Raw genomic sequence first — 70,815 nt, 5'->3', positions numbered from 1 at the left:
ATAGGCGAGATGGTGCGTACCTCAGCGTAACATGGCGCCCTCCACCTCATACGCACCTCCCTGTAGTCACGGGTAGCTGGCTTACGGCTCTTCCTTGGCCTGGCCAAACTACCCGTGTGCCCCCCCAAAAAAATGTCTTGGGGGTGCCTTTCGGGTTTCCTACCCAACCGTGTTCCAGCATAACGTTCCCTTTGGTTCCTCTGTCCAGCTGCCTCCACTCTCCTGAGTGCCTCCACCTGTTCCCATGGGAGGCGATCCCTTCCGGCCAGGATCTCCTCCCAGGTGTAGGCTCCCTTGCCGTCCAGGACGTCCTCCCATGTCCATTCCTCCATTTTGTTCCCCTGTGGCTTCCTCCTCTTCTGCTGCTTGGTCCTTTGGTGGTGGGTAGTTCTGTAACGTCCGTCGTCAAGAATGGACCAAGGCGCAGCAGGTATGTGGATACTCATGTTTTTTAATTTAAAAAAAAGGAGTAAAGTATCCACTGGACAAAAAACAATAAAGACAACAGCAACAGTCTTGCAGGCACATACAACGCAGTGCAAGGACAACTACCCACAACCCCAAAGGAAAACACACACCACTATATAAGACTCCCAATCAAAGGCAACTCAACACACCTGCCTTCAATTGGGAGTCTAATCACCAACACAAACCCCTTACATACAAAAACCTGCCACATCCTGACCCAAAACTGATACCATACCTCCCTCTGCTGGTCAGGACGTGACAGTAGGTAGTGGACCAAACTGCAGCGGGTATAGTGAACATTTTCTTTTATTGAAGGAAAACCAAAACACTTACATAAAATAAATGACGAAACAGTCCCGTAAGGTGCATAGACTAAACAGGAATCAACCGCCCACAAACACAAGAGAAAATTAACCCACTTAAATATGGCCTCCAATTAGAGGCAAAGACAACCAGCTGTCTCTAATTGGAGGTCGTTCCAAAACCCCAACATAGAAATAGAAAGAACAGATAAACACATAGAAATAGAAAATATAGAACGTACACCAAAAACCCCAAAAACACAAAACAAACACCACCTGCCACGCCCTGACCAAACTACAATAACAAACAACAGAGGGTACAGAGATGAGGTAGTCATTCAAAAATCATGTTAAACACTATTATTGCTCACAGAGTGAGTTCATGTAAACGTATTATGTGACTTGTATACTTCTGAACTTATTTAGGCTTGTCATAAGAGGTTGAATACTTAAGACTCATTTTTTATTAAAATTGATCTAAAAACATCATTCCACTTCGTCATTATGGGGTATTGTGTGTAGGTCAGTAACAAAAACAAAAACTCAATTTAATTCATTGTAAATTCAAGCTGTAACACAACAAAATGTGGAAAAAGTCAAGGGGAGTGAATACTTTCTGAAGGCACTGTATTTATGAACATGATAAAACAACTTATTGTAAAGTCTTTTGGGCTATTCTTTCAATAGTTTCGTGCTGACTGGCTTACTCCATCTTCCCATTAACATAACAGTGCAGCAGAGGGTTAAATTCTCAAACCAAAGCAGCAGCATTGAACTGACCATCCATGTCCTACACTCAACGAGATGATCCAGTCTACTGATAAACAGCTCCGCCAAGTGGTGGAATCCTGCATAGCAGGTAGCAGGTATCCCAGCTTCTCACTTCAACTGACAGGTGTCGCTGTCCACTGAAACATGGGCCTTGGAAGAGGCGAAGAGAGGATTTACTCCTTAATATGTCCGTGTGAGATATGACCTTTTTTTGTATGGAGGTGTATGAGAGAGTGTTGAATTACATAGGGCTAACTTGATTTGAATAGAAGTTTTGTAATTTTTAGACTGTTTCAAATGTACTGATATAAGTGGATGCAGGTGGCATTCCGGCAGCTTTGCGAAAAATGACTTGGTTGAGCCTGTTGTTCACACGCATATCTGCCCTCTCATTGGCTAGTATGGTCCCACCTGACTTCACTTGCCTTCAAGCCTTGAGGACATGCATTTCCATTGTTAGAGCGGTCACTCGGCTACCTTGTCAATATAATAGATCATCTTTGGCCTATGTCCAGTCTTCTTGCCCATCAAATAGTTATTATTGATTCTTGCTAAGGTCGCATCTTCCATGATAGGAGATCTACAGGGAAGAAATCACAAAGTAAATAAATGTGTTGGTTTCCTTCCTCTCATAGTGGACACCCTAGCTATGGCCCAATCATCTCCTTCCTCTCATAGTGGGCATCCTAGCAATGACCCAATCATCTCCTTCCTCTCATAGTGGGCACCCTAGCTATGGCCCAATCATCTCCTTCCTCACAGAGTGGACACCCTAGCTATGGCCCAATCATCTCCTTCCTCACATAGTGGACGCCATAGCTATGGCCCAATCATCTCCTTCCTCACAGAGTGGACACCCTAGCTATGGCCCAATCATCTCCTTCCTCACAGAGTGGACACCCTAGCTATGGCCCAATCATCTCCTTCCTCCCAGAGTGGATCTATTCCCTTTCCTTCACTGATTTGAAAGGAAATTACTGGTGTAAGAAATTTGGCGGAGCAATGGGCTGGTGGGAATCTCCACCATATTTCAATGCTTTTAGATTTGTGGGAAGTAGTGAATGAGTTCACACTTCAGGAGGACAGGGATATTATAGTGACCCACCCTTTGATGGCCACAAGTAAGATTCAGAGAAACACAGACTATTCAGCAGTAAACTGTCCGCAGTAGAGAATATACATCAATAAGCTAAGAGGAAAGTTCCAGATACATTAATAAATAAATAGGCCTTATTCAATCACTGTATTTGACCTTAAAATGGCGTTTGCTGAAGCCGAGCCAGTGTGGGAAGTCGAAGAGGGCATCAGAGTAATATTTCAGGGTGAAGCAGGTATCCTTCCACACGGGCGTGACCTTCTCTCTGTTGCCTAGGAGACAGAAACTCTCCCCTGCCCAGCCACGCAATGCATCACACAGGTCAATCTGAAAACAAAAAAGCAGAGGGAAAAATGTATTTTTTTTGAGAGGTGGCTGCGTAAAGAAAACAAGCTTGTTTTCTAAGAATCACTCTTATTAAATGTTATCTTTCTAACAGAAAAATGACAAACTCACGTCGACCCTGTAGCTCTCCCCAGCCACAGAGGAGATAGTCCTGTCCAGGCCTCTCTCAATCTCCCACTTGATCAGAGGGTTACGGCCATCAATGGACACCACATACTGCTGGAGCACTGGGGAGGGAGGGAGAAAAGGAGAGAGAGTCAGAGAGAGAGAGAGAGCGTCAGAAAGAGTCAGTCAGTCCTGTGAAGGCCACTGTGTTAGTTAGTAATAAGCCATGAGTCTCTGTAGTTAAGCTGTGAGTCATACTTAAAGGTCACTCTGCACCGCCTGCAACCGGTCAAAAACCACAGTTACATCCCAAATAGCACCATATTCCCTATATAGTGCAATATATTGACCAAAGCCCTGGCCAACAGTAGTGTACTATATAGGGAATAAGGTACAATTTGGGAAGCAGGAAGTGATTCATTATAACCTCCATATGGAAGGGCCAGCCCAGGTTAAAAAATACATAAATAACATGTTGTTTCACTGCATGGTTAAGAATGATGTGCTGCTGATATCCACCAATACATACATACTGTATCAGGCTAACATTTACTCCTGTACATATGAAATCTGCTATTTGATGCAGTAAAGAGTAACGTTATGAAAAGTCATTTAGGGAAACCATGGACTACAGTGCAGAACACGCCTTGTCTGCTGCAGCAGGTCCATTATAGATAGAACAGCGAAAAGTTTTACCTTTTATGTTTTTGGGAGCTTTCCCATCTGTCGATGAAGGTTTACTTTCACATGCAGACACCAGTATATATATCTTTTTTGAGGTTAGGCTCTTCCTGAAGCGAGTGTAATCTCCCAAATTGCGCACTGTGATTTTCCTGAAAGAAAATACATTTTCGATTGCTATTTAATTAAGAAGTTGATGCTGAATTAATTCTATTTTCAAGGCTGACTAATGTATCAAACTTTTTAAATGAACATATTCCTTACTTTCCCTGCGAGTGCTGGAAGACTACTTTTCCTCCTCTGGATAACTCGAAGTCATCGATGAACACGCAGCAGTTTTCAGGATCGCTTTTCACGAATCGGTAGCCAGCCTCTACCGTGAAACCGGGCGGAGGGTTCCGCAAGAATTCCTCAACTTCTATAACTTCCATCGTACAGCGAGAGACGTCTGTGATCTTCATGTCTTTGGAGATATGTGGAGTTTTCTGTCTTGAGCAATGTGTTTTTCTGCTGCTCCAGATGACGTGATGAGGAAATAAACTTATTGTAACCCCAGATAAACAAGTGACGGGAATTCCGGCTCTTTACAGTAAACAGGTTCGTTCGGCTCAGTTCACCAAAAAGAACCGGCTCTTTTGGCTCCCAAACAGCTCTTTTAAAAAAAATTATGTTTTGTATTTTTTCAAGTCAAACAGTTTGCGATAGTTTTGACTATGATTGGTGTTAAAATAATTCTAATCAAATTATTAAATGAAATCATACTCTACCTTAACTACAATGTATTTAAAAATGCATTGGTTTGTTATGAAAAAGAATGCTGTTAAACATTTGCATTTAAAGTATAACTTTTTAATGTATATAAACAAAGTGCATATAAATCTGACCATTCAAAACGAATACAATGTGAACAACATAATAATAGAATATTGCACCATATCAAAGAAAAATAAATAACAATGTGCAAAACTGCAGCATCCCACTTAAAACATTAAACTGGTCCCTCTTTTCTCTCTCTTCTTTATTGCCATGTTATAACCAGCAGCACACAGAAATGCTGACCATATTTTGCTTTTATGAGAGATTTGAATTCAGAAATGCAAGCTGCCTCACTTTTGAGAGGCTGATGCGGTTTCTTCTCTCAGTAATTTTATGTCCCGTTTTCGAGAAGACCTGTTGGCATGTGGACTAATATGTTGTTGAGTTGTGTTCTTACACTGGTACAGTCATGCCCTATGAGAGATGTATGACTGCGCATATGCGAAAATAAATAAAGTGCATTTTCCCACGTTCTGGTTAAAACACCAATGATGAACATGTGTGTTTATTCCTCCGTTAACCTGTTATGGATAGGGGGCAGTATTTTCACGGCTGGATAAAAAACGTACCCGATTTAATCTGATTATTACTCCTGCCCAGAAACTAGAATATGCATACAATTATTAGCTTTGGATAGAAAACACTCCAAAGTTTCTAAAAGTGTTTGAATGGTGTCTGTGAGTATAACAGAACTCATTTGGCAGGCCAAAACATGAGAAGATTCTGTTCAGGAAGTACCCTGTCTGACCATTTCTTCCCCTTCTTGATTCTCTCTATCCATTACAAAGGATCTCTGCTGTTACGTGACACTTCCTACGGCTTCCATGGGCCCTCAGATCCCGGGAAAAAGCTGAATGACGTAATTCAAAGCCCTGGCTGAAACACACGAGCGCTTTTGCTAAGTGGTCTATCAGCGGACAAAGGGCTTAGGCGCGTGCCCGAGTCGACCCCGTGATTTATTTTCTTTCGGCTGTTTACCTAATTGCAGATTCCCGGTCGGAATATTATCGCTTTTTTACGAGAAAAATGGCATAAAAATTGATTTTAAACAGCGGTTGACATGCTTCGAAGTACGGTAATGAAATATTTAGCAATCTTTTGTCACGAAATGCGCCATTCGGATAGTGTCTAGAACGCACGAACAAAACGTCGCTGATGGAACATAACTATGGATTATTTTGGACCAAACCTACATTTGTTATTGAAGTTGAAGTCCTGGGAGTGCATTCTGACGAAGAACATCAAAGGTAATCAAACTTTTCTAATAGTAAATCTGATTTTGGTGAGTGCTAAACTTGGTGGGTGTCTAAATAGCTAGCCCTGTGATGCCGGGCTATCTACTGAGAATATTGTAAAATGTGCTTTCACCGAAAAGCTATTTTAAAATCGGACATATCGAGTGCATAGAGGAGTTCTGTATCTATAATTCTTAAAGTAATTGTTATGTTTTTTGTGAACGTTTATCGTGAGTAATTTAGTAAATTCACCGGAGGTTTGCGGGGGGTATGCTAGTTCTGAACGTCACATGCTAATGTAAAAAAGCTGGTTTTTGATATAAATATGAACTTGATTGAACAAAACATGCAGGCATTGTATAACATAATGTCCTAGGGTTGTCATCTGATGAAGATCATCAAAGGTTAGTGCTGCATTTAGCTGTGGTTTGGATTTATGTGACATTATATGCTAGCTTGAAAAATGGGTGTCTGATTATTTCTGGCTGGGTACTCTGCTGACATAATCTAATGTTTTGCTTTCGCTGTAAAGCCTTTTTGAAATCGGACAGTGTGGTTAGATTAACGAGAGTCTTGTCTTTAAAATGCTGTAAAATAGTCATATGTTTGAAAAATGGAAGTTTTCGGATTTTAGAGGAATTTGTATTTCGCGCCACGCCCATCATTGGATATTGGAGCAGGTGTTCCGCTAGCGGAACATCTAGATGTAAGAGGTTTTAAGTAAACCGGTATTCCTGTCCTGAAGATGTCAGCACCAACAGGTTATGGGCCCAGGAGGGAACATGGAAGCCGATGGAATAGATTATATTTCGACGGAGATGAAAAAAACTACGAGTTATGGGAGACAAAGTTTTTGGGGCACTTTTGCGTTTGCTTGGGCTAAAGGCCGCCATATTGAGCGTGGATGAAGATGAAGAAGACAGAGAGAAAAATGAAGAAGCCTACGCCGAATTGATCCAGGTTTTGGATGATAAAAGTCTTTCCCTGATAATGAGAGAAGCAGCAGATGATGGGAGAAAAGCGTTGAAGATATTGAGGGAACATTATGCAGGTAAAGGGAAGCCACGTGTGATTAGCCTCTACACTGAACTAACTTCTCTTCAGAAAGCCGCTGACGAAAGTGTTACGGACTATATCATTCGTGCTGAGACGGCTATTACAGCACTGAGAAATGCTGAAGAGACTTTAAGTGACGGGCTGTTGATTGCAATGATTCTGAAAGGTTTGCCCTTAATCATTTAAGCCGTTTGCCATCCACATAACGCAGAGTGACGAGCCGACAACTTTTGGCAAGTTCAAAACCAAGTTGAGGAGCTATGAAAGCACCGAGAAGTTTAGCGGCATTTCCACTGACGACAACGTGATGAGGCAAGTAACATTAAAGTTAGCTGGCCAAGAGGGAGAGATAAAGGGACCGAGATAACCTGCTTCAACTGTGGCCAGAAAGGGCACAAGGCCCGGGAATGTACCGTTACTGGAGAGCGCAAAGAACGGAGACAGTGGTGTAGTTTTTGCAAGAGCTCCACTCATACTGACGCAAATTGCAGATGAAAAAGAAGAGACAATGTGAAAAAAGCAACAGATGCTGAATGCCACACATTTGCATTCAGAATAAGTGACTGTCAGGTTAGTGGCCTGAAACAGAAAGGGCTGATGGTTGATACGGGAGCAACGTCACATATAGTCACGGACATCGGGAAGTTTAAGGAGTTTGATGAGACTTTCGAACCGGAAAAACATTCCGTGGAGCTGGCTGACGGAACAAGAACGAATGGTGTCGCGGAGAGGAGAGGTGCAGCGGAGGTTAACCTGAGAGACAACACGGGTCGTCGGGTAAAAACAACGCTGACGAAGGCGCTGTACGTGCCGTCGTTTCCACAGGACATTTTCTCTGTTAAAGCAGCGACAGCCAACGGAGCTTCAGTCAACTTTCGACAGGGGTGTAACAAGCTCATCCACAAGAACGGTACCACTTTTGACATCGAGGAGTACGATAGACTTTACTATCTTAACACTGTAAGTGATGAATATGATGATGGATGTCATGGGTGCTATGATATTCACACATGGCACAAAATTCTTGGCCACTGTAATTTTGAGGATGTGTCAAAGTTAGAAAATGTGACAGAGGGAATGAAAATGACAGGTAAGATTGACAAATCTACCCTCAACTGTGAAATCTGCACTCAGGGAAAATTTGTTCAGAGCAGAAACAGAGAGCCTGATGAAAAGGCAAAAGCGGCTCTTGAGCTTGTGCACACTGATTTGGCTGGCCCTATTGAGCCAGAGGCGAAAGATGGGTTCAGATATACTCTAGCATTTACAGATGATTATTCAGGGGCAGTTTTTGTGTATTTCCTAAAAGGAAAGAGTGATACTGTAAAAGCTACTGAGAAGTTTATTGCTGATGTGACCCCTTATGGGAAAATAAAGTGTGTCAGGTCAGATAATGGCACAGAATTCACAGCCAAAGAGTTCCAGTCACTGCTCAGTAAGAACGCCATAAGACATGAACCTTCAGCCCCTTACTCACCCCATCAAAATGGGACCGCTGAGAGAAATTGGAGAACACTGTTCGAAATGGCAAGATGCATGCTACTTGAAAGCAACCTACCAAAGAACTTGTGGACATATGCTGTAATGACTGCTGCAGTAATTCGCAATAGGTGTTACAATAAGCGTGTGGGACAGACTCCACACTACATGTTTACTGGGAGAAAGCCTGATCTTTCAAAGATGAAATAATTTGGATCTGTTTGCTATGCATATAGATAGAACAAGAAAAAGTTAGACTCAAGATGTGAAAAGGGTATTTTTGTCGGGTATGATAAAAATAGTCCAGCATACCTAGTCTACTACCCAGACACTGGGAAAGTTCTTAAAAACAGATTAGTCAAGTGTATTACAAAAGGTGTAGTCGAACACCAAACTCAGACAGATTTGGAAATCAGTGATGATCTTCATGGGGAGAGATTTGAAAACCCCATGCCGAAAGCCAAGATGGCAGATCAAAACTCAGAAGAGACACAAGATGTGCAAATTGAGACTTCAGATGGTCAGAGTCCACGCTATCCAGACAGAGCGAGGAAGAAACCCCAGTACTTAAAAGACTATGAGTGTAAAGTGAAATGTGATGACCAGATACCACCTAGTGTTGACTACTGCTACAGAGTAATGTGCAATGCACCACAAACCTTCAAAGAAGCAATGATTTCACCAAAATCAGAGATTTGGGCTACTGCTATGAAGGAGGAGATGGATTCCCTTAGGGAAAATGATACATTCACATTAACCACACTGCCAGAGGGTAAAAATGCAGTGGGGGGCAGGTGGGTCTATGCGGTCAAAAACAATTCAGATGAGACTGAGACATACAAGGCAAGATATGTTGCAAAGGGGTATAGTCAAGTGGCAGGAATAGACTATAAGGAGACTTTTTCTCCAACTGCAAATATGACATCAGTACGCTGTTTGATGCAGCTAGCAGCTCAGTATGACTTAGAGTTACATCAGATGGATGTCAAAACAGCATATCTACATGCTCCTATTGACTGTGAAGTGTACATGGAGCAACCAGAGGGTTTTGAAGTCAGGTCAGATACAGGTGAGCAACTAGTCTGCAAACTGAACAAGTCACTGTACGGCCTGAAACAGTCAGGAAGGAACTGGAACAAAATGTTGCATGATCACCTTAGTGAAAATGGTTTTAATCAGAACCCAGCTGATCACTGTGTTTATAACAAACAAACTGCAACAGAAAGGATCATTTTGATAATTTGGGTGGATGATCTAATTATCGCTGCTAGTGATAGTGACTCACTCTCAAGTTTAAAAGAAATGTTAAGTGAACAATTTAAGATGAAAGATCTTGGGAGGCTTGGACATTTCCTAGGCATTGATTTTACACAAAGTGAAGGGAAAATAACGATGAACCAAACAAGGTACATAACCAAGATACTGGAAAGGTTTGGTATGTCAGACTGTAAAACAAGGTCAACACCATGTGAACAAAAACCAAACTTTGATGGTGATGGTGAACTTATTGATTCAAAAAGGTATCGTGAAGTGATAGGCAGCTTGATATATGTGATGACATGTACAAGACCGGATATCAGTTGGATTGTCAGCAAGCTGTCACAATACCTATCAGAACCAAAAGAGCAACACTGGATAACAGCTAAACATGTGTTGAGGTACTTGAAGGGAACAATGAATCAGGAGTTGTGTTACAAAAAGGGGGTGGAAAAACTCAACCTCATAGCATATAGTGATGCTGATTAGGCAGCAGATCAAAGTGACAGACGAAGCATAACAGGGTATTGTTTTAGTTTAACTAAATGTGGACCTGTCATTTCATGGAGGTCTAAGAAGCAGCCAACAGTAGCTTTATCTACATGTGAAGCAGAGTACATGGCACTGGCTGCTACTACACAAGAAAGTTTGTACCTTGTACAGTTATTGGGTGAGATGGATAGTGAGTGCCAATATACACCAGTATCAATCTTTGAAGATAACCAAGGTGCAATTGCTCTGTCAAAGAACCCAGTATGTCGTCAGAGATGTAAACATGTCGACATCAGATATCATTTCATTCGATCTGCACTCAGTGATGGTAAAATAAGTATTGAATATTGTCCAACGGCAGACATGGCTGCAGATGTTTTGACTAAACCTGTAACGAAGTTCAAAAATGAAAAATTATTGGGTTACATGTTTGGAATATAAACTGACATTTGTGAGATGAATAACTGTAAGCTAAATGTGTTGATAAAGTTAGGTTGAATACGACTTGTACAGTATAAGAGCAAGTGGGGGTGTTGGCATGTGGACTAATATGTTGTTGAGTTGTGTTCTTACACTGGTACAGTCATGCCCTATGAGAGATGTATGACTGCGCATGTGCGAAAATAAATAAAGTGCATTTTCCCCCGTTCTGGTTAAAACACCAATGATGAACATGTGTGTTTATTCCTCCGTTAAGTAAACCGGTATTCCTGTCCTGTAGATGTCAGCACCAACAAGACCCTCTCAGAGGGAACGGATGTGGCCACTATGCAGTCTCCCTGTCATGACTTTAGTAAGCCGGGGGTAGACAGAGGCCTTGTGCTTCCACCAGCTCAGAGGATCTGCAGATCTTTGAAGGAGGGGCTCCTCCAAATAGGATCGGACCTCCATTATGGCATCTGCTGAGGGATTCCTTCGTGCTGCATTCCCAGTTCCTCTCTCGTCAAACAGCAGACGTTTGTGGCACTACTGCTGGTGCTTCTGCTCCATCTGCTCCCTCTTCTTCCTGTTGCCCTGGTGAATGAGCCAGCTGACTGCTGGGGCTGTCCCTCCCTGCTGCTGAGGTTATTCTTTGAAGAGCCTCATCAATCGCTCTGGCATCACTGAAGGCTAAATCCTTAAACCTGGGGTCAAGTGCAGCGGTTTCTGATAGCACGTGATTATATTCCATTCTGTGGAACTTTCTGTCCATTGATGAACATAGGGTGTCCATCAACTCTGTCACATGTCCTGTGGTTACATTTGCTTCTCTCTGGCGGCTGGCTGTGATTCGCTGCAGACCCTTACACGGGAGTATCATTTTTGAGGCTGTCACATAGCTGAAAAGAGAGAACAGTAACTTATTAGTTCAGGTTCATGTTTTGTCTTCTGATACTTCATTCTCATCAACTGCTCATATACATATATACTGCTCAAACGTGGCGTTGGTGGATGGAGCGAGACATGATGTCCCAGATGTGCTCAATTGGATTCAGGTCTGGGGAATGGGTGGGCCAGTCCATAGCATCAATGCCTTCCTCTTGCAGGAACTGCTGACACACTCCAGCCACATGAGGTCTAGCATTGTCTTGCATTAGGAGGAACCCAGGGCCAACCGCACCAGCATATGGTCCCACAAGGGGTCTGAGGATCTCATCTCGGTACCTAATGGCAGTCAGGCTTCCTCTGGCGAGCACATGGAGGGCTGTGCGGCCCCCCAAAGAAATGCCACCCCACACCATGACTGACCCACCGCCAAACCGGTCATGCTGGAAGATGTTGCAGGCAGCAGAACTTTCTCCACGGCGTCTCCAGACTCTGTCACGTCTGTCACGTGCTCAGTGTGAACCTGCTTTAATCTGTGAAGAGCACAGGGCGCCAGTGGCGAATTTGCCAATCTTGGTGTTCTCTGGCAAATGCCAAACTTCCTGCACGGTGTTGGGCTGTCAGCACAACCCCCACCTGTGGACGTCGGGCCCTCATACCACCCTCATGGAGTCTGTTTCTGACCGTTTGAGCAGACACATGCACATTTGTGGCCTGCTGGAGGTCATTTTGCAGGGCTCTGGCAGTGCTTCTACTGCTCCTCCTTGCACAAAGGCGGAGGTAGCGGTCCTGCTGCTGGGTTGTTGCCCTCTTACGGCCTCCTCCACATCTCCTGATGTACTGGCCTGTCTCCTGGTAGCGCCTCCATGCTCTGGACACTACGCTGATCTAACCGATGTGAAATGGCTAGTTAGTTAGCAGTGGTGCGCGCTAATAGCGTTTCAATCAGTGACGTCACTCGCTCTGAGATTTGAAGTAGGGTTTCCCCTTGCGTTGCAAGGGCCGTGGCTTTTGTAGCGCAATGGGTAACGATGCTTCGTGGGGTGTCAGTTGTTGATGTGTGCAAGGGTCCCTGGTTCGAGCCCAGGTTGGGGCGAAGAGAGGGACGGAACCTACACTGTTACACTGACAGACACAGCAAACCTTCTTGCCACAGCTCGCATTGATGTGCCATCCTGGATGAGCTGCACTACCTGAGCCACTTGTGTGGGTTGTAGACTCCGTCTCATGCTACCACTAGAGTGAATGCACCGCCAGCATTCAAAAGTGACCAAAACATCAGCCAGGAAGCATAGGAACTTAGAAGTGGTCTGTGGTCCCCACCTGCAGAACAGCTCCTTTATTGGGGGTGTCTTGCTAATTGCCTATAATTTCCACCTGTTGTCTATTCCATTTGCACAACAGCATGTGAATTTTATTCTCAATCAGTGTTGCTTCCTAAGTGGACAGTTTGATTTCACAGAAGTGTGATTGACTTGGAGTTACATTGTGTTGTTTAAGTGTTCCCTTTATTTTTTTGAGCAGTGTATAAAACTGTGTTAAATAATGATGAAGTAAAAACTGCTTACTGTACCTCTCTCCACTGATCTCCACAGTGACCTGCTCAAAGGGTTCCAGGACTCTGCACACCTCCTCCCATTTCTCTTGGGTCAGAGCATCAACAGGTGCATTGACAATGGCCAGGGTAGAGATGATGGCATCCCCATCTGGCGTTGTGTAGACTTTAGTTTTTCAGCACCTACTGTGCTCCTATGGAAGTATTCCACAGCTGCTTTCACTTTGTCCACAGTGGGCTTCATCACCTTCAGAGCATATCTTACAATCAGGTTGATTGTGTGGGCAAGACATGGATGATGAGTCCATTTTAAAATCTTCATGGCTTTGGTTATGTTAGCTGCATTGTCGCCAACACAACAGAACACTTTTCCATCTACTTGCCATTCTCTGGCCACTCTCAACAGTTCCTCTGCCAAGTTCTCTGAGGTGTGTCTGTCGCTGAACTCAAAGCAGTCCAGAAGACAGCTAGACATCGAAAAATCTTCAATGAAGTGACATGTAACCGACATGTAAGAAGTGGTTACCCTTCATGTCCAGCAGTCAGTGGTAAGGCAAACTGCAATATCTTTTTGGACTCGTTCCCGCACTGAAGCCTGTGTGCTCTCGTACAGTTGTGGAATAAGTGATTTTGAAAGGGTTTTCCTACTTGGAATCGAGTTCATTGGATTTAGACTATTGCTATAATTTCTAAAACCTCTGTCCTCCACGATCGAAAATGGCTGGAAAACGGTGGCAATCATTTTAGCCAATGCGATATCAATTTGGCCTTGTTTTGCTACAGACATAGACTTTGGGATAAACTGGTCCATAGAAGACTGTGTTGCTGTGGGTTGCGGAGTAGGTCTACTTGACTGAGTGGATACCGGCTCCACCACCATCACTAGCAGGCCCGCTAGTTTCTGGAAGCTCTGCTACAGCTAGCTTCACAGTTGGGTGCACAGTTCGCATATGTCGGTGTAGGTTGTGTGTAGAACAGGCTTTATATGAGATTTTGTTTTGGCAAATTCTACACTGTGCTCTAACATTGTCTACATTATTAAAATGCATCCAAATGTTACTGTGCTTCCGACTCATTTTCCAGCTGTTGTTTTCACAGCTGTCCTTCCTCTCTCTCCTCGGCTGGAGAGAGAGGAAGTGTGAACGACCCATCACTAAGATGAACTGTCTTTGGAATAGAATGTCTCAATCAGAAAGTATTTTCTTCACAATATCACATATGAATGACACGGATTGACGCATTCAATAGTGGGGACTTGAAGATCATTTGGATGGGACATTTTTGCTGTTTCCCTTTAAAAAACATTTTCTGGGGGTCATAAAAAAACATTAAAAAAACATAAAAAAACTAACAGATGTAGTCTATCTTATTTAAACGTTTTTAAATAACGTAGGCCTACTTTGTCCATTTAGATTTCTTCAACTTGTTACAATCTTCTATGTGTTGCTTTACTTTCTACACTAGGCCCACACTAGGTTTTACATTCTAATGCTGGACTCACTGTAGTGTCCTGAAATATGACACAGAAAATATGTACTCACTTTATAACAGCAGGCCTAGTAGATGATTTTCCACCCTGTTTGGAATCTTCCAATGAGTAAAAGTCAGACTTGCCCTCGATGGTGAGTAATGTTTGTGAGAAAAAATAGACTATTGACACTCACTCTGACCGCTTGTTCATTTGTAGGCAACAGGTGAGCCTCTGAAAAAGTGTGTGTGCTGAGTTGACTGGGTGTCTGCTTATCTATGTAGCCTATAATGTGTGTGATCAGAAGGGGCAAACACAGTTCTTTCCCCTCCTAAAGTCCCAGAGGGATGAGGTTAAGGGTCAGTCCTCAAAGTGTGTTCCAAATGGCAGCCTATTCCCTATCAGTGGAGGCTCCTCAAATGAAGAAGGGGAGGACCATCATCCTCAGTGAATTTCATAAAAATAGTGAAACGTAAAAAAAGGTTCTCATTTTTAGATAAAACTATACTAAATATATTCACGTCACCAAATCATTTATTAAAACACTCTGTTTTGCAACGACGGTCTCCAGTAGACTCAACAGCACTCTGAAGGGTAGCACCATGTGTAGCCGGAGGACAGCTAGTTTCCGTCCTGCTCTGGTACATTTACTTCAATACAAAACCCAGGAGGCTCATGGATTTCAACCCCTTCCATTGACTTACACAGTAATTATGACACCTTCTGGAGGACGTCCTCCAACCTATCAGAACTCTTGCAGTATGACCTGACATGTTGTCCACCCAATCAAAGGATCAGAGAATTAATCTAGTACTGAAAGCATAAGCTACAGCTAGCTAGCACTGCAGTGCATAAAATGTGGTGGGTAGTTGACTCAAAGAGAGAGAAAGACAATAGTTTAACAGTTTTGAACAAATTCATTTCTTCAAAAATGAAGGAGAAGCTGGAGAGAGAGCTATATTTTGTATTTTTTTCACTTTCACTTTCACATACTTAGTTAGTGAATTCAGCCATCTTGTTTAGCCTACTCAAACACCCGCCTCAAACAGAGAGGGATGCTATGTTAGCTAGCTGGCTATGGTTATCCAACACAGGATCTCTTCCAAGTCAAGGTAAGCTTTTGGTTTTATTAATTTATTGCCACAGGGGCCGCTGGTGTAACTGCTAAACTGCTTGCTGACTACACTGTACTGCATGATTGTAGTGGGTTTACCAACCAGTTAGTTCTAGTAGCTATGTTGACTATGATGTTAGCTAGTTAATAATGGCGATAACGATCTAGGCTGTGTGTAGAGGTTAGCGGTTATGATTTGAAGGTTTAGCTTGGAAAGATTTTTTCGCCTGGTCACAGACAGCTGTGAGGACACAACAGTTCACCTGACCCGGGACTGAATCCAAACATTACACTGTTGATTTTATGTGCATTTTACATTTACTGTACTTTTTGCCGCATTTGTTGTTAACGAAATCCTCTGGATACATTCATTTAGCAACATGATAATAATATTCCTTGAAAATGTGGGGTAGGTGCAACATAAGACATAAAAATGACAAGGATTTGAGTGAGAGGACAAACTGGTTTCTCCAAGTGGACACACCTCTCCAAAGTATTCACAGTTCCTAAGTCATTTCAATGCACTTATAACTCAAAGAAGATTCTTCAACTACAATGTGCTTTTTTGAGCTCTCCTATTTTTGCTGTTGAGGAACTAGAGCAAAAACACTTATACTTGTTTTGTTTGGAACAGCCCTGTATCCCCGCTTTTACACAATTACTGTTTACGCAATCGTAAAAGGTCCATTATAAATCCCTGGGTCAGGTGTGTCATTATCTAAATGCTTGTTCTATTACCAACACGACTAGCTAAATGTTACAAGACGATTCAATGAAGCATATTGTCATTTTTGATGCTCATAAAATGAAGTCATGAGTGCTCTCACATTTTTCATAGCAATACAAACAAACAGGCTCATTCAGTTCAGGACAGCCCAAGGTATAACACCATGTCATCTTGTAATTGTACATCAAACATAGTGATGATGAACCTTGACACTGTTTATGACATGAGTTTATGATATGGAAATGTGAAGTCCACATTTGGACTCACGGTGTTTGGCCTACTGGTATAACATCAAAGCGGTGTGTATTATAATACTCAACGTCTAATTTTCAAAAATACATTGTGTCCTCTTAATTTACAGAATTCTCCTCACTCAGACAACAAAACATTTGCAAATGTTGCCCGATTAGCGGGTAGTCAAGTTCAGAACGGCTGTCAGTGGAAACCCATACAGAGCTGTAAAACAGAGAACCTGAGCTCCGACATCATGTTTAGCATGTTAGTGTACAGCCACTGCGTTCCAATTTAGGCTCTTATTAGTGTCCAAATCTGCCATTTTCAACCAGCATACAAGGTACGAGTGTAAAGGGCTACTGAGAGTTGAACCAAGCCAACCAGTTTATTTACGACAGGCTGAGCTGCTAAAGCACTCATCACCTTGTTAAGTCCTTTGTCTGAAAGGATCTGGGTGTGTGTGTAAAAGTCTGTGTGTGCACATGTGTAGTGTTTTTGTGTCTCGGTGAGTGTGATGTGTGCATCTGTGTGTCTGTGTGTGTATGTGTGTCTTTTTCTTTCTGTGAGAGAGCAGAGTGTGTATTGTGTTGACAGAATCTGAGTGGGGTCACTTGTCCAGGCCTGAATATTTATATGGTACAATAGAGTGCTCAAGTGGGTTGAATTGATTTAGATCCCTTCTTTCTCTCTCCACCCCTCCCAATTCTCTATTAGCTTCTCTCTCTTATTCTCTATATTGAGCCCCCCCAGAGGATAAGTCAGAAAAACTGTAATATTGTGAAGCAATATTTTTCTGCCAAGTCCTTTTTTAACTCGTCCTCAAACTGTTATAGTACACTGAAAACCCCAGAAGAGGTCCCAATTGACCTGTCTCTGACTCCTCAACTGTTCTTTTGGAGTGGCGGCCTGCCTGTTTGACTGCAAAGAACGAGACAATCAGACAGAAAGACACATAAGAGGTAGAGACAGGAAAGATAGGGGTTGACTATAGTCTACACTAGACAGAGAATAGGGAGGGTCAGGGGTTGACTATAGTCTACACTAGACAGAGAATAGGGAGGGTCAGGGGTTGACTATAGTCTACACTAGACAGAGAATAGGGAGGGTCAGGGGTTGACTATAGTCTACACTAGACAGAGAATAGGGAGGGTCAGGGGTTGACTATAGTCTACATTAGACAGAGAATAGGGAGGGTCAGGGGTTGACTATAGTCTACACTAGACAGAGAATAGGGAGGGTCAGGGGTTGACTATAGTCTACACTAGACACAGAACAGTGAAAAGTGAACAGAGAAGAACAGTGAACAGAACAGGGAACAGTGAACAGAACAGGGAGCAGACAACAGGCAACAGACAACAGTGAACAGAACAGTGAACAGAACAGGGAACAGAACAGTGAACAGAACACTGAGCAGGGAACAGAACAGGGAACAGAACAGTGAACAGGAAACAGAACAGTGAACAGGGTACAGAACAGTGAACAGGGTACAGAACAGTGAACAGGGAACAGAACAGTGAACAGGGTACAGAACAGTGAACAGGGAACAGAACAGTGAACAGGGTACAGAACAGTGAACAGGGAACAGAACAGTGAACAGGGTACAGACTGGGAATGAGTGAATGGTAGAAGAAGAAAATAAGCACAGATTGATGGGAAAGAGAGGTTGAGGGTGACAGGTTTAACATAAGAATGATAGCAGGAGAGAAATACAAAAGAATGAAGAGAGGGAGAGTGATGTGTGGGTAAAGAGAGAGCGAGAGAGAGGTGTGGGTAAAGAGAGAGCGGGAGAGAGGTGTGTGGGTGAAGAGAGATAGAGAGTGGTACAGTGCATTTGGAAACTATTCAGACCCCTTCACTTTTTCCACCTTTTAATACGTTACAGCCTCATTCTAAAATTGGGGGGGGGGGGGGAGCGACACAGTGCATAGTCCGAGTAGCCATTTGATTAGTTGTTCAGGAGTCTTATGGCTTGGGGGTAAAAGCTGTTGGGAGGAGGACAACCATCTCAGCAGCACTGCACCAATCAGCCCTTTATGGTATTTTCTTCACAATATCACATATGAATGACACGGACTGACACATTCAATAGTGGCGACTTGAAGATCATTTGGATGGGACATTTTTGCTGTTTCCCTTAAAAAAAAATCCTTTATCTTTTTTTGGGGTCATAAAAAAACTAACAGATGTAGTCTATCTTATTTAAACGTTTTTAAATAACGTAGGCCTACTTTGTCAAATCAAATCAAAATCAAAATCAAATTTATTTATATAGCCCTTCGTACATCAGCTGAAATCTCAAAGTGCTGTACAGAAACCCAGCCTAAAACCCCAAACAGCAAGCAATGCATGTGAAAGAAGCACGGTGGCTGGGAAAAACTCCCTAGGAAAAACTCCTGAGAAAGGCCAAAAACCTAGGAAGAAACCTAGAGAGGAACCAGGCTATGAGGGGTGGCCAGTCCTCTTCTGGCTGTGCCGGGTGGATATTATAACAGAACATGGTCAAGATGTTAAAATGTTCGTAAATGACCAGCATGGTCAAATAATAATAATCATAGTAATTGTCGAGGGTGCAACAAGCACGTCCGGTGAACAGGTCAGGGTTCCGTATCCGCAGGCAGAACAGTTGAAACTGGAGCAGCAGCATGGCCAGGTGGACTGGGGACAGCAAGGAGTCATCATGCCAGGTAGTCCTGAGGCATGGTCCTAGGGCTCAGGTCCTCCGAGAGAAAGAAAGAAAGAAAGAAAGAGAGAATTAGAGAGAGCATATTTACATTCACACAGGACACCGGATAAGACAAGAGAATACTCCAGATGTAACAGACTGACCCTAGCCCCCCGACACATAAACTACTGCAGCATAAATACTGGAGGCTGAGACAGGAGGGATCAGAAGACACTGTGGCCCCATCCGATGATACCCCCGGACAGGGCCAAACAGGCAGGATATAACCCCACCCACTTTGCCAAAGCACAGCCCCCACACCACTAGAGGGATATCTACAACCACCAACTTACCGTCCGAAGACAAGGCCGAGTATAGCCCACAAAGATGTCCGCCACGGCACAACCCAAGGGGGGGGGCGCCAACCCAGACAGGAAGACCACGTCAGTGGCTCAACCTACTCAAGTGACGCACCCCTCCCATGGACGGCATGGAAGAACACCAGTAAGTCAGTGACTCAGCCCCTGTAAAAGGGTTAGAGGCAGAGAATCCCAGTGGGAAGAGGGGAACCGACAAGGCAGAGACAGCAAGGGCGGTTCGTTGCTCCAGCCTTTCCGTTCACCTTCACACTCCTGGGCCAGACTATACTTAATCATAGGACCTACTGAAGAGATAAGTCTTCAGTAAAGACTTAAAGGTTGAGACTGAGTCTGCGTCTCTCACATGGGTAGGCAGACGATTCCATAAAAATGGAGCTCTATAGGAGAAAGCCCTACCTCCAGCCGTTTGCTTAGAAATTCTAGGGACAATTAGGAGGCCTGCGTCTTGTGACCGTAGCGTACGTGTAGGTATGTACGGCAGGACCAAATCGGAAAGATAGGTAGGAGCAAGCCCATGCAATGCTTTGTAGGTTAGCAGTAAAACCTTGAAATCAGCCCTTGCCTTAACAGGAAGCCAGTGTAGGGAGGCTAGCACTGGAGTAATATGATAAAATTTTTTGGTTCTAGTCAGGATTCTAGCAGCCGTATTTAGCACTAACTGAAGTTTGTTTAGTGCTTTATCCGGGTAGCCGGAAAGTAGAGCATTGCAGTAGTCGAGCCTAGAAGTAACAAAAGCATGGATTAATTTTTCTGCGTCATTTTTGGACAGAAAGTTTCTGATTTTTGCAATGTTACGTAGATGGAAAAAAGCTGTCCTTGAAGCAGTCTTGATATGTTCTTCAAAAGAGAGATCAGGGTCCAGAGTAACGCCGAGGTCCTTCACAGTTTTATTTGAGACGACTGTACAACCATCCAGATTAATTGTCAGATTCAACAGAAGATCTCTTTGTTTCTTGGGACCTAGGACAAGCATCTCTGTTTTGTCCGAGTTTAAAAGTAGAAAATTTGCAGCCATCCACTTCCTTATGTCTGAAACACAGGCTTCTAGCGAGGGCAATTTTGGGGCTTCACGATGTTTCATTGAAATGTACAGCTGTGTGTCGTCCGCATAGCAGTGAAATTTAACATTATGTTTTCGAATGACATCCCCAAGAGGTAAAATATATAGTGAAAACAATAGTGGTCCTAGAACGGAACCTTGAGGAACACCAAAATTTACAATTGATTTGTCAGAGGACGAACCATTCACAGAGACAAACTGATATCTTTCCGACAGATAAGATCTAAACCAGGCCAGAACTTGTCCATGTAGACCAATTTGGGTTTCCAATCTCTCCAAAAGAATGTGGTGATCGATGGTATCAAAAGCGGCACTAAGATCTAGGAGCATGAGGACAGATGCAGAGCCTCGGTCTGACGTCATTAAAAGGTCATTTACCACCTTCACAAGTGCAGTCTCAGTGCTATGATGGGGTCTAAAGCCAGACTGAAGCGTTTCGTATACATTGTTTGTCTTCAGGAAGGCAGTGAGTTGCTGCGCAACAACTTTTTCTAAAATTTTTGAGAGGAATGGAAGATTCGATATAGGCCGATAGTTTTTTATAATTTCTGGGTCAAGATTCGGCTTTTTCAAGAGAGGCTTTATTACTGCCACTTTTAGTGAGCTTGGTACACATCCGGTGGATAGAGAGCCGTTTATTATGTTCAACATAGGAGGGCCAAGCACAGGAAGCAGCTCTTTCAGTAGTTTAGTTGGAATAGGGTCCAGTATGCAGCTTGAGGGTTTGGAGGCCATGATTATTTTCATCATTATGTCAAGAGATATAGTACTAAAACACTTTAGTATCTCCCTTGATCCTAGGTCCTGGCAGAGTTGTGCAGACTCAGGACAATGGAGCCCTGGAGGAATACCCAGATTTAAAGAGGAGTCCGTAATTTGCTTTCTAATGATCATGATCTTTTCCTCAAAGAAGTTCATAAATTTATTACTGCTGAAGTGAAAGCCATCCTCCATTTGCGAATGCTGCTTTTTAGTTAGCTTTGCGACAGTGTCAAAAAGAAATTTCGGATTGTTCTTATTTTCCTCAATTAAGTTGGAAAAAAAGGATGATCGTGCAGCAGTGAGGGCTCTTCGATACTGCGCGGTACTGTCTTTCCAAGCTAGTCGGAAGACTTCCAGTTTAGTGTGGCGCCATTTCCGTTCCAATTTTCTGGAAGCTTGCTTCAGAGCTCGTGTATTTTCTGTATACCAGGGAGCTAGTTTCTTATGACAGATGTTTTTAATTTTTAGGGGTGCAACTGCATCTAGGGTATTGCGCAAGGTTGAATTGAGTTCCTCGGTTAGGTGGTTAACTGATTCTTGTCCTCTGACGTCCTTGGGTAGGCAGAGGGAGTCTGGAAGGGCATCAAGGAATCTTTGGGTTGTCTGAGAATTTATAGCACGACTTTTAATCTTCCTTGGTTGGGGTCTGAGCAGATTATTTGTTGCAATTGTAAACGCAATAAAATGGTGGTCCGATAATCCAGGATTATGAGGAAAAACATTAAGATCCACAACATTTATTCCATGGGACAAAACTAGGTCCAGAGTATGACTGTGGCAGTGAGTAGGTCCAGAGACATGTTGGACAAAACCCACTGAGTCGATGATGGCTCCGAAAGCCTTTTGGAGTGGGTCTGTGGACTTTTCCATGTGAATGTTAAAGTCACCAAAAATTAGAATATTATCTGCTATGACTACAAGATCCGATAGGAATTCAGGGAACTCAGTAAGGAACACTGCATATGGCCCAGGAGGCCTGTAAACAGTAGCTATAAAAAGTGATTGAGTAGGCTGCATAGATTTCATGACTAGAAGCTCAAAAGACGAAAACGTCATTGTTTTTTTTTTTGTAAATTGAAATTTGCTATCGTAAATGTTAGCAACACCTCCGCCTTTGCCGGATGCACGGGGGGTTTGGTCACTAGTGTAACCAGGGGGTGAGGCCTCATTTAACACAGTAAATTCATCAGGCTTAAGCCATGTTTCAGTCAGGCCAATCACATCAAGATTATGATCAGTGATTAGTTCATTGACTATAACTGCCTTGGAAGTGAGGGATCTAATATTAAGTAACCCAATTTTGAGATGTGAAGTATCACAATCTCTTTCAATAATGGCAGGAATGGAGGAGGTCTTTATACTAGTAAGATTACTGAAGCGAACACCGCCATTTTTAATTTTGCCCAACCTAACCTCAATGGGGAAAGCTGAGCTGACTACGCTAACTGTGCTAGTGGCAGACTCCACTAAGTTGGCAGGCTGGCTAACAGCCTGTTGCCTGGCCTGCACCCTATTTCATTGTGGAGCTAGAGGAGTTAGAGCCCTGTCTATGTTCGTAGATAAGATGAGAGCACCCCTCCAGCTAGGATGGAGTCCGTCACTCCTCAGCAGGCCAGGCTTGGTCCTGTTTGTGGGTGAATCCCAGAAAGAGGGCCAGTTATCTACAAATTCTATCTTTTGGGAGGGGCAGAAAACAGTTTTCATCCAGCGATTGAGTTGTGAGACTCTGCTGTAGAGCTCATCACTCCCCCTAACTGGGAGGGGGCCAGAGACAATTAATATAGAGAATAAGAGAGAGAAGCTAATAGAGAATTGGGAGGGGTGGAGAGAGAAAGAAGGGATCTAAATCAATTCAACCCACTTGAGCACTCTATTGTACCATATAAATATTCAGGCCTGGACAAGTGACCCCAATCAGATTCTGTCAACACAATACACACTCTGCTCTCTCACAGAAAGAAAAAGACACACATATACACACACAGACACACAGATGCACACATCACACTCACCGAGACACAAAAACACTACACATATGCACACACAGACTTTTACGCACACACCCAGATCCTTTCAGACAAAGGACTTAACAAGGTGATGAGTGCTTTAGCAGCTCAGCCTGTCGTAAATAAACTGGTTGGCTTGGTTCAACTCTCAGTAGCCCTTTACACTCGTACCTTGTATGCTGGTTGAAAATGGAAGATTTGGACACTGATAAGAGCCTAAATTGGAACGCAGTGGCTGTACAGTAACATGCTAAACATGATGTCGGAGCTCAGGTTCTCTGTTTTACAGCTCTGTATGGGTTTCGACTGACAGCCGTTCTGAACTTGACTACCCGCTAATCGGGCAACATTTGCAAATGTTTTGTTGTCTGAGTGAGGAGAATTCTGTAAATTAAGAGGACACAATGTATTTTTGAAAATTAGACGTTGAGTATTATAATACACACCGCTTTGATGTTATACCAGTAGGCCAAACACCGTGAGTCCAAATGTGGACTTCACATTTCCATATCATAAACTCATGTCATATACAGTGTCAAGGTTCATCATCACTATGTTTGATGTACAATTACAAGATGACCTGGTGTTATACCTTGGGCTGTCCTGAACAGAATGAGCCTGTTTGTTTGTATTGCTATGAAAAATGTGAGAGCACTCATGACTTCATTTTATGAGCATCAAAAATGACAATATGCTTCATTGAATCGTCTTGTAAAATGTAGCAAGTCGTGTTGGTAATAGAACAAGGATTTAGATAATGACACACCTGACCCAGGGATTTATAATGGACCTTATACGATTGCGTAAACAGTAATTGTGTAAAATCGGTGATACAGGGCTGTTCCAAACAAAAACAACTATAAGTGTTTTTGCTCTAGTTCCTCAACAGCAAAAATAGGAGAGCTCAAAAAAGCACATTATTGTTGAAGAATCTTCTTTGAGTTATAAGTGCATTGAAATGACTTAGGAACTGTGAATACTTTGGAGAGGTGTGTGTCCACTTGGAGAAACCAGTTAGTCCTCTCACTCAAATCCTTGTCATTTTTATGTCTTATGTTGCACCTACCCCACATTTTCAAGGAATATTATTATCATGTTGCTGAATGAATGTATCCAGAGGATTTCGTTAACAACAAATGCGGCAAAAAGTACAGTAAATGTAAAATGCACATAAAATCAACAGTGTAATGTTTGGATTCAGTCCCGGGTCAGGTGAACTGTTGTGTCCTCACAGCTGTCTGTGACCAGGCGAAAAAATCTTTCCAAGCTAAACCTTCAAATCATAACCGCTAACCTCTACACACAGCCTAGATCGTTATCGCCATTATTAACTAGCTAACATCATAGTCAACATAGCTACTAGAACTAACTGGTTGGTAAACCCACTACAATCATGCAGTACAGTGTAGTCAGCAAGTAGTTTAGCAGTTACACCAGCGGCCCCTGTGTCAATAAATTAATAAAACCAAAAGCTTACCTTGACTTGGAAGAGATCCTGTGTTGGATAACCATAGCCAGCTAGCTAACATAGCATCCCTCTCTGTTTGAGGCGGGTGTTTGAGTAGGCTAAACAAGATTTCTGAATTCACTAACTAAGTATGTGAAAGTGAAGGTGAAAAAAATACAAAATATAGCTCTCGCTCTCTTGCTTCTCCTTCATTTTTGAAGAAATTAATTTGTTCAAAACTGTTAAACTATTGTCTTTCTCTCTCTTTGAGTCAACTACCCACCACATTTTATGCACTGCAGTGCTAGCTAGCTGTAGCTTATGCTTTCAGTACTAGATTAATTCTCTGATCCTTTGATTGGGTGGACAACATGTCAGGTCATACTGCAAGAGTTCTGATAGGTTGGAGGACGTCCTCCAGAAGGTGTCATAATTACTGTGTAAGTCAATGGAAGGGGTTGAAATCCATGAGCCTCCTGGGTTTTGTATTGAAGTAAATGTACCAGAGCAGGACGGAAACTAGCTGTCCTCCGGCTACACATGGTGCTACCCTTCAGAGTGCTGTTGAGTCTACTGGAGACCGTCGTTGCAAAACAGAGTGTTTTAATAAATGATTTGGTGACGTGAATATATTTAGTATAGTTTTATCTAAAAATGAGAACCTTTTTTTACGTTTCACTATTTTTATGAAATTCACTGAGGATGATGGTCCTCCCCTTCTTCATTTGAGGAGCCTCCACTGATAGGGAATAGGCTGCCATTTGGAACACACTTTGAGGACTGACCCTTAACCTTATCCCTCTGGGACTTTAGGAGGGGAAAGAACTGTGTTTGCCCCTTCTGATCACACACATTATAGGCTACATAGATAAGCAGACACCCAGTCAAGTCAGCACACACACCCACACTTTTTCAGAGGCTCACCCGTTGCCTACAAATGAACAAGCGGTCAGAGTGAGTGTCAATAGTCTATTTTTTCTCACAAACATTACTCACCATCGAGGGCAAGTCTGACTTTTACTCATTGGAAGATTCCAAACAGGGTGGAGAAACATCTACTAGGCCTGCTGTTATAAAGTGAGTACATATTTTCTGTGTCATATTTCAGGACACTACAGTGAGTCCAGCATTAGAATGTAAAACCTAGTGTGGGCCTAGTGTAGAAAGTAAAGCAACACATAGAAGATTGTAACAAGTTGAAGGAATCTAAATGGACAAAGTAGGCCTACGTTATTTAAAAACATTTAAATAAGATAGACTACATCTGTTAGTTTTTTTATGACCCCAAAAAAAGATAAAGGATTTTTTTTTAAGGGAAACAGCAAAAATGTCCCATCCAAATGATCTTCAAGTCACCACTATTGAATGTGTCAGTCCGTGTCATTCATATGTGATATTGTGAAGAAAATACCATAAAGGGCTGATTGGTGCAGTGCTGCTGAGATGGTTGTCCTCCTCCCAACAGCTTTTACCCCCAAGCCATAAGACTCCTGAACAACTAATCAAATGGCTACTCGGACTATGCACTGTGTCGCTCCCCCCCCCCCAATTTTAGAATGAGGCTGTAACGTATTAAAAGGTGGAAAAAGTGAAGGGGTCTGAATACTTTCCAAATGCACTGTACCTCCATCTCTCTTCACCCACACACCTCTCTTTCGCTCTTTACCCACACCTCTCTCTCCCTCTCTCTCTTTACCCACACCTCTCTCTCCCTCTCTCTCTTTACCCACACATCACTCTCCCTCTCTTCATTCTTTTGTATTTCTCTCCTGCTATCATTCTTATGTTAAACCTGTCACCCTCAACCTCTCTCTTTCCCATCAATCTGTGCTTATTTTCTTCTTCTTCTACCATTCACTCATTCCCAGTCTGTACCCTGTTCACTGTTCTGTTCCCTGTTCACTGTTCTGTACCCTGTTCACTGTTCTGTACCCTGTTCACTGTTCTGTTCCCTGTTCACTGTTCTGTACCCTGTTCACTGTTCTGTACTCTGTTCACTGTTCTGTACCCTGTTCACTGTTCTGTTCCCTGTTCACTGTTCTGTTCCCTGTTCACTGTTCTGTTCCCTGTTCACTGTTCTGTACCCTGTTCACTGTTCTGTACCCTGTTCACTGTTCTGTAACCTGTTCACTGTTCTGTACCCTGTTCACTGTTCTGTACTCTGTTCACTGTTCTGTACCCTGTTCACTGTTCTGTTCCCTGTTCACTGTTCTGTTCCCTGTTCACTGTTCTGTACCCTGTTCACTGTTCTGTACCCTGTTCACTGTTCTGTACCCTGTTCCCAGTCTGTACCCTGTTCACTGTTCTGTTCCCTGTTCACTGTTCTGTACCCTGTTCACTGTTCTGTACCCTGTTCACTGTTCTGTACCCTGTTCACTGTTCTGTTCCCTGTTCACTGTTCTGTACTCTGTTCACTGTTCTGTTTCCTGTTCACTGTTCTGTTCCCTGTTCACTGTTCTGTACCCTGTTCACTGTTCTGTACCCTGTTCACTGTTCTGTACCCTGTTCACTGTTCTGTACCCTGTTCACTGTTCTGTACTCTGTTCCCTGTTCTGTTCACTGTTCTGTTCACTGTTCTGTTTCCTGTTCACTGTTCTGTTCCCTGTTCACTGTTCTGTACCCTGTTCACTGTTCTGTTCACTGTTCTGTTCCCTGTTCACTGTTCTGTACTCTGTTCACTGTTCTGTACCCTGTTCACTGTTCTGTACTCGGTTCACTGTTCTGTTTCCTGTTCACTGTTCTGTTCCCTGTTCTGTTCCCTGCTCAGTGTTCTGTTCACTGTTCTGTTCCCTGTTCTGTTCACTGTTCTGTTCACTGTCCTGTTCCATGTTCACTGTTCTGTTCCCTGTTCTGTTCACTGTTGTCTGTTCCCTGTTGTCTGCTCCCTGTTCTGGTCACTGTTCCCTGTTCTGTTCACTGTTCTGTTTCCTGTTCACTGTTCTGTTCCCTGCTCAGTGTTCTGTTCACTGTTCTGTTCCCTGTTCTGTTCACTGTTCTGTTCACTGTTCTGTTCACTGTTGTCTGTTGCCTGTTGTCTGCTCCCTGTTCTGTTCACTGTTCTGTTCTCTGTTCCCTGTTCACTGTTCTTCTCTGTTCACTATTCACTGTTCTCTGTTTAGTGTAGACTATAGTCAACCCCCGACCCTCCCTATTCTCTGTCTAGTGTAGACTATAGTCAACCCCTGACCCTCCCTATTCTCTGTCTAGTGTAGACTATAGTCAACCCCTGACCCTCCCTATTCTCTGTCTAGTGTAGACTATAGTCAACCCCTGACCCTCCCTATTCTCTGTCTAGTGTAGACTATAGTCAACCCCCGACCCTCCCTATTCTCTGTCTAGTGTAGACTATAGTCAACCCCTGACCCTCCCTATTCTCTGTCTAGTGTAGACTATAGTCAACCCCTGACCCTCCCTATTCTCTGTCTAGTGTAGACTATAGTCAACCCCTGACCCTCCCTATTCTCTGTCTAGTGTAGACTATAGTCAACCCCTGACCCTCCCTATTCTCTGTCTAGTGTAGACTATAGTCAACCCCCGACCCTCCCTATTCTCTGTCTAGTGTAGACTATAGTCAACCCCCGACCCTCCCTATTCTCTGTCTAGTGTAGACTATAGTCAACCCCTGACCCTCCCTATTCTCTGTCTAGTGTAGACTATAGTCAACCCCCGACCCTCCCTATTCTCTGTCTAGTGTAGACTATAGTCAACCCCCGACCCTCCCTATTCTCTGTCTAGTGTAGACTATAGTCAACCCCCGACCCTCCCTATTCTCTGTCTAGTGTAGACTATAGTCAACCCCCGACCCTCCCGCTTCTCTGTCTAGTGTAGACTATAGTCAACCCCTGACCCTCCCTATTCTCTGTCTAGTGTAGACTATAGTCAACCCCTGACCCTCCCTATTCTCTGTCTAGTGTAGACTATAGTCAACCCCTGACCCTCCCTATTCTCTGTCTAGTGTAGACTATAGTCAACCCCTGACCCTCCCTATTCTCTGTCTAGTGTAGACTATAGTCAACCCCTGACCCTCCCTATTCTCTGTCTAGTGTAGACTATAGTCAACCCCTGACCCTCCCTATTCTCTGTCTAGTGTAGACTATAGTCAACCCCTGACCCTCCCTATTCTCTGTCTAGTGTAGACTATAGTCAACCCCTGACCCTCCCTATTCTCTGTCTAGTGTAGACTATAGTCAACCCCTGACCCTCCCTATTCTCTGTCTAGTGTAGACTATAGTCAACCCCTGACCCTCCCTATTCTCTGTCTAGTGTAGACTATAGTCAACCCCTGACCCTCCCTATTCTCTGTCTAGTGTAGACTATAGTCAACCCCTGACCCTCCCTATTCTCTGTCTAGTGTAGACTATAGTCAACCCCCGACCCTCCCTATTCTCTGTCTAGTGTAGACTATAGTCAACCCCCGACCCTCCCTATTCTCTGTCTAGTGTAGACTATAGTCAACCCCTGACCCTCCCTATTCTCTGTCTAGTGTAGACTATAGTCAACCCCTGACCCTCCCTATTCTCTGTCTAGTGTAGACTATAGTCAACCCCCGACCCTCCCTATTCTCTGTCTAGTGTAGACTATAGTCAACCCCTGACCCTCCCTATTCTCTGTCTAGTGTAGACTATAGTCAACCCCTGACCCTCCCTATTCTCTGTCTACTGTAGACTATAGTCAACCCCTGACCCTCCCTATTCTCTGTCTAGTGTAGACTATAGTCAACCCCTATCTTTCCTGTCTCTACCTCTTATGTGTCTTTCTGTCTGATTGTCTCATTCTTTGCAGTCAAACAGGCAGGCCGCCACTCCAAAAGAACAGTTGAGGAGTCAGAGACAGGTCAATGGGGACCTCTTCTGGGGATTTCAGTGTACTATAACAGTTTGAGGACGAGTTAAAAAAGGACTTGGCAGAAAAATATTGCTTCACAATATTACAGTTTTTCTGACTTATCCTCTGGGGGGGGCTCAATATAGAGAATAAGAGAGAGAAGCTAATAGAGAATTGGGAGGGGTGGAGAGAGAAAGAAGGGATCTAAATCAATTCAACCCACTTGAGCACTCTATTGTACCATATAAATATTCAGGCCTGGACAAGTGACCCCAATCAGATTCTGTCAACACAATACACACTCTGCTCTCTCACAGAAAGAAAAAGACACACATATACACACACAGACACACAGATGCACACATCACACTCACCGAGACACAAAAACACTACACATATGCACACACAGACTTTTACACACACACCCAGATCCTTTCAGACAAAGGACTTAACAAGGTGATGAGTGCTTTAGCAGCTCAGCCTGTCGTAAATAAACTGGTTGGCTTGGTTCAACTCTCAGTAGCCCTTTACACTCGTACCTTGTATGCTGGTTGAAAATGGCAGATTTGGACACTGATAAGAGCCTAAATTGGAACGCAGTGGCTGTACAGTAACATGCTAAACATGATGTCGGAGCTCAGGTTCTCTGTTTTACAGCTCTGTATGGGTTTCCACTGACAGCCGTTCTGAACTTGACTACCCGCTAATCGGGCAACATTTGCAAATGTTTTGTTGTCTGAGTGAGGAGAATTCTGTAAATTAAGAGGACACAATGTATTTTTGAAAATTAGACGTTGAGTATTATAATACACACCGCTTTGATGTTATACCAGTAGGCCAAACACCGTGAGTCCAAATGTGGACTTCACATTTCCATATCATAAACTCATGTCATATACAGTGTCAAGGTTCATCATCACTATGTTTGATGTACAATTACAAGATGACATGGTGTTATACCTTGGGCTGTCCTGAACAGAATGAGCCTGTTTGTTTGTATTGCTATGAAAAATGTGAGAGCACTCATGACTTCATTTTATGAGCATCAAAAATGACAATATGCTTCATTGAATCGTCTTGTAACATTTAGCTAGTCGTGTTGGTAATAGAACAAGCATTTAGATAGACACACCTGACCCAGGGATTTATAATGGACCTTTTACGATTGCGTAAACAGTAATTGTGTAAAAGCGGGGATACAGGGCTGTTCCAAACAAAACAAGTATAAGTGTTTTTGCTCTAGTTCCTCAACAGCAAAAATAGGAGAGCTCAAAAAAGCACATTGTAGTTGAAGAATCTTCTTTGAGTTATAAGTGCATTGAAATTACTTAGGAACTGTGAATACTTTGGAGAGGTGTGTCCACTTGGAGAAACCAGTTTGTCCTCTCACTCAAATCCTTGTCATTTTTATGTCTTATGTTGCACCTACCCCACATTTTCAAGGAATATTATTATCATGTTGCTAAATGAATGTATCCAGAGGATTTCGTTAACAACAAATGCGGCAAAAAGTACAGTAAATGTAAAATGCACATAAAATCAACAGTGTAATGTTTGGATTCAGTCCCGGGTCAGGTGAACTGTTGTGTCCTCACAGCTGTCTGTGACCAGGCGAAAAAATCTTTCCAAGCTAAACCTTCAAATCATAACCGCTAACCTCTACACACAGCCTAGATCGTTATCGCCATTATTAACTAGCTAACATCATAGTCAACATAGCTACTAGAACTAACTGGTTGGTAAACCCACTACAATCATGCAGTACAGTGTAGTCAGCAAGCAGTTTAGCAGTTACACCAGCGGCCCCTGTGGCAATAAATTAATAAAACCAAAAGCTTACCTTGACTTGGAAGAGATCCTGTGTTGGATAACCATAGCCAGCTAGCTAACATAGCATCCCTCTCTGTTTGAGGCGGGTGTTTGAGTAGGCTAAACAAGATGGCTGAATTCACTAACTAAGTATGTGAAAGTGAAGGTGAAAAAAATACAAAATATAGCTCTCTCTCTTGCTTCTCCTTCATTTTTGAAAAAATGTATTTGTTCAAAACTGTTAAACAATTGTCTTTCTCTCTCTTTGAGTCAACTACCCACCACATTTTATGCACTGCAGTGCTAGCTAGCTGTAGCTTATGCTTTCAGTACTAGATTCATTCTCTGATCCTTTGATTGGGTGGACAACATGTCAGGTCATACTGCAAGAGTTCTGATAGGTTGGAGGACGTCCTCCAGAAGGTGTCATAATTACTGTGTAAGTCTATGGAAGGGGTTGAGATCCATGAGCCTCCTGGGTTTTGTATTGAAGTAAATGTACCAGAGCAGGATGGAAACTAGCTGTCCTCCGGCTACACATGGTGGTACCCTTCAGAGTGCTGTTGAGTCTACTGGAGACCGTCGTTGCAAAACAGAGTGTTTTAATAAATTATTTGGTGACGTGAATATATTTAGTATAGGTTTATCTAAAAACGATAACTTTTTTTTAAGTTTCACTATTTTTATGAAATTCGCTGAGGATGATGGTCCTCCCCTTCTTCCTCTGATGAGCCTCCACTGATAGGGAATAGGCTGCCATTTGGAACACACTTTGAGGACTGACCCTTAACCTCATCCCTCTGGGACTTTCGGAGGGGAAAGAACTGTGTTTGCCCCTTCTGATCACACACATTATAGGCTACATAGATAAGCAGACACCCAGTCAAGTCAGCACACACACACACACACACACTTTTTCAGAGGCTCACCTGTTGTCTACAAATGAACAAGCGGTCAGAGTGAGTGTCAATAGTCTATTTCTTCTCACAAACATTACTCACCATCGAGGGCAAGTCTGACTTTTACTCATTGGAAGATTCAGGGTGGAAAATCATCTACTAGGCCTGCTGTTATAAAGTGAGTACATATTTTCTGTGTCATATTGCAGGACACTACAGTGAGTCCAGCATTAGAATGTAAAACCTAGTGTGGGCCTAGTGTAGAAAGTAAAGCAACACATAGAAGATTGTAACAAGTTGAAGAAATCTAAATGGACAAAGTAGGCCTACGTTAGCTGTGGAATACTTCCATAGGAGCACAGTAGGTGCTGAAAAACTAAAGTCTACACAACGCCAGATGGGGATGCCATCATCTCTACCCTGGCCATTGTCAATGCACCTGTTGATGCTCTGACCCAAGAGGAATGGGAGGAGGTGTGCAGAGTCCTGGAACCCTTTGAGCAGGTCACTGTGGAGATCAGTGGAGAGAGGTACAGTAAGCAGTTTTTTCTTCATCATTATTTAACACAGTTTTATACACTGCTCAAAAAAATAAAGGGAACACTTAAACAACACAATGTAACTCCAAGTCAATCACACTTCTGTGAAATCAAACTGTCCACTTAGGAAGCAACACTGATTGAGAATAAAATTCACATGCTGTTGTGCAAATGGAATAGACAACAGGTGGAAATTATAGGCAATTAGCAAGACACCCCAATAAAGGAGTGGTTCTGCAGGTGGGGACCACAGACCACTTCTAAGTTCCTATGCTTCCTGGCTGATGTTTTGGTCACTTTTGAATGCTGGCGGTGCATTCACTCTAGTGGTAGCATGAGACGGAGTCTACAACCCACACAAGTGGCTCAGGTAGTGCAGCTCATCCAGGATGGCACATCAATGCGAGCTGTGGCAAGAAGGTTTGCTGTGTCTGTCAGTGTAACAGTGTAGGTTCCGTCCCAACCTGGGCTCGAACCAGGGACCCTTGCACACATCAACAACTGACACCCACGAAGCATCGTTACCCATCGCGCCACAAAAGCCACGGCTCTTGCAACGCAAGGGGAAACCCTACTTCAAGTCTCAGAGCGAGTGACGTCACTGATTGAAACGCTATTAGCGAGCACCACTGCTAACTAACTTGCCATTTCACATCGGTTACATCAGCGTAGTGTCCAGAGCATGGAGGCGCTACCAGGAGACAGGCCAGTACATCAGGAGATGTGGAGGAGGCCGTAAGAGGGCAACAACCCAGCAGCAGGACCGCTACCTCCGCCTTTGTGCAAGGAGAAGCAGGAGAAGCACTGCCAGAGCCCTGCAAAATGACCTCCAGCAGGCCACAAATGTGCATGTGTCTGCTCAAACAGTCAGAAACAGACTCCATGAGGGTGGTATGAGGGCCCGACGTCCACAGGTGGGGGTTGTGCTTACAGCCCAACACTGTGCAGGACGTTTGGCATTTGCCAGAGAACACCAAGATTGGCAAATTCGCCACTGGCGCCCTGTGCTCTTCACAGATGAAAGCAGGTTCACACTGAGCACGTGACAGACGTGACAGAGTCTGGAGACGCCGTGGAGAACGTTCTGCTGCCTGCAACATCTTCCAGCATGACCGGTTTGGCGGTGGGTCAGTCATGGTGTGGGGTGGCATTTCTTTGGGGGGCCGCACAGCCCTCCATGTGGTCGCCAGAGGTAGCCTGACTGCCATTAGGTACCGAGATGAGATCCTCAGACCCCTTGTGAGACCGTATGCTGGTGCGGTTGGCCCTGGGTTCCTCCTAATGCAAGACAATGCTAGACCTCATGTGGCTGGAGTGTGTCAGCAGTTCCTGCAAGAGGAAGGCATTGATGCTATGGACTGGCCCGCCCGTTCCCCAGACCTGAATCCAATTGAGCACATCTGGGACATCATGTCTCGCTCCATCCACCAATGCCACGTTGCACCACAGACTGTCCAGGAGTTGGCGGATGCTTTAGTCCAGGTCTGGGAGGAGATCCCTCAGGAGACCATCCGCCACCTAATCAGGAGCATGCCCAGGCATTGTAGGGAGGTCATACAGGCACGTGGAGGCCACACACACTACTGAGCCTCATTTTGACTTGTTTTAAGGACATTACATCAAAGTTGGATCAGCCTGTAGTGTGGTTTTCCACTTTAATTTTGAGTGTGACTCCAAATCCAGACCTCCATGGGTTGATAAATTGGATTTCCATTGATTATTTTTGTGTGATTTTGTTGTCAGCACATTCAACTATGTAAAGAAAAAAGTATTTAATAAGATTATTTCTTTCATTCAGATCTAGGATGTGTTGTTTAAGTGTTCCCTTTATTTTTTTGAGCAGTATATATGTATATGAGCAGTTGATGAGAATGAAGTATCAGAAGACAAAACATGAACCTGAACTAATAAGTTACTGTTCTTGTCACGTCCTGACCAGCAGAGGGAGGTATGGTATCAGTTTTGGGTCAGGATGTGGCAGGTTTTTTGTATGTTAAGGGGTTTGTGTTGGTGATTAGACTCCCAATTGAAGGCAGGTGTGTTGAGTTGCCTTTCTATATAGTGGTGTGTGTTTTTCTTTGGGGTTGTGGGTAGTTGTTTTTGCACTGTGTTTGTATAGCCTGTAAACCTGTTGCTGTCGTCTTTATTGTTTTGTCCAGTGGATACTTTACTCCTGTTTTTGAAATTAAAAATATGAGTATCCAAATACCTGCTGCGCCTTGGTCTTCTCTCCAGTACGACATTGTTTGTGACAGAACTACCCACCACCAAAGGACCAAGCAGCGGAGAAGAGGACAGAGGCAAGTGAGGGAGGAATGTTGGAAGCAGCGCGCTCGGGAGGTGATGGATTCCTGGTCACTGGAAGTATTGACGGAAAAGATTGACTGGACATGGGAGCAGTTGCGGGTCCACTGTGACAACCTGCCTGGGAGGCAGGTAGAACCCGAGAGGCAGCCCCAATAATTTTTTAGGGGGGGGCACAAGGGCTATTTGGCGGGGCGAGATTGGAGCCCCAGGCCAGCTCCCCGTACCCTTGTAGGGCAGACTGGACAGGTCCCGTGCTTTGGGGTTGGGGCTGTGGTGAGGCCTGGGATTTTCAGGCCGGTAGGCACAGTACCAGCGCCCCGCATGTGCCAGGCCAAAGTAGGCATCGAGCCGGAAGGGGTGATGCCAACCCTGCGCTCAAGACCGCCAGTGCGCCTCTACGGTCCGGTGTTTCCCGTTAAACGCACTAGCATGGAGGTGCGTGTCTCCAGGCAGGCACGTCCAGTACCAGCCCCATGCATTAGGAGACTAGTGCGTCAGCCCAGCCTCGCCAGTCAACAGTCACCAGAGCTGCCCGCCAGTCAACAGTCACCAGAGCTGCCCGCCAGTCAAGAGTCACCAGAGCTGCCCGCCAGTCGAAAGTCACCAGAGCTGCCCGCCAGTCGAAAGTCACCAGAGCTGCCTGCCAGTCGAAAGTCACCAGAGCTGCCCGCCAGTCGAAAGTCACCAGAGCTGCCTGCCAGTCAGGAGCCGCCAGAGCCGCCCGCTAGTCAGGAGCCGCCAGAGCCGCCCGCTAGTCAGGAGATGCCAGAGTGGCCAGTCTGCCCGGAGCTGCCAGAGTGGCCCTCTGCCCGGAGATGCCAGAGTGGCCAGACTGCCCGGAGCTGCCAGAGTGGCCAGACTGCCCGGAGCTGCCAGAGTGGCCAGACTGCCCGGAGCTGCCAGAGTGGCCAGATTGCCCGGAGCTGCCAGAGTGGCCAGACTGCCCGGAGCTGCCAGAGTGGCCAGACTGCCCGGAGCTGCCAGAGTGGCCAGATTGCCCGGAGCTGCCAGAGTGGCCAGACTGCCCGGAGCTGCCAGAGTGGCCCTCCTGTCCTCCGGCCCAGCCAGAGTGGCCCTCCTGTCCTCCGGCCCAGCCCGAGTGGCCCTCCTGTCCTCCGGCCCAGCCCGAGTGGCCCTCCTGTCCTCCGGCCCAGCCCGAATGGTCCTCCTGTCCTCCGGCCCAGCCCGAGTGGCCCTCCTGTCCTCCTGCCCAGCCAGAGTGGCCCTCCTGTCCTCCGGCCCAGGCCGAGTGGCCCTCCTGTCCTCCGGCCCAGCCCGAGTGGCCCTCCTGTCCTCCGGCCCAGCCCGAGGGGCCCTCCTGTCCTCCGGCCCAGCCAGAGGGGCCCTCCTGTCCTCCGGCCCAGCCTGATGGGCCCTCCTGTCCTCCGGCCCAGCCCGAGGGGCCCTCCTGTCCTCTGGCCCAGCCCGAGGGGCCCTCCTGTCCTCCGGCCCAGCCCGAGGGGCCCTCCTGTCCTCCGGCCCAGCCCGAGGGGCCCTCCTGTCCTCCGGCCCAGCCCGAGTGGCCCGTCTACCCGGCGCAGCTAGCGTCGCCACCGAAGTGGGCGACGCCGAAGGTGGAGCGAGTTCCACGTCCTGCACCTGAGCCACCTCCAGGATAGGTGGGTTGGGGAGGGAGGGTGTAGCACAGTGCCGTCGTTGACGGCAGCCACCCTCCCTTCCCTCCCTTATTGTTTAGGGGTTATTGTTTATTGATTTTGTTGGGGTTACATTTTTTATTTTTTTATTTTCTGTTGTTAGGTGCATTCCTGGGTCTGCACCTTGAAGGGGGGTACTGTCACGTCCTGACCAGCAGACGGAGGTATGGTATCAGTTTTGGGTCAGGATGTGGCAAGTTTTTTGTATGTTAAGGGGTTTGTGTTGGTGATTAGACTCCTAATTGAAGGCAGGTGTGTTGAGTTGCCTTTGATTGGGAGTTCTATATAGTGGTGTGTGTTTTTCTTTGGGGTTGTGGGTAGTTGTTTTTGCACTGCGTTTGTATAGCCTGTAAACCTGTTGCTGTCGTCTTTATTGTTTTGTCCAGTGGATACTTTACTCCTTTTTTTAAAATTAAAAATATGAGTATCCACATACCTGCTGCGCCTTGGTCTTCTCTCCAGTACGACATTGTTTGTGACAGTTCTCTCTTTTCAGCCATGTGACAGCCTCAAAAATGATACTCCCGTGTAAGGGTCTGCAGCGAATCACAGCCAGCCGCCAGAGAGAAGCAAATGTAACCACAGGACATGTGACAGAGTTGATGGACACCCTATGTTCATCAATGGACAGAAAGTTCCACAGAATGGAATATAATCACGTGCTATCAGAAACCGCTGCACTTGACCCCAGGTTTAAGAAGTTAGCCTTCAGTGATGCCAGAGCGATTGATGAGGCTCTTCAAAGAATAACCTCAGCAGCAGGGAGGGACAGCCCCAGCAGTCAGCAGGCTCAGGCACCAGGGCAACAGGAAGAAGAGGGAGCAGATGGAGCAGAAGCACCAGCAGTAGTGCCACAAACGTCTGCTGTTTGACGAGAGAGGAACTGGGGATGCAGGACGAAGGAATCCCTCAGCAGATGCCATGATGGAAGTCCAATCCTATTTGGAGGAGCCCCTCCTCCAAAGATCTGCAGATCCTCTGAGCTGGTGGAAGCACAAGGCCTCTGTCTGCCCCCGGCTTACTAAAGTCATGACAGGGAGACTGCATAGTGGCCACATCCGTTCCCTCTGAGAGGGTCTTCTCGAAAACGGGACATATAATTACTGAGAGAAGAAACCGCATCAGCCCCTCAAAAGTGAGGCAGCTTGCATTTCTGAATGCAAATCTCTCATAAAAGCAAAATATGGTCAGCATTTCTGTGTGCTGCTGGTTATAACATGGCAATAAAGAAGAGAGAGAAAAGAGGGACCAGTTTAATGTTTTAAGTGGGATGCTGCAGTTTTGCACATTGTTATTTATTTTTCTTTGATATGGTGCAATATTCTATTATTATGTTGTTCACATTGTATTCGTTTTGAATGGTCAGATTTATATGCACTTTGTTTATATACATTAAAAAGTTATACTTTAAATGCAAATGTTTAACAGCATTCTTTTTCATAACAAACCAATGCATTATTAAATACATTGTAGTTAAGGTAGAGTATGATTTCATTTAATAATTTAATTAGAATTATTTTAACACCAATCATAGTCAAAACTATCGCAAACTGTTTGACTTGAAAAAATACAAAACATACTTTTTTTAAAAGAGCTGTTTGGGAGCCAAAAGAGCCGGTTCTTTTTGGTGAACTGAGCCGAACGAACCGGTTTACTGTAAAGAGCCGGAATTCCCGTCACTTGTTTATCTGGGGTTACAATAAGTTTATTTCCTCATCACGTCATCTGGAGCAGCAGAAAAACACATTGCTCAAGACAGAAAACTCCACATATCTCCAAAGACATGAAGATCACAGACGTCTCTCGCTGTACGATGGAAGTTATAGAAGTTGAGGAATTCTTGCGGAACCCTCCGCCCGGTTTCACGGTAGAGGCTGGCTACCGATTCGTGAAAAGCGATCCTGAAAACTGCTGCGTGTTCATCGATGACTTCGAGTTATCCAGAGGAGGAAAAGTAGTCTTCCAGCACTCGCAGGGAAAGTAAGGAATATGTTCATTTAAAAAGTTTGATACATTAGTCAGCCTTGAAAATAGAATTAATTCAGCATCAACTTCTTAACTAGTAATCGAAAATGTATTTTCTTTCAGGAAAATCACAGTGCGCAATTTGGGAGATTACACTCGCTTCAGGAAGAGCCTAACCTCAAAAAAGATATATATACTGGTGTCTGCATGTGAAAGTAAACCTTCATCGACAGATGGGAAAGCTCCCAAAAACATAAAAGGTAAAACATTTCGCTGTTCTATCTATAATGGACATGCTGCAGCAGACAAGGCGTGTTCTGCACTGTAGTCCATGGTTTCCCTAAATGACTTTTCATAACGTTACTCTTTACTGCATCAAATAGCAGATTTCATATGTACAGGAGTAAATGTTAGCCTGATACAGTATGTATGTATTGGTGGATATCAGCAGCACATCATTCTTAACCATGCAGTGAAACAGCATGTTATTTATGTATTTTTAACCTGGGCTGGCCCTTCCATATGGAGGTTATAATGAATCACTCCCTGCTTCCCAAATTGTACCTTATTCCCTATATAGTACACTACTGTTGGCCAGGGCTTTGGTCAATATATTGCACTATATAGGGAATATGGTGCTATTTGTGATGTAACTGTGGTTTTTGACCGAGTTGCAGGCGGTGCAGAGTGACCTTTAAGTATGACTCACAGCTTAACTACAGAGACTCATGGCTTATTACTAACTAACACAGTGGCCTTCACAGGACTGACTGACTCTTTCTGACGCTCTCTCTCTCTCTCTGACTCTCTCTCTCCTTTTCTCCCTCCCTCCCCAGTGCTCCAGCAGTATGTGGTGTCCATTGATGGCCGTAACCCTCTGATCAAGTGGGAGATTGAGAGAGGCCTGGACAGGACTATCTCCTCTGTGGCTGGGGAGAGCTACAGGGTCGACGTGAGTTTGTCATTTTTCTGTTAGAAAGATAACATTTAATAAGAGTGATTCTTAGAAAACAAGCTTATTTTCTTTACGCAGCCACCTCTCAAAAAAACTACATTTTTCCCTCTGCTTTTTTGTTTTCAGATTGACCTGTGTGATGCATTGCGTGGCTGGGCAGGGGACAGTTTCTGTCTCCTAGGCAACAGAGAGAAGGTCACGCCCGTGTGGAAGGATACCTGCTTCACCCTGAAATATTACTCTGATGCCCTCTTCGACTTCCCACACTGGCTCGGCTTCAGCAAACGCCATTTTAAGGTCAAATACAGTGATTGAATAAGGCCTATTTATTTATTAATGTATCTGGAACTTTCCTCTTAGCTTATTGATGTATATTCTCTACTGCGGACAGTTTACTGCTGAATAGTCTGTGTTTCTCTGAATCTTACTTGTGGCCATCAAAGGGTGGGTCACTATAATATCCCTGTCCTCCTGAAGTGTGAACTCATTCACTACTTCCCACAAATCTAAAAGCATTGAAATATGGTGGAGATTCCCACCAGCCCATTGCTCCGCCAAATTTCTTACACCAGTAATTTCCTTTCAAATCAGTGAAGGAAAGGGAATAGATCCACTCTGGGAGGAAGGAGATGTTTGGGCCATAGCTCGGGTGTCCACTCTGGGAGGAAGGAGATGATTGGGCCATAGCTCGGGTGTCCACTCTGGGAGGAAGGAGATGATTGGGCCATAGCTAGGGTGTCCACTCTGTGAGGAAGGAGATGATTGGGCCATAGCTAGGGTGTCCACTCTGGGAGGAAGGAGATGATTGGGCCATTGCTATTGTGTCCACTATGAGAGGAAGGAGATGATTGGGCCATTGCTAGGGTGTCCACTCTGAGAGGAAGGAGATGATTGGGTCATTGCTAGGGTGCCCACTATGAGAGTAAGGAGATGATTGGGTCATTGCTAGGGTGTCCACTCTGAGAGGAAGGAGATGATTGGGCCATTGCTAGGGTGTCCACTATGAGAGGAAGGAGATGATTGGGCCATTGCTAGGGTGTCCACTCTGTGAGGAAGGAGATGATTGGACCATAGCTAGGGTGTCCACTCTGAGAGGAAGGAGATGATTGGGTCATTGCTAGGGTGCCCACTATGAGAGGAAGGAGATGATTGGGCCATTGCTAGGGTGTCCACTATGAGAGGAAGGAGATGATTGGGTCATTGCTAGGGTGTCCACTCTGGGAGGAAGGAGATGATTGGGCCATAGCTATGGTGTCCACTCTGTGAGGAAGGAGATGATTGGGCCATAGCTAGGGTGTCCACTCTGTGAGGAAGGAGATGATTGGGCCATAGCTATGGTGTCCACTATGTGAGGAAGGAGATGATTGGGCCATAGCTAGGGTGTCCACTCTGTGAGGAAGGAGATGATTGGGCCATAGCTCGGGTGCCCACTATGAGAGGAAGGAGATGATTGGGCCATAGCTAGGGTGTCCACTATGAGAGGAAGGAGATGATTGGGCCATAGCTCGGGTGCCCACTATGAGAGGAAGGAGATGATTGGGCCATAGCTAGGGTGACCACTATGAGAGGAAGGAGATGATTGGGCCATTGCTAGGGTGTCCACTCTGAGAGGAAGGAAACCAACACATTTATTTACTTTGTGATTTCTTCCCTGTAGATCTCCAACCATGGAAGATGAGACCTTAGCAAGAATCAATAATAACTATTTGATGGGCAAGAAGACTGGACATAGGCCAAAGATGATCTATTATATTGACAAGGTAGCCGAGTGACCGCTCTAACAATGGAAATGCATGTCCTCAATGCTTGAAGGCAAGTGAAGTCAGGTGGGACCATACTAGCCAATGAGAGGGCAGAAAAGCTTGTGAACAACAGGCACAACCAAGTCATTTTTCGCAAAGCTGCCGGAATGCCACCTGCATCCACTTATATCAGCACATTTGAAACAGTCTAAAAATTACAAAACTTCTATTCAAATCAAGTTAGCCCTATGTAATTCAACACTCTCTCATAGACCTCCATACAAAAAAAGGTCATATCTCACACGGACATATTAAGGAGTAAATCCTCTCTTCGCCTCTTCCAAGGCCCATGTTTCAGTGGACAGCGACACCTGTCAGTTGAAGTGAGAAGCTGGGATACCTGCTACCTGCTATGCAGGATTCCACCACTTGGAGGAGCTGTTTATCAGTAGACTGGATCATCTCGTTGAGTGTAGGACATGGATGGTCAGTTCAATGCTGCTGCTTTGGTTTGAGAATTTAACCCTCTGCTGCACTGTTATGTTAATGGGAAGATGGAGTAAGCCAGTCGGCACGAAACTATTGAAAGAATAGCCCAAAAGACTTTACAAGAAGTTGTTTTATCAAGTTCATATATACAGTGCCTTCAGAAAGTATTCACTCCCCTTGACTTTTTCCACATTTTGTTGTGTTACAGCTTGAATTTACAATGAATTAAATTGAGTTTTTGTTTTTCTACTGACCTACACACAATACCCCATAATGACAAAGTGGAATGATGTTTTTAGTTCAATTTTAATAAAAAATGAGTCTTAAGTATTCAACCTCTTATGACAAGCCTAACTAAGTTCAGAAGTATACAAGTCACATAATACATTTACATGGACTCACTCTGTGAGCAATAATAGTGTTTAACATGATTTTTGAATGACTACCTCATCTCTGTACCCTACACATACAATTATCTGTAAGGTCCCTCAAACAGATTCAACCACAAAGACCAGGGAGGTTTTCCAATGCCTCGCAAAGAAGGGCACCGATTGGCGGCTGGTGGTACCATAATTGGGAGGACGGACTCTTAGTAATGGCTGGAACGGAATTTATGGAATGGTATTGAACACATCGTGTTTGATACCATTCCAACCATTATTATGAGCCGTCCTCCCCTCAGCAGCTACCTGTGGTAGATGCGTAAAAATAAAAGCAGACATTGAATATTCCCTTTGAGCATGGTGACGTTATTAATTACACTTTGGATGGTGTGTCAATACACCTAGTCACCACAAAGATACAGGCGTCCTTCCTAACTCAGTTGCCCGAGCGGAAGGAAACCGCTCAGGAATGGTGACTTTAAAACAGTTAGAGATGAATGGTTGTGATGGGAGAACTGAGGATGGATTAACATTGTTCCCCGTCGAGAGCTTCCGGCGACAGTGCCCCGTCCAGTGCTTCCGGAGACGGCCCACAGTCCGGAGCCTGCAGAGACGACCCACAGTCCGGAGCCTGCAGAGACGGCCCACAGTCCGGAGCCTGCAGAGACGCTCCTCATCCCTGAGTCTCCAGAGACGCTCCTCATCCCTGAGTCTCCAGAGACGCTCCTCATCCCTGAGTCTCCAGAGACGCTCGTCAGCCCGAGGTCTCCAGCGACGCGCCTTAGCCCAGAGCATTCAGCAGTGGTCTACAGCCATGAGTCTTCACGTGGGGTGGGCAGGTTAGGATGGGGACTAAAGCCGGAGCCTGAGCCATCTCCGTAGTTGGAGGATTGGGGAGGGCAGGGTGTAGCACGGGAGCCGTCGGTGACGGTAGCCACCCTCCCTTCCCTCCCTTTAAGTTTGGGATTATTTTTGTGGGGTTTTTCTGTTTCGGTGCATCCGGGGTCTGCACCTTTGGGGGGAGGTACTGTCGCATCCTGACCAGTAAAAGGGGTTGTTTGTTATTGTAGTTTGGTCAGGGCGTGGCAGGGGGTGTTTGTTTTGTGTGTTTCGGGGTTTTTGGTGTATGTTCTATATTTTGTATTTGTATGTGTTTATCTGGTTTTTCTATGTTGGGGTTTTGTAACGATCTCCAATTAGAGACAGCTGGTTGTCGTTGCCTCTAATTGGAGGCCATATTTAAGTGGGTTAATTTTCTCTTTTGTTTGTGTGTGGTTGATTCCTGTTTAGTCTATGCACCTTACGGGACTGTTTCGTCATTTATTTTATGTAAGTGTTTTGGTTTTCCTTCAATAAAAGAAGATGTTCAGTTTGGTCGACTACCTACAACGACGCTTGTGACACTTACCTTGACTTGGAAGAATTCCTGTGTTGGATAACCATAGCCAGCTAGCTAACATAGCATCCCTCTCTGTTTGAGGCGGGTGTTTGAGTAGGCTAAACAAGATGGCTGAATTCACTAACTAAGTATGTGAAAGTGAAAAAAATACAAAATATAGCTCTCTCTCCAGCTTCTCCTTCATTTTTGAAAAAATTAATTTGTTCAAAACTGTTAAACAATTGTCTTTCTCTCTCTTTGAGTCAACTACCCACCACATTTTATGCACTGCAGTGCTAGCTAGCTGTAGCTTATGCTTTCAGTACTAGATTCATTCTCTGATCCTTTGATTGGGTGGACAACATGTCAGGTCATACTGCAAGAGTTCTGATAGGTTGGAGGACGTCCTCCAGAAGGTGTCATAATTACTGTGTAAGTCTATGGAAGGGGTTGAGATCCATGAGCCTCCTGGGTTTTGTATTGAAGTAAATGTACCAGAGCAGGACGGAAACTAGCTGTCCTCCGGCTACACATGGTGCTACCCTTCAGAGTGCTGTTGAGTCTACTGGAGACCGTCGTTGCAAAACAGAGTGTTTTAATAAATTATTTGGTGACGTGAATATATTTAGTATAGGTTTATCTAAAAATGATCCTTTTTTTTACGTTTCACTATTTTTATGAAATTCGCTGAGGATGATGGTCCTCCCCTTCTTCCTCTGATGAGCCTCCACTGATAGGGAATAGGCTGCCATTTGGAACACACTTTGAGGACTGACCCTTAACCTCATCCCTCTGGGACTTTCGGAGGGGAAAGAACTGTGTTTGCCCCTTCTGATCACACACATTATAGGCTACATAGATAAGCAGACACCCAGTCAAGTCAGCACACACACACACACTTTTTCAGAGGCTCACCTGTTGTCTACAAATGAACAAGCGGTCAGAGTGAGTGTCAATAGTCTATTTCTTCTCACAAACATTACTCACCATCGAGGGCAAGTCTGACTTTTACTCATTGGAAGATTCAGGGTGGAAAATCATCTACTAGGCCTGCTGTTATAAAGTGAGTACATATTTTCTGTGTCATATTTCAGGACACTACAGTGAGTCCAGCATTAGAATGTAAAACCTAGTGTGGGCCTAGTGTAGAAAGTAAAGCAACACATAGAAGATTGTAACAAGTTGAAGAAATCTAAATGGACAAAGTAGGCCTACGTTAGCTGTGGAATACTTCCATAGGAGCACAGTAGGTGCTGAAAAACTAAAGTCTACACAACGCCAGATGGGGATGCCATCATCTCTACCCTGGCCATTGTCAATGCACCTGTTGATGCTCTGACCCAAGAGGAATGGGAGGAGGTGTGCAGAGTCCTGGAACCCTTTGAGCAGGTCACTGTGGAGATCAGTGGAGAGAGGTACAGTAAGCAGTTTTTACTTCATCATTATTTAACACAGTTTTATACACTGCTCAAAAAAATAAAGGGAACACTTAAACAACACAATGTAACTCCAAGTCAATCACACTTCTGTGAAATCAAACTGTCCACTTAGGAAGCAACACTGATTGACAATACATTTCACATGCTGTTGTGCAAATGGATTAGACAACAGGTGGAAATGATAGGCAATTAGCAAGACACCCCCAATAAAGGAGTGGTTCTGCAGGTGGGGACCACAGACCACTTCTAAGTTCCTATGCTTCCTGGCTGATGTTTTGGGCACTTTTGAATGCTGGCGGTGCATTCACTCTAGTGGTAGCATGAGACGGAGTCTACAACCCACACAAGTGGCTCAGGTAGTGCAGCTCATCCAGGATGGCACATCAATGTGAGCTGTGGCAAGAAGGTTTGCTGTGTCTGTCAGTGTAACAGTATAGGTTCCGTCCCTCTCTTCGCCCCAACCTGGGCTCGAACCAGGGACCCTTGCACACATCAACAACTAACACCCACGAAGCATCGTTACCCATCGCGCCACAAAAGCCACGGCCCTTGAAACGCAAGAGGAAACCCTACTTCAAATCTCAGATCGAGTGACGTCACTGATTGAAACGCTATTAGCGCGCACCACCGCTAACTAACTAGCCATTTCACATTGGTTACACTCACCCCCCCCCCCCCCTTTGACCTCCTCCTTTTCCGCAGCAACCAATGATCCGGGTCAACAGCATCAATGTAACAGTGTAGGTTCCGTCCCTCTCTTCGCCCCAACCTGGGCTTGAACCAGGGACCCTTGCACACATCAACAACTAACACCCACGAAGCATCGTTACCCATCGCGCCACAAAAGCCGCGGCTCTTGCAACACAAGGGGAAACCCTACTTCAAGTCTCAGAGCGAGTGACGTCACTGATTGAAACGCTATTAGCGCGCACCACTGCTAACTAACTAGCAAATTCACATCGGTTACATCAGCGTAGTGTCCAGAGCATGGAGGCGCTACCAGGAGACAGGCCAGTACATCAGGAGATGTGGAGGAGGCCGTAAGAGGGCAACAACCCAGCAGCAGGACCGCTACCTCCGCCTTTGTGCAAGGAGGATCAGTAGAAGCACTGCCAGAGCCCTGCAAAATGACCTCCAGCAGGCCACAAATGTGCATGTGTCTGCTCAAACGGTCAGAAACAGACTCCATGAGGGTGGTATGAGGGCCCGACGTCCACAGGTGGGGGTTGTGCTGACAGCCCAACACCGTGCAGGACGTTTGGCATTTGCCAGAGAACACCAAGATTTACCAGAGAACACCAATTCGCCACTGGCGCCCTGTGCTCTTCACAGATTAAAGCAGGTTCACACTGAGCACGTGACAGACGTGACAGAGTCTGGAGACGCCGTGGAGAAAGTTCTGCTGCCTGAAACATCCTCCAGCATGACCGGTTTGGCGGTGGGTAAGTCATGATGTGGGGTGGCATTTCTTTGGGGGGCCGCACAGCCCTCCATGTGCTCGCCAGAGGTAGCCTGACTGCCATTAGGTACCGAGATGAGATCCTCAGACCCCTTGTGGGACCATATGCTGGTGCGGTTGGCCCTGGGTTCCTCCTAATGCTAGACCTCACGTGGCTGGAGTGTGTCAGCAGCTCCTGCAAGAGGAAGGCATTGATGCTATGGACTGGCCCACCCATTCCCCAGACCTGAATCAAATTGAGCACATCTGGGACATCATGTCTCGCTCCATCCACCAACGCCACGTTTGAGCAGTATATATGTATATGAGCAGTTGATGAGAATGAAGTATCAGAAGACAAAACATGAACCTGAACTAATATGTTACTGTTCTCTTTTTTCAGCTATGTGACAGCCTCAAAAATGATACTTCCGTGTAAGGGTCTGCAGCGAATCACAGCCAGCCGCCAGAGAGAAGCAAATGTAACCACAGGACATGTGACAGAGTTGATGGACACCCTATGTTCATCAATGGACAGAAAGTTCCACAGAATGGAATATAATCACGTGCTATCAGAAACCGCTGCACTTGACCCCATGTTTAAGAAGTTAGCCTTCAGTGATGCCAGAGCGATTGATGAGGCTCTTCAAAGAATAACCTCAGCAGCAGGGAGGGACAGCCCCAGCAGTCAGCAGGCTCAGGCACCAGGGCAACAGGAAGAAGAGGGAGCAGATGGAGCAGAAGCACCAGCAGTAGTGCCACAAACGTCTGCTGTTTGACGAGAGAGGAACTGGGGATGCAGCACGAAGGAATCCCTCAGCAGATGTCATAATGGAGGTCCGATCCTATTTGGAGGAGCCCCTCCAAAGATCTGCAGATCCTCTGAGCTGGTGGAAGCACAAGGCCTCTGTCTGCCCCCGGCTTACTAAAGTCATGACAGGGAGACTGCATAGTGGCCACATCCGTTCCCTCTGAGAGGGTCTTCTCGAAAACACAGAGAGAAGTAACCGCATCAGCCCCTCAAAAGTGAGGCAGCTTGCATTTCTGAATGCAAATCTCTCATAAAAGCAAAATATGGTCAGCATTTCTGTGTGCTGCTGGTTATAACATGGCAATAAAGAAGAGAGAGAAAAGAGGGACAAGTTTAATGTTTTAAGTGGGATGCTACAGTTTTGCACATTGTTATTTATTTTTCTTTGATATGGTGCAATATTCTATTATTATGTTGTTCACATTGTATTCGTTTTGAATGGTCAGATTTATATGCACTTTGTTTATATACATTAAAAAGTTATACTTTAAATGCAAATGTTTAACAGCATTCTTTTTCATAACAAACCAATGCATTTTTAAATACATTGTAGTTAAGGTAGAGTATGATTTCATTTAATAATTTGATTAGAATTATTTTAACACCAATCATAGTCAAAACTATCGCAAACTGTTTGACTTGAAAAAATACAAAACATACTTTTTTTAAAAGAGCTGTTTGGGAGCCAAAAGAGCCGGTTCTTTTTGGTGAACTGAGCCGAACGAACCGGTTTACTGTAAAGAGCCGGAATTCCCGTCACTTGTTTATCTGGGGTTACAATAAGTTTATTTCCTCATCACGTCATCTGGAGCAGCAGAAAAACACATTGCTCAAGACAGAAAACTCCACATATCTCCAAAGACCGGAAGATCACAGACGTCTCTCGCTGTACGATGGAAGTTATAGAAGTTGAGGAATTCTTGCGGAACCCTCCGCCCGGTTTCACGGTAGAGGCTGGCTACCGATTCGTGAAAAGCGATCCTGAAAACTGCTGCGTGTTCATCGATGACTTCGAGTTATCCAGAGGAGGAAAAGTAGTCTTCCAGCACTCGCAGGGAAAGTAAGGAATATGTTCATTTAAAAAGTTTGATACATTAGTCAGCCTTGAAAATAGAATTAATTCAGCATCAACTTCTTAATTAACTAGCAATCGAAAATGTATTTTCTTTCAGGAAAATCACAGTGCGCAATTTGGGAGATTACACTCGCTTCAGGAAGAACCTCAAAAAAGATATATATACTGGTGTCTGCATGTGAAAGTAAACCTTCATCGACAGATGGGAAAGCTCCCAAAAACATAAAAGGTAAAACTTTTCGCTGTTCTATCTATAATGGACCTGCTGCAGCAGACAAGGCGTGTTCTGCACTGTAGTCCATGGTTTCCCTAAATGACTTTTCATAACGTTACTCTTTACTGCATCAAATAGCAGATTTCATATGTACAGGAGTAAATGTTAGCCTGATACAGTATGTATGTATTGGTGGATATCAGCAGCACATCATTCTTAACCATGCAGTGAAACAACATGTTATTTATGTATTTTTAACCTGGGCTGGCCCTTCCATATGGAGGTTATAATGAATCACTCCCTGCTTCCCAAATTGTACCTTATTCCCTATATAGTACACTACTGTTGGCCAGGGCTTTGGTCAATATATTGCACTATATAGGGAATATGGTGCTATTTGGGATGTAACTGTGGTTTTTGACCGGTTGCAGGCGGTGCAGAGTGACCTTTAAGTATGACTCACAGCTTAACTACAGAGACTCATGGCTTATTACTAACTAACACAGTGGCCTTCACAGGACTGACTGACTCTTTCTGACGCTCTCTCTCTCTCTCTGACTCTCTCTCTCCTTTTCTCCCTCCCTCCCCAGTGCTCCAGCAGTATGTGGTGTCCATTGATGGCCGTAACCCTCTGATCAAGTTGGAGATTGAGAGAGGCCTGGACAGGACTATCTCCTCTGTGGCTGGGGAGAGCTACAGGGTCGACGTGAGTTTGTCATTTTTCTGTTAGAAAGATAACATTTAATAAGAGTGATTCTTAGAAAACAAGCTTATTTTCTTTACGCAGCCACCTCTCAAGATGTTGACATTGAAATTAGCATATTCATATTTATTATATATATTTTTCATGTAAAGTTGAAATACATTTTTCCCTCTGCTTTTTTGTTTTCAGATTGACCTGTGTGATGCATTGCGTGGCTGGGCAGGGGAGAGTTTCTGTCTCCTAGGCAACAGAGAGAAGGTCACGCCCGTGTGGAAGGATACCTGCTTCACCCTGAAATATTACTCTGATGCCCTCTTCGACTTCCCACACTGGCTCGGCTTCAGCAAACGCCATTTTAAGGTCAAATACAGTGATTGAATAAGGCCTATTTATTTATTAATGTATCTGGAACTTTCCTCTTAGCTTATTGATGTATATTCTCTACTGCGGACAGTTTACTGCTGAATAGTCTGTGTTTCTCTGAATCTTACTTGTGGCCATCAAAGGGTGGGTCACAATAATATCCCTGTCCTCCTGAAGTGTGAACTCATTCACTACTTCCCACAAATCTAAAAGCATTGAAATATGGTGGAGATTCCCACCAGCCCATTGCTCTGCCAAATTTCTTACACCAGTAATTTCCTTTCAAATCAGTGAAGGAAAGGGAATAGATCCACTCTGGGAGGAAGGAGATGATTGGGCCATAGCTAGGGTGACCACTATGAGAGGAAGGAGATGATTGGGCCATTGCTATGGTGTCCACTCTGTGAGGAAGGAGATGATTGGGCCATTGCTATGGTGTCCACTATGAGAGGAAGGAGATGATTGGGCCATTGCTAGGGTGACCACTATGAGAGGAAGGAAACCAACACATTTATTTACTTTGTGATTTCTTCCCTGTAGATCTCCAACCATGGAAGATGAGACCTTAGCAAGAATCAATAATAACTATTTGATGGGCAAGAAGACTGGACATAGGCCAAAGATGATCTATTATATTGACAAGGTAGCCGAGTGACCGCTCTAACAATGGAAATGCATGTCCTCAATGCTTGAAGGCAAGTGAAGTCAGGTGGGACCATACTAGCCAATGAGAGGGCAGATATGCGTGTGAACAACAGGCACAACCAAGTCATTTTTCGCAAAGCTGCCGGAATGCCACCTGCATCCACTTATATCAGTACATTTGAAACAGTCTAAAAATTACAAAACTTCTATTCAAATCAAGTTAGCCCTATGTAATTCAACACTCTCTCATAGACCTCCATACAAAAAAAGGTCATATCTCACACGGACATATTAAGGAGTAAATCCTCTCTTCGCCTCTTCCAAGGCCCATGTTTCAGTGGACAGCGACACCTGTCAGTTGAAGTGAGAAGCTGGGATACCTGCTACCTGCTATGCAGGATTCCACCACTTGGAGGAGCTGTTTATCAGTAGACTGGATCATCTCGTTGAGTGTTGGACATGGATGGTCAGTTCAATGCTGCTGCTTTGGTTTGAGAATTTAACCCTCTGCTGCACTGTTATGTTAATGGGAAGATGGAGTAAGCCAGTCGGCACAAAACTATTGACTTTACAATAAGTTGTTTTATCATGTTCATATATACAGTGCCTTCAGAAAGTATTCACTCCCCTTGACTTTTTCCACATTTTGTTGTGTTACAGCTTGAATTTACAATGAATTAAATTGAGTTTTTGTTTTTGTTACTGACCTACACACAATACCCCATAATGACAAAGTGGAATGATGTTTTTAGATCAATTTTAATAAAAAATGAGTCTTAAGTATTCAACCTCTTATGACAAGCCTAACTAAGTTCAGAAGTATACAAGTCACATAATACGTTTACATGGACTCACTCTGTGAGCAATAATAGTGTTTAACATGATTTTTGAATGACTACCTCATCTCTGTACCCTACACATACAATTATCTGTAAGGTCCCTCAAACAGATTCAACCACAAAGACCAGGGAGGTTTTCCAATGCCTCGCAAAGAAGGGCACCGATTGGCGGCTGGTGGTACCTTAATTGGGAGGACGGACTCTTAGTAATGGCTGGAACGGAATTTATGGAATGGTATTGAACACATTCCATTCCAACCATTATTATGAGCCGTCCTCCCCTCAGCAGCTTCCTGTGGTAGATGCGTAAAAATAAAAGCAGACATTGAATATTCCCTTTGAGCATGGTGACGTTATTAATTACACTTTGGATGGTGTGTCAATACACCTAGTCACCACAAAGATACAGGCGTCCTTCCTAACTCAGTTGCCCGAGCGGAAGGAAACCGCTCAGGAATGGTGACTTTAAAACAGTTAGAGATGAATGGTTGTGATGGGAGAACTGAGGATGGATTAACATTGTTCCCCGTCGAGAGCTTCCGGCGACAGTGCCCCGTCCAGTGCTTCCGGAGACGGCCCACAGTCCGGAGCCTGCAGAGACGACCCACAGTCCGGAGCCTGCAGAGACGGCCCACAGTCCGGAGCCTGCAGAGACGCTCCTCATCCCTGAGTCTCCAGAGACGCTCCTCATCCCTGAGTCTCCAGAGACACTCCTCATCCCTGAGTCTCCAGAGACGCTCGTCAGCCCGAGGTCTCCAGCGACGCGCCTTAGCCCAGAGCATTCAGCAGTGGTCTACAGCCATGAGTCTTCACGTGGGGTGGGCAGGTTAGGATGGGGACTAAAGCCGGAGCCTGAGCCATCTCCGTAGTTGGAGGATTGGGGAGGGGAGGGTGTAGCACGGGAGCCGTCGGTGACGGTAGCCACCCTCCCTTCCCTCCCTTTAAGTTTGGGATTATTTTTGTGGGGTTTTTCTTTTTCGGTGCATCCCGGGTTCTGCACCTTTGGGGGGAGGTACTGTCGCATCCTGACCAGTAAAAGGGGTTGTTTGTTATTGTAGTTTGGTCAGGGGGTGTTTGTTTTGTGTGTTTCGGGGTTTTTGGTGTATGTTCTATATTTTGTATTTGTATGTGTTTATCTGGTTTTTCTATTTTGGGGTTTTGTAACGATCTCCAATTAGAGACAGCTGGTTGTCGTTGCCTCTAATTGGAGGCCATATTTAAGTGGGTTAATTTTCTCTTGTGTTTGTGTGTGGTTGATTCCCGTTTAGTCTATGCACCTTACGGGACTGTTTCGTCATTTATTTTATGTAAGTGTTTTGATTTTCCTTCAATAAAAGAAGATGTTCAGTTTGGTCGACTACCTACAACGACGCTTGTGACACTTACCTTGACTTGGAAGAATTCCTGTGTTGGATAACCATAGCCAGCTAGCTAACATAGCATCCCTCTCTGTTTGAGGCGGGTGTTTGAGTAGGCTAAACAAGATGGCTGAATTCACTAACTAAGTATGTGAAAGTGAAAGTGAAAAAAATACAAAATATAGCTCTCTCTCTTGCTTCTCCTTCATTTTTGAAAAAATTCATTTGTTCAAAACTGTTAAACTATTGTCTTTCTCTCTCTTTGAGTCAACTACCCACCAAATTTTATGCACTGCAGTGCTAGCTAGCTGTAGCTTATGCTTTCAGTACTAGATTCATTCTCTGATCCTTTGATTGGGTGGACATGTCAGGTCATACAGCAAGAGTTCTGATAGGTTGGAGGACGTCCTCCAGAAGCTGTCATAATTACTGTGTTAGCCTATGGAAGGGGTTGAGATCCATGAGCCTCCTGGGTTTTGTATTGAAGTAAATGTACCAGAGCAGGACGGAAACTAGCTGTCCTCCGGCTACACCATGGTGCTACCCTTCAGAGTGCTGTTGAGTCTACTGGAGACCGTCATTGCAAAACAGAGTGTTTTAATAAATGATTTGGTGACGTGAATATATTTAGTATAGTTTTATCTATAAACGCTAACTTTTTTTTACGTTTCACTGTTTTTATTTTTATGAATTTCACTGAGGATGATGGTCCTCCCCTTCTAACTCTGAGGAGCCTCCACTGATAGGGAATAGGCTGCCATTTGGAACACACTTTGAGGACTGACCCTTAACCTCATCCCTCTGGGACTTTCAGAGGGGAAAGAACTGTGTTTGCCCCTTCTGATCACACACATTATAGGCTACATAGATAAGCAGACACCCAGTCAAGTCAGCACACACACACACACTTTTTAAGAGCCTGACCCGTTGCCTACAAATGAACAAGCGGTCAGAGTGAGTGTCAATAGTCTATTTTTTCTCACAAACATTACTCACCATCGAGGGCAAGTCTGACTTTTACTCTTTGGAAGATTCCAAACAGGGTGGAAAAACATCTACTAGGCCTGCTGTTATAAAGTGAGTACATATTTTCTGTGTCATATTTCAGGACACTACAGTGAGTCCAGCATTAGAATGTAAAACCTAGTGTGGGCCTAGTGTAGAAAGTAAAGCAACACATAGAAGATTGTAACAAGTTGAAGGAATCTAAATGTTAATTAAAAACGTTTAACCTCTCTAGGGCAGGTGGCACCAAATCGTCCCACCTACGTAACAGCCAGTTGAATCCTGTGGCGCGATATTCAAATACCTTAGAAATGCTATTACTTCAATTTCTCAAACATATGACTATTTTACAGCATTTTAAAGACAAGACTCTCGTTAATGTAACCACACTGTCCAATTTCAAAAAGGCTTTACAACGAAAGCAAAACATTAGATTATGTCAGCAGAGTACCCAGCCAGAAATAATCAGACACCCATTTTTCAAGCTAGCATATAATGTCACAAAAACCCAGAAGACAGCTAAATGCAGCACTAACCTTTGATGATCTTCATCAGATGACACACCTAGGACATTATGTTATACAATACATGCATGTTTTGTTCAATCAAGTTCATATTTATATCAAAAACCAGCTTTTTACATTAGCATGTGACGTTCAGAACTAGTATACCCCCCGCAAACTTCCGGCGAATTTACTAACAATTTACTAAATTACTCACGATAAACGTTCACAAAAAGCATAACAATTATTTTAAGAATTATAGATACAGAACTCCTCTATGCACTTGATATGTCCAATTTTAAAATAGCTTTTTGGTGAAAGCACATTTTGCAATATTCTAAGTAGATAGCCCGGCATCACAGGGCTAGCTATTTAGACACCCAGCAAGTTTAGCCTTCACCAAACTCCGATTTACTATTAGAAAAGTTTGATTACCTTTCCTGTTCTTCGTCAGAATGCACTCCCAGGACTTCTACTTCAATAACAAATGTTGGTTTGGTCCAAAATAATCCATAGTTATGTTCCAACAGCGGCGTTTTGTTCGTGCGTTCAAGACACTATCCGAAAGGTAAATAAGGGTCACGCTCACGGCGCATTTCGTGACAAAAGATTTCTAAATATTTCATTACCGTACTTCGAAGCATGTCAACCGCTGTTTAAAATCAATTTTTATGCCATTATTCTTGTAAAAAAGCGATAATATTCCGACCGGGAATTTGCAATTAGGTAAACAGACGAAAGAAAATACAGCATGGGGTCGACGCGGGCACGCGCCTAAGCCCTTTGTCCTCTGATCGGCCACTTTGCAAAGTGGCCGATCAGTGTTTCAGCCAGGGGCTGCCTCGATATCGTTCAGCTTTTTCCCGGGCTCTGAGAGCCTATGGGAGCCGTAGGAAGTGTCACGTTACAGCTAAGATCCTGAGTCTTCAATAAACAGAGACAAGAAGAACGACACCTTGTCAGACAGGCCACTTCCTGCATGAAATCTTCTCAGGTTTTTGCCTGCCATATGAGTTCTGTTATACTCACAGACACCATTCAAACAGTTTTAGAAACTTTAGGGTGTTTTCTATCCAAAGACAATAATCATATGCATATTCTAGTTACTGGGCAGGAGTAGTAACCAGATTAAATCGGGTACGTTTTTTATCCGGCCGTGTAAATACTGCCCCCTAGCCCTAACAGGTTAAATAAGATAGACTACATCTGTTCGTTTTTTTATGACCCCAAAAAAAGATAAAGGATTTTTTTTTAAAGGTAAACAGCAAAAATGTCCCATCCAAATGATCTTCAAGTCACCACTATTGAATGCGTCAATCCGTGTCATTCATATGTGATGTTGTGAAGAAAATACTTTCTGATTGAGACATTCTATTCCAAAGACAGTTCATCTTAGTGATGGGTCGTTCACACGTCCTCTCTCTCCAGCCGAGGAGAGAGAGGAAGGACAGCTGTGAAAACAACAGCTGGAAAATGAGTCGGAAGCACAGTAACATTTGGATGCATTTTAATAATGTAGACAATGTTAGAGCACAGTGTAGAATTTGCCAAAACAAAATCTCATATAAAGCCGGTTCTACGCACAACCTACACCGACATATGCGAACTGTGCACCCAACTGTGAAGCTAGCTGTAGCAGAGCTTCCAGAAACTAGCGGGCCTGCTAGTGATGGTGGTGGAGCCGGTATCCACTCAGTCAAGTAGGCCTACTCCGCAACCCACAGCAACACAGTCTTCTATGGACCAGTTTATGCCAAAGTCTATGTCTGTAGCAAAACAAGGCCAAATTGATATCGCATTGGCTAAAATGATTGCCACCGATTTCCAGCCATTTTCGATCTTGGAGGACAGAGGTTTTAGAAATTATAGTAATAGTCTAAATCCAATGTACACAATTCCAAGCAGGAAAACCCTTTCAAAATAACTTATTCCACAACTGTACGAGAGCACACAGGCTTCAGTGCGGGAAAGAGTCCAAAAAGCTACTCCAGTTTGACTTACCACTGACTGCTGGACATGAAGGGTAACCACTTCTTACATGTCGGTTACATGTCACTTCATTGAAGATTTTTCGATGTCTAGCTGTCTTCTGGACTGCTTTGAGTTCAGCGACAGACACACCTCAGAGAACTTGGCAGAGGAACTGTTGAGAGTGGCCAGAGAATGGCAAGTAGATAGAAAAGTGTTCTGTTGTGTTGGCGACAATGCAGCTAACATAACCAAAGCCATGACATTTTTAAAATGGACTCATCATCCATGTCTTGCCCACACAATCAACCTGATTGTAAGATATGCTCTGAAGGTGATGAAGCCCACTGTGGACAAAGTGAAAACAGCTGTGGAATACTTCCATAGGAGCACAGTAGGTGCTGAAAAACTAAAGTCTACACAACGCCAGATGGGGATGCCATCATCTCTACCCTGGCCATTGTCAATGCACCTGTTGATGCTCTGACCCAAGAGAAATGGGAGGAGGTGTGCAGAGTCCTGGAACCCTTTGAGCAGGTCACTGTGGAGATCAGTGGAGAGAGGTACAGTAAGCAGTTTTTACTTCATCATTATTTAACACAGTTTTATACACTGCTCAAAAAAATAAAGGGGACACTTAAACAACACAATGTAACTCCAAGTCAATCACACTTCTGTGAAATCAAACTGTCCACTTAGGAAGCAACACTGATTGAGAATAAAATTCACATGCTGTTGTGCAAATGGAATAGACAACAGGTGGAAATTATAGGCAATTAGCAAGACACCCCAATAAAGGAGCGGTTCTGCAGGTGGGGACCACAGACCACTTCTAAGTTCCTATGCTTCCTGGCTGATGTTTTGGTCACTTTTGAATGCTGGCGGTGCATTCACTCTAGTGGTAGCATGAGACGGAGTCTACAACCCACACAAGTGGCTCAGGTAGTGCAGCTCATCCAGGATGGCACATCAATGCGAGCTGTGGCAAGAAGGTTTGCTGTGTCTGTCAGTGTAACAGTGTAGGTTCCGTCCCTCTCTTCGCCCCAACCTGGGCTCGAACCATAGACCCTTGCACACATCAACAACTGACACCCCACGAAGCATCGTTACCCATCGCGCTACAAAAGCCATGGCCCTTGCCGTCAAGGTGCGCAATTTGGGAGATTACACTCGCTTCAGGAAGAGCCTAACCTCAAAAAAGATATATATACTGGTGTCTGCATGTGAAAGTAAACCTTCATCGACAGATGGGAAAGCTCCCAAAAACATAAAAGGTAAAACTTTTCACTGTTCTATCTATAATGGACCTGCTTCAGCAGACAAGGCGTGTTCTGCACTGTTGTCCATGGTTTCCCTAAATGACTTTTCATAACGTTACTCTTTACTGCATCAAATAGCAGATTTCATATGTACAGGAGTAAATGTTAGCCTTATACAGTATGTATGTATTGGTGGATATCAGCAGCACATCATTCTTAACCATGCAGTGAAACAACATGTTATTTATGTATTTTTAACCTGGGCTGGCCCTTCCATATGGAGGTTATAATGAATCACTCCCTGCTTCCCAAATTGTACCTTATTCCCTATATAGTACACTACTGTTGGCCAGGGCTTTGGTCAATATATTGCACTATATAGGGAATATGGTGCTTTTTGGGATGTAACTGTGGTTTTTGACCGGTTGCAGGCGGTGCAGAGTGACCTTTAAGTATGACTCACAGCTTAACTACAGAGACTCATGGTGTCACGTCCTGACCAGCAGATGGAGCTATTGTTTTAGTTTTGGGGTCAGGACGTGGCATGTTTGTTTTGGGAATGTTTGTGTTGTTGATTGGGACTTCCAATTGAAGGCAGGTGTGTTGAGTTGCCTTTGATTGGAAGTCCTATATAGGTGTGTGTGTTTTTCTTTGGAGTTGTGGGTGGTTGTTTTTGCACTTGCTTTGTGAGCCTGCAAAACTGTTTGCTGTCGTGAGTACTGTTTTTGGTTTTCCAGTGGATACTTTACTTGTTTTGTTGATTTAATAAACATGAGTGTCCACAATCCCGCTGCGCCTTGGTCCTTCTCTCTCATGTATGACATTTTCAACGATGAGTACGACTTATTCTGTGACAGAATTCCCCACCACCAAACCAGGACCAAGCAGCGGAAGAGACACGATGGGTAAGGGAGACCGAGAGGCACCCCCAAGATTTTTTTAGGGGGGGGCACAAGGGCTGTTTGACGGGGCAAGAGCTGCCCGCCAGTCAACAGTCGCCAGAGCTGCCCGCCAGTCAACAGTCACCAGAGCTGCCCGCCAGTCAACAGTCACCAGAGCTGCCCGCCAGTTAACAGTCACCAGAGCTGCCCGCCAGTCAACAGTCACCAGAGCTGCCCGCCAGTCAACAGTCACCAGACTGCCCTGAACTGCCAGAGTGGCCAGACTGCCCTGAACTGCCAGAGTGGCCAGACTGCCCTGAACTGCCAGAGTGGCCAGACTGCCCTGAACTGCCAGAGTGGCCAGACTGCCCTGAACTGCCAGACGGCCCTGAACTGCCAGAGTGGCCTGAACTGCCAGCCTGCCCTGAACTGCAAGCCTGCCCTGAACTGCCAGACTGCCCTGAACTGCCAGCCTGCCCTCCGGTCCAGCCCGAGTGGCCCTCCTGCCCTCCGGCCCAGCCCGAGTGGCCCTCCTGCCCTCCGGCCCAGCCCGAGTGGCCCTCCTGCCTTCCGGCCCAGCCCGAGTGGCCCTCCTGCCCTCCGGCTCAGCCCGAGTGGCCCTCCTGCCCTCCGGCCCAGCCCGAGTGGCCCTCCGGCCCAGCCCGAGTGGCCCTCCTGCCCTCCGGCCCAGCCCGAGTGGCCCTCCTGCCCTCCGGCCCAGCCCGAGTTGCCCTCCTGCCCTGCGGTCCAGCCCGAGTGGCCCTCCTGTCCCCAGGCCCAGCCCGAGGGGCCCTCCTGTCCCCCGGCCCAGCCCGAGGGGCCCTCCTGTCCTCCGGTCCAGCCCGAGTGGTCCGTCTGCCATGGTCAGCCCGAGTGGTCCGTCTGCCAGGGTCAGCCCGAGTGGCCCGTCTGCCCGGCGCAGCTATCGGCGCCATCAAAGTGGGCGACGCCGAAGGTGGAGCGAGGTCCACGTCCTGCACCTGAGCCACCTCCAGGATAGGTGGGTTGGGGAGGGAGGGTGTAGCACAGTGCCGTCGGTGACAGCAGTCACCCTCCCTTCCCTCCCTTATTGTTTAGGGGTTATTGTTTATGGGTTTTTTGTTGGTGATTTTCTGTTGGTAGGTGCATTCCGGGGTCTGCACCTTGAGGGGGGGGGGTACTGTCACGTCCTGACCAGCAGATGGAGCTATTGTTTTAGTTTTGGGGTCAGGACGTGGCATGTTTGTGTTGGGAATGTTTGTGTTGTTGATTGGGACTTCCAATTGAAGGCAGGTGTGTTGAGTTGCCTTTGATTGGAAGTCCTATATAGGTGTGTGTGTTTTTCTTTGGGGTTGTGGGTGGTTGTTTTTGCACTTGCTTTGTGAGCCTGCAAAACTGTTTGCTGTCGTGAGTACTGTTTTTGGTTTTCCAGTGGATACCGCTGCGCCTTGGTCCATCTCTGAAGACAGCCCTTACACATGGCTTATTACTAACTAACACAGTGGCCTTCACAGGACTGACTGACTCTTTCTGACGCTCTCTCTCTCTCTCTGACTCTCTCTCTCCTTTTCTCCCTCCCTCCCCAGTGCTCCAGCAGTATGTGGTGTCCATTGATGGCCGTAACCCTCTGATCAAGTGGGAGATTGAGAGAGGCCTGGACAGGACTATCTCCTCTGTGGCTGGGGAGAGCTACAGGGTCGACGTGAGTTTGTCATTTTTCTGTTAGAAAGATAACATTTAATAAGAGTGATTCTTAGAAAACAAGCTTATTTTCTTTACGCAGCCACCTCTCAAGATGTTGACATTGAAATTAGCATATTCATATTTATTATATATTTTTTTCATGTAAAGTTGAAATACATTTTTCCCTCTGCTTTTTTGTTTTCAGATTGACCTGTGTGATGCATTGCGTGGCTGGGCAGGGGAGAGTTTCTGTCTCCTAGGCAACAGAGAGAAGGTCACGCCCGTGTGGAAGGATACCTGCTTCACCCTGAAATATTACTCTGATGCCCTCTTCGACTTCCCACACTGGCTCGGCTTCAGCAAACGCCATTTTAAGGTCAAATACAGTGATTGAATAAGGCCTATTTATTTATTAATGTATCTGGAACTTTCCTCTTAGCTTATTGATGTATATTCTCTACTGCGGACAGTTTACTGCTGAATAGTCTGTGTTTCTCTGAATCTTACTTGTGGCCATCAAAGGGTGGGTCACAATAATATCCCTGTCCTCCTGAAGTGTGAACTCATTCACTACTTCCCACAAATCTAAAAGCATTGAAATATGGTGGAGATTCCCACCAGCCCATTGCTCCGCCAAATTTCTTACACCAGTAATTTCCTTTCAAATCAGTGAAGGAAAGGGAATAGATCCACTCTGGGAGGAAGGAGATGATTGGGCCATAGCTATGGTGTCCACTCTGTGAGGAAGGAGATGATTGGGCCATAGCTATGGTGTCCACTCTGTGAGGAAGGAGATGATTGGGCCATAGCTCGGGTGTCCACTCTGTGAGGAAGGAGATGATTGGGCCATTGCTAGGGTGCCCACAATGAGAGGAAGGAGATGATTGGGCCATTGCTAGGTTGCCCACTATGAGAGGAAGGAGATGATTGGGCCATTGCTAGGGTGTCCACTATGAGAGGAAGGAAACCAACATGTTTATTTACTTTGTGATTTCTTCCCTGTAGATCTCCAACCATGGAAGATGAGACCTTAGCAAGAATCAATAATAACTATTTGATGGGCAAGAAGACTGGACATAGGCTAAAGATGATCTATTATATTGACAAGGTAGCCGAGTGACCGCTCTAACAATGGAAATGCATGTCCTCAATGCTTGAAGGCAAGTGAAGTCAGGTGGGACCATACTAGCCAATGAGAGGGCAGATATGCGTTTGAACAACAGGCACGACCAAGTCGTTTTTCGCAAAGCTGCCGGAATGCCACCTGCATCCACTTATATCAGTACATTTGAAACAGTCTAAAAATCACAAAACTTCTATTCAAATCAAGTTAGCCCTATGTAATTCGACACTCTCTCATAGACGTCCATACAAAAAAAGGTAATATCTCACACGGACATATTAAGGAGTAAATCCTCTCTTCGCCTCTTCCAAGGCCCATGTTTCAGTGGACAGCGACACCTGTCAGTTGAAGTGAGAAGCTGGGATACCTGCTACCTGCTATGCATGATTCCACCACTTGGAGGAGCTGTTTATCAGTAGACTGGATCATCTCGTTGAGTGTTGGACATGGATGGTCAGTTCAATGCTGCTGCTTTGGTTTGAGAATTTAACCCTCTGCTGCACTGTTATGTTAATGGGAAGATGGAGTAAGCCAGTCGGCACGAAACTATTGAAAGAATAGCCCAAAAGACTTTACAAGAAGTTGTTTTATCAAGTTCATATATACAGTGCCTTCAGAAAGTATTCACTCCCCTTGACTTTTTCCACATTTTGTTGTGTTACAGCTTGAATTTACAATGAATTAAATTGAGTTTTTGTTTTTGTTACTGACCTACACACAATACCCCATCATGACAAAGTGGAATGATGTTTTTAGATCAATTTTAATAAAAAATGAGTCTTAAGTATTCAACAGCTTATGACAAGCCTAACTAAGTTCAGAAGTATACAAGTCACATAATACGTTTACATGAACTCACTCTGTGAGCAATAATAGTGTTTAACATGATTTTTGAATGACTACCTCATCTCTGTACCCTCTGTTGTTTGTTATTGTAGTTTGGTCAGGGCGTGGCAGGTGGTGTTTGTTTTGTGTTTTTTGGGGTTTTTGGTGTATGTTCTATATTTTCTATTTCTATGTGTTTATCTTTTCTTTCTATTTCTATGTTGGGGTTTTGGAACGACCTCCAATTAGAGACAGCTGGTTGTCGTTGCCTCTAATTGGAGGCCATATTTAAGTGGGTTAATTTTCTCTTGTGTTTGTGGGCGGTTGATTCCTGTTTAGTCTATGCACCTTACGGGACTGTTTCGTCATTTATTTTATGTAAGTGTTTTGGTTTTCCTTCAATAAAAGAAAATGTTCACTATACCCGCTGCAGTTTGGTCCACTACCTACTGTCACGTCCTGACCAGCAGAGGGAGGTATGGTATCAGTTTTGGGTCAGGATGTGGCAGGTTTTTGTATGTAAGGGGTTTGTGTTGGTGATTAGACTCCCAATTGAAGGCAGGTGTGTTGAGTTGCCTTTGATTGGGAGTCTTATATAGTGGTGTGTGTTTTTCTTTGGGGTTGTGGGTAGTTGTCCTTGCACTGCGTTGTATGTGCCTGCAAGACTGTTGCTGTTGTCTTTATTGTTTTTTGTCCAGTGGATACTTTACTCCTTTTTTTTAAATTAAAAAACATGAGTATCCACATACCTGCTGCGCCTTGGTCCATTCTTGACGATGGACGTTACACCTACAACGACGCTTGTGACACTTACCTTGACTTGGAAGAATTCCTGTGTTGGATAACCATAGCCAGCTAGCTAACATAGCATCCCTCTCTGTTTGAGGCGGGTATTTGAGTAGGCTAAACAAGATGGCTGAATTCACTAACTAAGTATGTGAAAGTGAAGGTGAAAAAAATACAAAATATAGCTCTCGCTCTCTTGCTTCTCCTTCATTTTTGAAGAAAGTAATTTGTTCAAAACTGTTAAACTATTGTCTTTCTCTCTCTTTGAGTCAACTACCCACCACATTTTATGCACTGCAGTGCTAGCTAGCTGTAGCTTATGCTTTCAGTACTAGATTCATTCTCTGATCCTTTGATTGGGTGGACAACATGTCAGGTCATACTGCAAGAGTTCTGATAGGTTGGAGGACGTCCTCCAGAAGCTGTCATAATTACTGTGTTAGCCTATGGAAGGGGTTGAGATCCATGAGCCTCCTGGGTTTTGTATTGAAGTAAATGTACCAGAGCAGGACGGAAACTAGCTGTCCTCCGGCTACACCATGGTGCTACCCTACAGAGTGCTGTTGAGTCTACTGGAGACCGTCGTTTCAAAACAGAGTGTTTTAATAAATGATTTGGTGACGTGAATATATTTAGTATAGGTTTATCTAAAAACGATAACTTTTCTTTTACGTTTCACTATTTTTATTTTTATGAAATTCACTGAGGATGATGGTCCTCCACTTCTTCCTCTGAGGAGCCTCCACTGATAGGGAATAGGCTGCCATTTGGAACACACATTGAGGACTGACCCTTAACCTTATCCCTCTGGGACTTTCAGGGGAAAGAATTGTGTTTGCCCCTTCTGATCACACACATTATAGGCTACATAGATAAGCAGACACCCAGTCAAGTCAGCACACACACACACACACACTTTTTCAGAGCCTCACCTGTTGCCTACAAATGAACAAGCGGTCAGAGTGAGTGTCAATAGTCTATTTTTTCTCACAAACATTACTCACCATCGAGGGCAAGTCTGACTTTTACTCTTTGGAAGATTCCAAACAGGGTGGAAAAACATCTACTAGGCCTGCTGTTATAAAGTGAGTACATATTTTCTGTGTCATATTTCAGGACACTACAGAGTCCAGCATTAGAATGTAAAACCTAGTGTGGGCCTAGTGTAGAAAGTAAAGCAACACATAGAAGATTGTAACAAGTTGAAGGAATCTAAATGGACAAAGTAGGCCTACGTTATTTAAAAACGTTTAAATAAGATAGACTACATCTGTTAGTTTTTTTATGACCCCAAAAAAAGATAAAGGATTTTTTTTTAAGGGAAACAGCAAAAATGTCCCATCCAAATGATCTTCAAGTCACCACTATTGAATGTGTCAGTCCGTGTCATTCATATGTGATATTGTGAAGAAAATACCATAAAGGGCTGATTGGTGCAGTGCTGCTGAGATGGTTGTCCTCCTCCCAACAGCTTTTACCCCCAAGCCATAAGACTCCTGAACAACTAATCAAATGGCTACTCGGACTATGCACTGTGTCGCTCCCCCCCCCCCAATTTTAGAATGAGGCTGTAACGTATTAAAAGGTGGAAAAAGTGAAGGGGTCTGAATAGTTTCCAAATGCACTGTACCTCTCTCTATCTCTCTTCACCCACACACCTCTCTTTCGCTCTTTACTGTTCTGTTCCCTGTTCACTGTTCTGTTCCCTGTTCACTGTTCTGTACCCTGTTCACTGTTCTGTACCCTGTTCACTGTTCTGTACTCTGTTCCCTGTTCTGTTCCCTGTTCTGTTCACTGTTCTGTTCACTGTTCTGTTCCCTGTTCACTGTTCTGTACCCTGTTCACTGTTCTGTACCCTGTTCACTGTTCTGTACTCTGTTCCCTGTTCTGTTCCCTGTTCTGTTCACTGTTCTGTTCACTGTTCTGTTTCCTGTTCACTGTTCTGTTCCCTGTCCTGTTCCATGTTCACTGTTCTGTTCCCTGTTCTGTTCACTGTTGTCTGTTCCCTGTTGTCTGCTCCCTGTTCTGGTCACTGTTCCTTGTTCTGTTCACTGTTCTGTTTCCTGTTCACTGTTCTGTTCCCTGCTCAGTGTTCTGTTCACTGTTCTGTTCCCTGTTCTGTTCACTGTTCTGTTGTCTGTTGCCTGTTGTCTGCTCCCTGTTCTGTTCACTGTTCCCTGTTCTGTTCACTGTTCTGTTCTCTGTTCCCTGTTCACTGTTCTTCTCTGTTCACTTTTCACTGTTCTGTGTCTAGTGTAGACTATAGTCAACCCCTGACCCTCCCTATTCTCTGTCTAGTGTAGACTATAGTCAACCCCCGACCCTCCCTATTCTCTGTATAGTGTAGACTATAGTCAACCCCTGACCCTCCCTATTCTCTGTCTAGTGTAGACTATAGTCAACCCCTGACCCTCCCTATTCTCTGTCTAGTGTAGACTATAGTCAACCCCTGACCCTCCCTATTCTCTGTCTAGTGTAGACTATAGTCAACCCCTGACCCTCCCTATTCTCTGTCTAGTGTAGACTATAGTCAACCCCTGACCCTCCCTATTCTCTGTCTAGTGTAGACTATAGTCAACCCCTGACCCTCCCTATTCTCTGTCTAGTGTAGACTATAGTCAACCCCTGACCCTCCCTATTCTCTGTCTAGTGTAGACTATAGTCAACCCCTGACCCTCCCTATTCTCTGTCTAGTGTAGACTATAGTCAACCCCTGACCCTCCCTATTCTCTGTCTAGTGTAGACTATAGTCAACCCCTGACCCTCCCTATTCTCTGTCTAGTGTAGACTATAGTCAACCCCTGACCCTCCCTATTCTCTGTCTAGTGTAGACTATAGTCAACCCCTGACCCTCCCTATTCTCTGTCTAGTGTAGACTATAGTCAACCCCCGACCCTCCCTATTCTCTGTCTAGTGTAGACTATAGTCAACCCCCGACCCTCCCTATTCTCTGTCTAGTGTAGACTATAGTCAACCCCCGACCCTCCCTATTCTCTGTCTAGTGTAGACTATAGTCAACCCCCGACCCTCCCTATTCTCTGTCTAGTGTAGACTATAGTCAACCCCTGACCCTCCCTATTCTCTGTCTAGTGTAGACTATAGTCAACCCCTGACCCTCCCTATTCTCTGTCTAGTGTAGACTATAGTCAACCCCTGACCCTCCCTGTTCTCTGTCTAGTGTAGACTATAGTCAACCCCCGATCCTCCCTATTCTCTGTCTAGTGTAGACTATAGTCAACCCCTGACCCTCCCTATTCTCTGTCTAGTGTAGACTATAGTCAACCCCTGACCCTCCCTATTCTCTGTCTAGTGTAGACTATAGTCAACCCCCGACCCTCCCTATTCTCTGTCTAGTGTAGACTATAGTCAACCCCTGACCCTCCCTATTCTCTGTCTAGTGTAGACTATAGTCAACCCCTGACCCTCCCTATTCTCTGTCTAGTGTAGACTATAGTCAACCCCTGACCCTCCCTATTCTCTGTCTAGTGTAGACTATAGTCAACCCCTGACCCTCCCTATTCTCTGTCTAGTGTAGACTATAGTCAACCCCCGACCCTCCCTATTCTCTGTCTAGTGTAGACTATAGTCAACCCCTGACCCTCCCTATTCTCTGTCTAGTGTAGACTATAGTCAACCCCTGACCCTCCCTATTCTCTGTCTAGTGTAGACTATAGTCAACCCCCGACCCTCCCTATTCTCTGTCTAGTGTAGACTATAGTCAACCCCTGACCCTCCCTATTCTCTGTCTAGTGTAGACTATAGTCAACCCCTGACCCTCCCTATTCTCTGTCTAGTGTAGACTATAGTCAACCCCTGACCCTCCCTATTCTCTGTCTAGTGTAGACTATAGTCAACCCCTGACCCTCCCTATTCTCTGTCTAGTGTAGACTATAGTCAACCCCTGACCCTCCCTATTCTCTGTCTAGTGTAGACTATAGTCAACCCCTGACCCTCCCTATTCTCTGTCTAGTGTAGACTATAGTCAACCCCTGACCCTCCCTATTCTCTGTCTAGTGTAGACTATAGTCAACCCCTGACCCTCCCTATTCTCTGTCTAGTGTAGACTATAGTCAACCCCTGACCCTCCCTATTCTCTGTCTAGTGTAGACTATAGTCAACCCCTGACCCTCCCTATTCTCTGTCTAGTGTAGACTATAGTCAACCCCTGACCCTCCCTATTCTCTGTCTAGTGTAGACTATAGTCAACCCCTGACCCTCCCTATTCTCTGTCTAGTGTAGACTATAGTCAACCCCTGACCCTCCCTATTCTCTGTCTAATGTAGACTATAGTCAACCCCTGACCCTCCCTATTCTCTGTCTAGTGTAGACTATAGTCAACCCCTGACCCTCCCTATTCTCTGTCTAGTGTAGACTATAGTCAACCCCTGACCCTCCCTATTCTCTGTCTAGTGTAGACTATAGTCAACCCCTGACCCTCCCTATTCTCTGTCTAATGTAGACTATAGTCAACCCCTGACCCTCCCTATTCTCTGTCTAGTGTAGACTATAGTCAACCCCTGACCCTCCCTATTCTCTGTCTAGTGTAGACTATAGTCAACCCCTGACCCTCCCTATTCTCTGTCTAGTGTAGACTATAGTCAACCCCTATCTTTCCTGTCTCTCTCTCTTATGTGTCTTTCTGTCTGTTTGTCTCATTCTTTGCAGTCAAACAGGCAGGCCGCCACTCCAAAAGAACAGTTGAGGAGTCAGAGACAGGTCAATGGGGACCTCTTCTGGGGATTTCAGTGTACTATAACAGTTTGAGGACGAGTTAAAAAAGGACTTGGCAGAAAAATATTGCTTCACAATATTACAGTTTTTCTGACTTATCCTCTGGGGGGGCTCAATAAAGAGAATAAGAGAGAGAAGCTAATAGAGAATTGGGAGGGGTGGAGAGAGAAAGAAGTGATCTAAATCAATTCAACCCACTTGAGCACTCTATTGTACCATATAAATATTCAGGCCTGGACAAGTGACCCCAATCAGATTCTGTCAACACAATACACACTCTGCTCTCTCACAGAAAGAAAAAGACACACATACACACACACACACACACACACACATCACACTCACCGAGACACAAAAACACTACACATATGCACACACAGACTTTTACGCACACACCCAGATCCTTTCAGACAAAGGACTTAACAAGGTGATGAGTGCTTTAGCAGCTCAGCCTGTAGTAAATAAACTGGTTGGCTTGGTTCAACTGTCAGTAGCCCTTTACACTCGTACCTTGTATGCTGGTTGAAAATGGCAGATTTGGACACTGATAAGAGCCTAAATTGGAACGCAGTGGCTGTACAGTAACATGCTAAACATGATGTCGGAGCTCAGGTTCTCTGTTTTACAGCTCTGTATGGGTTTCGACTGACAGCCGTTCTGAACTTGACTACCCGCTAATCGGGCAACATTTGCAAATGTTTTGTTGTCTGAGTGAGGAGAATTCTGTAAATTAAGAGGACACAATGTATTTTTGAAAATTAGACGTTGAATATTATAATACACACCGCTTTGATGTTATACCAGTAGGCCAAACACCGTGAGTCCAAATGTGGACTTCACATTTCCATATCATAAACTCATGTCATATACAGTGTCAAGGTTCATCATCACTATGTTTGATGTACAAGTACAAGATGACATGGTGTTATACCTTGGGCTGTCCTGAACAGAATGAGCCTGTTTGTTTGTATTGCTATGAAATTTGTGAGAGCACTCATGACTTCATTTTATGAGCATCAAAAATGACAATATGCTTCATTGAATCGTCTTGTAAAATGTAGCTAGTCGTGTTGGTAATAGAACAAGCATTTAGATAATGACACACCTGACCCAGGGATTTATAATGGACCTTTTACGATTGCGTAAACAGTAATTGTGTAAAATAGGTGATACAGGGCTGTTCCAAACAAAAACAACTATAAGTGTTTTTGCTCTAGTTCCTCAACAGCAAAAATAGGAGAGCTCAAAAAAGCACATTATTGTTGAAGAATCTTCTTTGAGTTATAAGTGCATTGAAATGACTTAGGAACTGTGAATACTTTGGAGAGGTGTGTGTCCACTTGGAGAAACCAGTTAGTCCTCTCACTCAAATCCTTGTCATTTTTATGTCTTATGTTGCACCTACCCCACATTTTCAAGGAATATTATTATCATGTTGCTGAATGAATGTATCCAGAGGATTTCGTTAACAACAAATGCGGCAAAAAGTACAGTAAATGTAAAATGCACATAAAATCAACAGTGTAATGTTTGGATTCAGTCCCCGGTCAGGTGAACTGTTGTGTCCTCACAGCTGTCTGTGACCAGGCGAAAAAATCTTTCCAAGCTAAACCTTCAAATCATAACCGCTAACCTCTACACACAGCCTAGATCGTTATCGCCATTATTAACTAGCTAACATCATAGTCAACATAGCTACTAGAACTAACTGGTTGGTAAACCCACTACAATCATGCAGTACAGTGTAGTCAGCAAGTAGTTTAGCAGTTACACCAGCGGCCCCTGTGTCAATAAATTAATAAAACCAAAAGCTTACCTTGACTTGGAAGAGATCCTGTGTTGGATAACCATAGCCAGCTAGCTAACATAGCATCCCTCTCTGTTTGAGGCGGGTGTTTGAGTAGGCTAAACAAGATTTCTGAATTCACTAACTAAGTATGTGAAAGTGAAGGTGAAAAAAATACAAAATATAGCTCTCGCTCTCTGGCTTCTCCTTCATTTTTGAAGAAATTAATTTGTTCAAAACTGTTAAACTATTGTCTTTCTCTCTCTTTGAGTCAACTACCCACCACATTTTATGCACTGCAGTGCTAGCAAGCTGTAGCTTATGCTTTCAGTACTAGATTCATTCTCTGATCCTTTGATTGGGTGGACAACATTTCAGGTCATACAGCAAGAGTTCTGATAGGTTGGAGGACGGCCTCCAGAAGCTGTCATAATTACTGTGTTAGCCTATGGAAGGGGTTGAGATCCATGAGCCTCCTGGGTTTTGTATTGAAGTAAATGTACCAGAGCAGGACGGAAACTAGCTGTCCTCCGGCTACACCATGGTGCTACCCTACAGAGTGCTGTTGAGTCTACTGTAGACCGTCGTTGCAAAACAGAGTGTTTTAATAAATGATTTGGTGACGTGAATATATTTAGTATAGTTTTATCTAAAAACGATAACTTTTTTTTTACGTTTCACTATTTTAAAAAAAATGAAATTCACTGAGGATGATGGTCCTCCCCTTCTTCATCTGAGGAGCCTCCACTGATAGGGAATAGGCTGCCATTTGGAACACACTTTGAGGACTGACCCTTAACCTCATCCCTCTGGGACTTTCAGGGGAAAGAACTGTGTTTGCCCCTTCTGATCACACACATTATAGGCTACATAGATAAGCAGACACCCAGTCAACTCAGCACACACACACACACACACTTTTTAAGAGCCTCACCTGTTGCCTACAAATGAACAAGCGGTCAGAGTGAGTGTCAATAGTCTATTTTCTCTCACAAACATTACTCACCATCGAGGGCAAGTCTGACTTTTACTCATTGGAAGATTCCAAACAGGGTGGAAAAACATCTACTAGGCCTGCTGTTATAAAGTGAGTACATATTTTCTGTGTCATATTTCAGGACACTACAGTGAGTCCAGCATTAGAATGTAAAACCTAGTGTGGGCCTAGTGTAGAAAGTAAAGCAACACATAGAAGATTGTAACAAGTTGAAGGAATCTAAATGTTATTTAAAAACGTTTAACCTCTCTAGGGCAGGTGGCACCAAATCGTCCCACCTACGTAACAGCCAGTTGAATCCTGTGACGCGATATTCAAATACCTTAGAAATGCTATTACTTCAATTTCTCAAACATTTGACTATTTTACAGCATTTTAAAGACAAGACTCTCGTTAATCTAACCACACTGTCCAATTTCAAAAAGGCTTTACAACGAAAGCAAAACATTAGATTATGTCAGCAGAGTACCCAGCCAGAAATAATCAGACACCCATTTTTCAAGCTAGCATATAATGTCACAAAAACCCAGAAGACAGCTAAATGCAGCACTAACCTTTGATGATCTTCATCAGATGACACACCTAGGACATTATGTTATACAATACATGCATGTTTTGTTCAATCAAGTTCATATT

At 44.4% G+C, this 70,815-nt stretch overlaps 3 protein-coding genes and 2 long non-coding RNA genes across 6 annotated transcripts; 3 read left to right on the top strand and 2 right to left on the bottom strand.

Annotated features, from left to right (window-relative positions):
* Positions 1–1,380: 1,380 nt before the first annotated feature.
* Positions 1,381–4,352, bottom strand: LOC115204613 (mesenteric estrogen-dependent adipogenesis protein-like). The gene is made up of 5 exons (XM_029770279.1): positions 4,033–4,352; positions 3,784–3,920; positions 3,094–3,209; positions 2,794–2,964; positions 1,381–2,121 (listed from the first exon to the last, which is right to left on the bottom strand). Exons 1-5 carry the CDS (start codon positions 4,227–4,229, stop codon positions 2,080–2,082), a joined length of 663 nt encoding a protein of 220 aa, XP_029626139.1. The 5' UTR covers positions 4,230–4,352; the 3' UTR covers positions 1,381–2,079.
* Positions 4,353–38,543: 34,191 nt separating this feature from the next.
* On the bottom strand, positions 38,544–49,349 carry LOC115204611 (uncharacterized). The gene is made up of 2 exons (XR_003880407.1): positions 48,678–49,349; positions 38,544–38,998 (listed from the first exon to the last, which is right to left on the bottom strand). It is a non-coding gene; the product is annotated as an uncharacterized LOC115204611 (long non-coding RNA).
* Positions 38,591–42,278, top strand: LOC115204607 (mesenteric estrogen-dependent adipogenesis protein-like). The gene is made up of 5 exons (XM_029770275.1): positions 38,591–38,836; positions 38,945–39,081; positions 39,658–39,773; positions 39,903–40,073; positions 41,434–42,278. Exons 1-5 carry the CDS (start codon positions 38,640–38,642, stop codon positions 41,452–41,454), a joined length of 642 nt encoding a protein of 213 aa, XP_029626135.1. The 5' UTR covers positions 38,591–38,639; the 3' UTR covers positions 41,455–42,278.
* On the top strand, positions 48,200–61,846 carry LOC115204608 (mesenteric estrogen-dependent adipogenesis protein-like). Of its 2 annotated transcripts, XM_029770276.1 has the most exons (6): positions 48,204–48,516; positions 48,629–48,638; positions 57,277–57,403; positions 59,835–59,950; positions 60,137–60,307; positions 60,937–61,846. In XM_029770276.1, exons 1-6 carry the CDS (start codon positions 48,350–48,352, stop codon positions 60,955–60,957), a joined length of 612 nt encoding a protein of 203 aa, XP_029626136.1. In that variant the 5' UTR covers positions 48,204–48,349; the 3' UTR covers positions 60,958–61,846. The 2 variants fall into 2 exon arrangements, 1 of the variants encoding a protein (XP_029626136.1); XR_003880406.1 differs by lacking the exons at positions 57,277–57,403; positions 59,835–59,950; positions 60,137–60,307; positions 60,937–61,846 and adding exons at positions 49,336–49,451; positions 49,638–49,808; positions 50,352–51,142 and having other exon boundaries at positions 48,200–48,516; positions 48,629–48,760.
* Positions 61,847–63,273: 1,427 nt separating this feature from the next.
* On the top strand, positions 63,274–69,877 carry LOC115204612 (uncharacterized). Its single transcript, XR_003880408.1, has 2 exons — positions 63,274–63,306; positions 69,826–69,877. It is a non-coding gene; the product is annotated as an uncharacterized LOC115204612 (long non-coding RNA).
* Positions 69,878–70,815: the final 938 nt, after the last annotated feature.

This window comes from Salmo trutta, chromosome 12, assembly GCF_901001165.1.
Source record: "Salmo trutta chromosome 12, fSalTru1.1, whole genome shotgun sequence".
Lineage (NCBI taxonomy): Eukaryota > Metazoa > Chordata > Actinopteri > Salmoniformes > Salmonidae > Salmo > Salmo trutta.
This window is presented reverse-complemented; position numbering and strand designations above follow the sequence as displayed.

What these genes read in the sequence shown, in the direction of transcription:
- LOC115204607 (XM_029770275.1), top strand. Translation starts at nt 38,640, where the DNA reads ATGAAGATCACAGACGTCTCTCGCTGTACGATGGAAGTTATAGAAGTT. An exon ending in TTCCAGCACTCGCAGGGAAA is followed by an intron (nt 38,837 to 38,944) that starts GTAAGGAATATG and finishes ATTTTCTTTCAG; the next exon opens with GAAAATCACAGTGCGCAATT. An exon ending in TCAGCAAACGCCATTTTAAG is followed by an intron (nt 40,074 to 41,433) that starts GTCAAATACAGT and finishes TCTTCCCTGTAG; the next exon opens with ATCTCCAACCATGGAAGATG.
- LOC115204608 (XM_029770276.1), top strand. Translation starts at nt 48,350, where the DNA reads ATGGAAGTTATAGAAGTTGAGGAATTCTTGCGGAACCCTCCGCCCGGT. An exon ending in AGCTCCCAAAAACATAAAAG is followed by an intron (nt 57,404 to 59,834) that starts GTAAAACTTTTC and finishes CTCCCTCCCCAG; the next exon opens with TGCTCCAGCAGTATGTGGTG. An exon ending in TCAGCAAACGCCATTTTAAG is followed by an intron (nt 60,308 to 60,936) that starts GTCAAATACAGT and finishes TCTTCCCTGTAG; the next exon opens with ATCTCCAACCATGGAAGATG.
- LOC115204613 (XM_029770279.1), bottom strand. Translation starts at nt 4,229, where the DNA reads ATGAAGATCACAGACGTCTCTCGCTGTACGATGGAAGTTATAGAAGTT. An exon ending in GGGAGAGCTACAGGGTCGAC is followed by an intron (nt 2,965 to 3,093) that starts GTGAGTTTGTCA and finishes TTTTGTTTTCAG; the next exon opens with ATTGACCTGTGTGATGCATT. An exon ending in TCAGCAAACGCCATTTTAAG is followed by an intron (nt 2,122 to 2,793) that starts GTCAAATACAGT and finishes TCTTCCCTGTAG; the next exon opens with ATCTCCTATCATGGAAGATG.